Source organism: Pinus tabuliformis, chromosome 5_1, assembly GCF_031772625.1.
Source record: "Pinus tabuliformis cultivar Carrire ecotype Pingquan chromosome 5_1, CPIR1, whole genome shotgun sequence".
Taxonomy (NCBI): Eukaryota; Viridiplantae; Streptophyta; class Pinopsida; order Pinales; family Pinaceae; genus Pinus; species Pinus tabuliformis.
Window position 1 is genome coordinate 526,159,848 of NC_142305.1, and position 72,089 is coordinate 526,231,936.

The 72,089-nt window shown below is 38.4% G+C and overlaps 1 pseudogene; it reads left to right on the forward strand.

Annotated features, from left to right (window-relative positions):
• Positions 1–9,839: 9,839 nt before the first annotated feature.
• Positions 9,840–38,166, forward strand: LOC149165829 (protein RER1A pseudogene; annotated as a pseudogene).
• Positions 38,167–72,089: the final 33,923 nt, after the last annotated feature.

Sequence of the window (72,089 nt, forward strand, 5' to 3'; positions counted from 1 at the left end):
CCAGTACGCAGGCTGCAACCTGCAGAGAGCTACAACTCTCTCTTGTTTTCCAGTCTCTCCTGGAAGGGAGCTACAACCCCCTACTTCTTTTCTTTCAAGGACCACTTTTCATAAATTTTCAAACTAGATCCAAGAACATCAAAAACCCATCAACTACACTTGCATCATCAATCTCTGATTTCACCAAAGCCAACCGGCATACAGATCTGCAAATATTTCCTTATAACTTTGCAGTTGTTACATCAGACATACCCAGATCATAACATGTGTAAAATAAAACATGCATCAATAATTCAGACCCAGATTATTAGATTTATAGATCAAGCGTATGCCACATATCACAGATCAAAATCATATAGAGATACCACTATTCCAGCCTTAAGATTTTGACCCATCAATAGAACTTATCCTTCTCCTTACGCTCAGGTTCCTTCTTCATTCAGATCCAGATCTGCACCAAAACCCAATCACAATATTCCAGATCTAGCACTTTATCAGATATTCGATAATTCAGAAGATGCTTTGCCAAATGATCTCCTTCCTCTTTTATAGTCTTAGGCCTTTCACAATACCACGGGCCAAAACCATAGGATCAAAAAACTGTTGGACTAATACCATGAACCAACCATGAAAGTACGTGAGATCAACACTTTTGGATGCAATACCACGGGCCAAAACCATAGGATCAAAAACTGTCGGACTAATACCATGAACCAACCATGAAATTGCGTGAGATCAACACTTTTGACAAGGTACCATGGTCCAAAACCATAGGTTCAAATACCAAGGGCTAACTACCATGGACCAAAGGTAAGTTCTCCAACATATACGCGCTTTTCCTTGCATGAAAGTGCGTACCATGGTCCAAAACCATAGGTTCAAATACCAAGAACTAACTACCATGGACCAAAGGTAAGTTCTCCAACATATACGCGCTTTTCCTCATAGGTTCAAATACCAAGGACTAACTACCATGGACCAAAGGTAAGTTCTCCAACATATACGCGCTTTTCCTCATAGGTTCAAATACCAAGGACTAACTACCATGGACCAAAGGTAAGTTCTCCAACATATATGCGCTTTTCCTTGCATGAAAGTGCGTGAACTTTTTCTCTACATGAAATAAACTTTTCTCTGCATAAAAGTGCGTGAACTTTTCTCTACATGAAATAAACTTTTCTCTGCATAAAAGTGCGTGAACTTTTCTCTACATGAAATAAACTTTTCTCTGCATATAAGTGCGTGAACTTTTTTCTACACTATAATTTATTATCTGAGATGAGAGGGTTGCCATCAAGTACAACATATGTATCATAATGCCAACAATCTCCCCCTTTGGACTTGATGGCAACAACAACCAATCTCTCCCCCTTTGACATCAAGGGCAAAGGGTTATGCTCCCCCTAAGAACATGCTCCCCCTGACTATAAACCAGATCTGCAAAGAAGAACCATAATCCATGACCATGAAAGAGATAGAGACGTATTGCAGCAATATTCAGACCAGCATCCATGATCTCCTTCTGTACTTCCTCCATAATGCCAACAATGCATGATATGCTCCCCCTGAACCTGTGCCATTCGATCTTTGACCAATCCGCAACCCAGCACATGTACGCATATACTTCAGATGAACCTTGCGTACAACCAACAATCAGAAGAGATTCAACAACAAGATGATGCATCAACAACCCCCAGCTTTTGCCTGAGGTATTCAAAGGTCTCCCTAGGCAATGGTTTGGTGAGTATATCAGCAACCTGTTCCTTAGAAGGAACATACTCCAACTTGACCTTTTGTTCAAGCACTTGTTCCCGGAGAAAGTGATACTTGATTGGTATGTGCTTGGTTTTTGAATGCATGACTGGGTTCTTTGAAATGCTGACTGCACTTGTATTGTCACATAAGATGGAGATGGGTGGTGTACAAGTGATTTGAAAATCCTGCAAGGTCTGCATCATCCAAAGGAGTTGAGTGCAGCAAGATGCAGCAGCAACATATTCTGCTTCAGCTGTAGACAAGGCAATCGAACTCTGTTTCTTGTTGAACCAAGATACTAATCTGGAACCCATAAAGAATGCACCAACACTTCTGCTTTTCCTGTCATCCACGCTTCCGGCCCAATCTGCATCTGTATAAGCATGAAGTGCGAGATCTGTATCTCTAGGATACCATAAGCCATAGTTTTGAGTCCCTTGAAGATATTTGAAGATTCTCTTTACTGCCTGAAGATGAGTTTCCTTTGGATTTGCCTGAAATCTTCCAGCTATTCCCACTGCATGCATGATGTCTGGTCGGGTACCTGTCAAATAAAGTAGACTTCCAATCATAGATCTGTAAGTTGGTTGATGCACTGCTGCTGATTCATCATTTGCACTGAGGTTACATCCTGTGACCATGGGTGTACATACTGGTTTTGCTTCTTCCATACCATATTTCTTTAAAATCTGCTTGAGATACTTGGTTTGATACAAGAAGATCCCTCCTTCATTTTGTTGGATTTGCAAACCAAGAAAATATGTCAGTTCTCCCAGCAAGGACATTTCGAATTCTTTCTGCATCACCAAGGCAAAGCTTTGACTCATAGCTTCTTCATTGCTACCAAAGATAATGTCATCTACATACACAACAAGTATCAGCAATTTGTCATTTTCAACTTTTATATAAAGATTGTTGTTTGCTGATCCTTTTGAAAAACCTTGTTGATGAAGATATTTGTCCAAACGATAGTACCAAGCCCTTGGAGCTTGTTTGAGGCCATAGAGAGCCTTTTTCAATCTGCATACAAGATTTGGATCATTTCCAAGAATGAAACCATCTGGCTGCTCAATGTATACTTCTTCTTCCAAGTCTCCATTCAGAAAGGCTGATTTCACGTCCATTAAAAATACTTTGAAGTTTTGAAAGCTTGAGAGAGCAAGGAACATTCGGATGGCCTCAAGTCTTGCAACAGGAGCAAAAGTTTCTTCAAAATCTATTCCTTCTTGCTGCGCATACCCTTTACAAACAAGTCTGGCCTTGTTTCTAATTACTTCTCCATTTTCATTCAATTTATTTTTGAAGAACCATTTTGTTCCTATAACATTCTTATCCTTTGGTCTAGGAACCAGCTCCCAAGTGTTGTTCTTTTCGATCTGCTCAAGTTCTTCATCCATTGCTTTGACCCAACATTCATCTTTGCATGCCTCTTTCACATTTTGTGGTTCAGTGGAAGAGAGTAATGCCAAATAGCTTGAAGCTTCTGCAATTGTTCTTCTTGTTTGTACACCTGCTTCTTTCTGTCCCAAAATCTGAGATTCTGGATGATTCTTCTGAACATATCTGGATGGAGTCTTCTCTTCTATCCTTATCTGCTCCTCTGGTTCTTCTTGAGGTTCTTCTTCTTCATCATTCTGTCTTTGAGGATGGCCTTCATCTTCTTCGATATCTTCATGATTTACTTGCCTAGGAATGTATCCCTTCTCATCAACCACTACATCAATGCTGTCAACAATTCTTCCAAGTCTTTTATTATAGCACTTGTAAGCTTTGTTGTGTGGAGAATAACCAAGAAGGATGCCTTCATCTGCTCTAGGTTCAAGTTTGCCAAGTTGCTCATCAGTATTTTTAATATAGCATTTGCTCCCAAAGATTTTGAAGTGCTTTACCGAAGGAGTCTCACCATACCAGAGCTCATGAGGGGTTTGAGTGCTGTTCACTCGGACATTTGTTTTGTTGAGAATAATAACCGCAGCATGTGCTGCTTCACCCCAGAAAGTTGCAGGAGTTCCAGATTCATCAAGCATAGCACGAGCCATTTGTTGGACAGTTCTGTTCATTCTTTCCACCACTCCATTTTGCTGAGGAGTTCTAGCTGTAGAGAATTCTCTTCTTATCCCATGTTCTTCACAGGAATCGAAAAATTCATTTGAGGTAAACTCCCCACCTCTGTCGGATCTAAGACACTTAATTTTGTATCCTGATTCATTTTCAACCAAGGCTTTAAAGGATTTGAATTTTTTGAATGCTTCATCTTTGTGCTTCATAAGTCCTAACCAGACAAACCTGGAGAAATCGTTAATGAATAATATCAAGTATTCTTCTCCTCGAGGTGTCCTTTTCCTGAATGGACCACATGTATCTGTATGTACTAGCTCAAGAGGCATGCTAGCTGATCCTTCCTTTTCCGGAAAGGTAGTTCTGGTTTGCTTTCCAAACTGACATGATTTGCATATGGTGTTGTCTGGAACTTTGATATCTGGAAGACCACGAACTGCCTGATATTTGCATGCTTTCCTTATTTGTGAAAAGCTTAGATGCCCCAACCTCCGGTGCCATAACCAGTGCTCATCATCCTTGCTCAGATAGCATTGTTGTTGTCCTTCTTCAAATATGTATAGATTATTTGGAGTTCTTTTACCTTTGATCACTATTTTACCTGTATCAAGATCACGAACAAGACATCCATTTGATCTGAATATCACCTCGGTTCTTTGATCACACATCTGGCTGACACTTAGAAGATTATGTTTCAATCCATCAACATACAAAACATTTCCAGCTTTGACCTTTTCTTTTAACTGAGCAGTGCCTTTTCCTTTTATAGTTGCAGGAGTATCATTTCCAAAAGAAACTTTCTTTCCTTTTTCTAGAGAAGAATATGATTCAAGTTTTTCTTTATCACCTGTCATATGCTTCGAACATCCACTGTCAATGTACCATAGATTTTCCTGTCCCTCTGCATAAAATGCTATCCCACATCTTTCTGTTTGTGGTTCCTTTATTCTCCATGTTTTGGTGCTTGAGGCTTGTTCCTTTGTCTGCTGAAACCTGCTCCTGCATTCAGAATCTTCATGACCAAAGTTATTGCAAATAGAACATTCAACTTCATTTTCAAGATCCGAAAAGTTGTTATAGGTCCTTTTTGTAATCCCAGTCATACTTCTTTGTTTTTGAGCTTCTCTAGTCATGATCGTTTTATATGCAACACATTGAGTTGCTTTGTGACCAAAGTTATGGCAAGAAAAGCATTGTCCATTGAAGAAATTTCTGCGGTTATCAAATCTTCTTGCCAAACGATTGTAATTTCTATTGTCATTCATTCTTGAAGCAAATTGAGAGGATTTTACCTGTGGCTGGTTGTAGCTTTTGTTCATCCTTAAGACAGATTGCCCCTGATTTTCCTGATAGTCTTTGTTTGTAATTAGTCCCTGCTTTACTTGGTGATCTCCATTGTGCTTTTGCTCATTCCTTCTTGCTGCATCAAGATAACTCTTTGAGGTGGATGCTTGAGAAGTTTCTCCATTATAGCCCAGACCTGTCTTGTTTAGAGGAGAGCGTTGTACATTGATGATCTCATCCAGAGTTTCAGATCCTTTGACAAACTTAAGATTAATAGCCTTTGTTTTCTCAATCTCTTTTCTAAGACCAACAATTTCGCCTTCTAACTTTTCAAGATATTTTTCTTTTTCATCAATTTGAAGTTGTAGAGTATCAATGATCCTATTCTTTTCTTCTATACAAGTCTTGAGTCTAGAAATTTCTTCACAAAAGCAATCCACATCTATAGCATCCATGTAATCATCATCTTCAAATGCCATTAAAAGTTTATAGTCATTACCTCGTTCATCTTCGTCACTATTTGATATACCATCACTATCTTCATGAGTGTAGTAGCTTTTCTTATTTGCAATCTGTTTCTTGTTCCATCTAGCAGGTTCCTTTCCTTTATCCTTATGAGGACATTTTGCAGCATAATGACCTACTCTTCCACAAGCAAAGCATTTAAAAGGTAACTTACCTCTGAACCTTCCAGTTCCCCTTTGAAGATTTCTGACAAAATTTGATTCTTCTTCTTCTTCTTCTGGCACGTGACTTGCTTCATAATAGTCTCCTTTGCCTGAAGCCTTGAAAGCAGCTTCTCTTCTGTCTGATGGACCTCCCTTTCTCATTTCATAAGCAGTTAGAATTCCGTGTAGCTGAGACATAGTAAGAATTCATAGATTTTCCTTTTCTTCTATTGCAGACACTTTAGATTCAAACTTGGGGGACAATGATCTTAGAACTTTTTCAACCACAATAGCCTCTTTTATTTCTTCACCCAAGTTTTTCATGCAATTAACAATCTCATCTACCCGAAGGATATAGTTAGCCACACTTTCATCATTATACATTCTGAGATTCTCATACTGAATCCTGAGGGTTTGAAGTTTAGCACGCTTTACCTGTTCATCTCCTTCGTAGCTCAAGACAATCTTGTCCCATATTTCTTTTGCGGATTTATATTACGTAACCTTCACGAATTCAGTTTGAGATAAGCATCCTAGCAAAGTATTGACTGCTTTAGCATTTGTTTCATATTTCTTCTTTTCGGCCGTATCTGTAGGAGTAGCTGAAGGAAAAGTGTAGCCTGTATCTATGATATCCCAAACTTCTGTACCAAGAGATTGAAGATAGGCAGTAACTCTTACCTTCCAATAATTGAAGTTTGTCCCATAAAAAATTGGTGGCCTGATTGATGCTTCCCTCTCGTAGTTTCTCATGATGAATGATCTTCCTTCAAGCAATCAAGCTTCTTTGAAGGACCTGCTCTGATACCAATTGTTGGAAATAATACTGAGAGGGGGGGTGAATCAGTATTATCAAGTTCTTTTAATAAATCTTCCTTATTTATTCTTTGAATTATTTTTGCATGTCAGTACCATAAAATAATGAGCATGAACAAAGAAAACAGATAGTCACACCAAAGAACACAAGACGTAAGGTGGAAACCCAATGTGGGTGAAAACCACCTGCTGCAAAATGTCTCTATCTTCTTTCAAATTAGAAACTCCTTTTACAATGGTTTTGTACTGGTGCAGTCCTTTACCAGTACGCAGGCTGCAACCTGCAGAGAGCTACAACTCTCTCTTGTTTTCCAGTCTCTCCTGGAAGGGAGCTACAACCCCCTACTTCTTTTCTTTCAAGGACCACTTTTCATAAATTTTCAAACTGGATCCAAGAACATCAAAAACCCATCAACTACACTTGCATCATCAATCTCTGATTTCACCAAAGCCAACCGGCATACAGATCTGCAAATATTTCCTTATAACTTTGCAGTTGTTACATCAGACATACCCAGATCATAACATGTGTAAAATAAAACATGCATCAATAATTCAGACCCAGATTATTAGATTTATAGATCAAGCGTATGCCACATATCACAGATCAAAATCATATAGAGATACCACTATTCCAGCCTTAAGATTTTGACCCATCAATAGAACTTATCCTTCTCCTTAGGCTCAGGTTCCTTCTTCATTCAGATCCAGATCTGCACCAAAACCCAATCACAATATTCCAGATCCAGCACTTTATTAGATATTCGATAATTCAGAAGATGCTTTGCCAAATGATCTCCTTCCTCTTTTATAGTCTTAGGCCTTTCACAATACCACGGGCCAAAACCATAGGATCAAAAAACTGTTGGACTAATACCATGAACCAACCATGAAAGTACGTGAGATCAACATTTTTGGATGCAATACCACGGGCCAAAACCATAGGATCAAAAACTGTCGGACTAATACCATGAACCAACCATGAAATTGCGTGAGATCAACACTTTTGACGAGGTACCATGGTCCAAAACCATAGGTTCAAATACCAAGGGCTAACTACCATGGACCAAAGGTAAGTTCTCCAACATATACGCGCTTTTCCTTGCATGAAAGTGCGTACCATGGTCCAAAATCATAGGTTCAAATACCAAGAACTAACTACCATGGACCAAAGGTAAGTTCTCCAACATATACGCGCTTTTCCTCATAGGTTCAAATACCAAGGACTAACTACCATGGACCAAAGGTAAGTTCTCCAACATATACGCGCTTTTTCTCATAGGTTCAAATACCAAGGACTAACTACCATGGACCAAAGGTAAGTTCTCCAACATATACGCGCTTTTCCTTGCATGAAAGTGCGTGAACTTTTTCTCTACATGAAATAAACTTTTCTCTGCATAAAAGTGCGTGAACTTTTCTCTACATGAAATAAACTTTTCTCTGCATAAAAGTGCGTGAACTTTTCTCTACATGAAATAAACTTTTCTCTGCATATAAGTGCGTGAACTTTTCTCTACACTATAATTTATTATCTGAGATGAGTGGGTTGCCATCAAGTACAACATATGTATCATAATGCCAACAAAGTCTACTCACTGTTCAGGCAGAGTCATGGTCTAGGCACGACATTCTTTTTTTCTTATATCTGAATCACGTGCGAGCATCCATATTAAAATATTTATGTATTTTTTTGGTTTTTCAAATATTTAGTCATCAAATTGTTCTTATTTTAGATACCACATGAGAGTAATGTGTATCATCATTATTTAAATGAAACTTGGAGAAAAATTAATTAAATATTTTTAATTAAAAAAAATAAAAATAAAAAAATGATAAAACATAAGTTAAATGCGATAGATTTAACTATAATTAAACCATTTATTACAATAATGTTCATAGGATCTTTGATAAATTCACAACAACAACTCTTATAACTTAAGTGAATACTTCCAGGAGCCTCTAACTCCTCCCAAAACCGAGTTTAGCAAAAAATATCAAAGAGTACACTAAAATCGCATTATCATAATCTATTTCAGATTTGTATTCTTGTGGATACTCACCCAGAAGATAACTACCAACTACCCACTTCACCCAAACTAAAACATGCACAACATTGTATAGCCATTTTCTAAATACCTTTATACCCAAAGTCGAGATTACTACATTGCGTGATACTTTGCATGTTATTTCTAAAATTATCACTACCAAAACCATAACATTGCTTCTAGAAAGAAAAATTTTAGAAGGACGCCAACTCAGGTACAAATGCAAAATTTCCATGCCCAACATAATACTCATCATGCCCATTATCACTGTTACTCTAGGTTTAGACAATGTTATGGGGTTATCATCATACCATTTCCCAATGCTTCCATGAATTGCAATCAACACAACCCAACTAATGGAGCATATCAAATTGACACAACCCACCATAAACAAGAAGGTTCTGATACCATGTTTACCTCTGAAGCGTAGCACATGGAAAAAATATTTGAAGCTATCTTGGGATTTGACCGGGGACTCGTCTTTGGTTAGAAACGCATTTCCACCAAACCCACTTCCTTTGTTGTCCACAACATAGTCTCGTATAGCCCTTTGAGCAATGAGAGAGCTAGAGAAGCACTCTAATATGAACCAAGCAGTGAGTACAAGGTTAATTAATACTTTTGTTAACCTTAGCACTATTAAAGAAGCAATGCTGAAATTTTCCACAACATTTTGTGTGTCTCTGATTCTGAAGGATTTGCTTAACAACTTTGTCCAGTAGTCATGCCCTAATGGACAAAGTGGAATGCAAATGCATTTATTCTCTTCCTCCAGAAAATTATGATCAAGTGTCTCAAAAATTTCCTATGTTGTTTACATCTTCTTCTCAATCTGTTATTACCTATGTTTGTGCCTCTCAATTTGTTTTCTTGATCCCCCAAGTGCTAGTGTAGTGTTTGGTGGCAGAAACACCTCTTTGGCTACCCACTTTCAAGCTCTGGAACGCAAGATGAAATGGCTTGCTGTTACAACATCTTAGTTGTAACTTATTTGAAATTTTATTATCTTATGTGCACTTTGATATGATATGATATGATTATTGTTTCATTTCATATGTCGTAATATTATATATGTAACATAGAAATTAATTATTGCATGAAATAAATAATAAATTTTCATTCTAAATGTTTTTTTGCAGAACAAGCATCGTCCAAAAGATCTAAATAATCCTCAACACATAGATCCAGATCATGTTGGTCCAATGTTGAGATGGCAGATGATGCTCATGATGACAACGAGGCCGATGCCGATACAAAATATGATGATCATGATGATCTTGAGGCAGTTGTTGGTAGCCGCTAGTGACATTCATGATCATATACACTACATCATGGATTATTTTTGATATATTGTTATGATGTTGATTTTCATGGTTACTATTATATGTATCATTTTCACGACCTCATGTACCATATTATTGAGTTGTATCTTTTTGACTAATATCATTTGTACATGACGTATCATATTGACTTGTATCATTTTGTATTACATAATTCATTATTTTTATTTATATCTTTTGTACATGATGTATCATTTTGACTTATGTTGGTTGTTGGACATGCATCATTTTCACTTTTTTTTCAAAGGAATGGGTATACTTCTATTAATCAAACTGGAATTTGGCTAGTGCCATTACATTCAAAAGCAGCAAAATTTCTAGAGTCCTCCAAAATTGCTCTGGCCAGTATCTTTGGGTATGCAGTAATTCTTTTTCCAGATTTACTACATCATTCTTCTTGTAATTTATCCAAAATGCCCCATTAATACTTACATACCTATATAACATAATCTACCTATTACTATCATATTAACTACCTGGTTCCATCCATATAGTTGCGACCAAGTTTCTCCATAGCAACCTTATCCGCTTCCTCCTGTTGGAATGGTTTCGCTGCTCCTTGCTGCCCCTGCTCCTACTACAACTCCTGTTGATCGGGAAACAGCGGAGGGAGATCCCCTCCCTCACCAATCACCATATCCTGTTCACCGCTATCACTGAGGCCAAATATTTATTTTAACACTGAAACAAATGTATTCTCCACCACGACCTCAAAGTTCTCCACCTTGTAATCAATATTTTCTATCTTGGATATGATTACCTCCATCGTCGCTTGCACAATTTCAACATCTTTTTTCAGACCTTCCAAATTACCTATTACCAAGGTGAAATGAGAGCGAGCCTCAGAAATTATTTTCCCACCTATCCTGGAGATCATCTCCTTGGTTTCCTCCTTGAACACCCAGTCATTATCATTTGGGGAGCCACCAGCGCCATCGCTTGACGAGGAGGCCATCTCTTCGGCTTGGAAAAAATGTATGGAGCACCACTGTGCTTGAATTCTGCACAACCATCCCCTTATAGCTAGACTTAACTCCAAAATGATGACGGGGTGAGTCCCTTCGAGTTTAATGTCGTTCACATTCATTGCACACCCTACAAACAATTGTAAATTCATTGCTTCTTGGTATGGACCATAAATACACAAGGTCAAACTGAGACATTCTTTCTCGTCAACATAAATATCAAATCCTTCACTACAAAACCGCCTTAATTCTTGGCCGATGACATCCAACCTGTCCACATGCTTAGCATTAATCCCCATGTTTAACGATATGTTGGATGAACGGTCTGTCATTCTGCTAGAGTGATTACCAATGATCTTTTATACCGTGAAATGACTACCAAATTTATGCAACATGTTAGTGATATTATCCTCCTTAATTTCCCTTAAGCATCTCGAGATCATATAGTTATAAGAAATCATGGTATGTGACATATAGTTGTTATGCTGCCCTCCTCCATCAACTCGCCTTGAACCAAATTGACGCCTTTGTTGGCTTGATCATCCACCAAAGTGTTTTTATCTCTCTTGATAAGATAGAAATCCAAAATTTCAAATTTATCCATGATCAAATGCATTCTTTGTAGAGTTGGTCTTGTATTTGGGTCCTTGCAATGATTCAATTTGATACATTTTGAATTGTATTGAAAGAGTCTCCAAAGACACTTAATTTGAGGATTCCTTCAATTGCTACTAGCTTGAGCCCTTCCGATAGCCCTAATTATTATGGTTGATCATGTGAGGCGAATCCTAGAATCCATGCTAAAAAACTTCAACTTTTCCATCAGGGCAAAAGATAACCCTTCGCGCTCCTACCTCCCCACATAGACCATTTCCACATGTTATTGATCTACTAGTATATGTGAATTTAACTTATTTTAGTTATATATGATGATGATCTTGTCAGTATTGACTCGTCAACTTTTATATGTTGAAAGTGGTTGATGATTTGGAAGCATATTTATTACGTATGATAGTTTTGATTTACTATTCATGATGGATGTTTTCAAATTCACTTAAATTATAGATATTTGACTCACTTATTTTAGTTATAGATTATGATCATGTTACAATAATTATCTTGTTATTTTATATATATTCGATGTTGTAGATTCTATTTTGATGGAGATTTAATAAGTATAATGATGTTGTTAATTTGTATGGATGTTTGTTTCCTTAAAAATTATTTAATGTGTTATCCTATAAAATATTTCAAATGCATTCATATAATGTATAATCATATATATTTTTAAGAGACATGATATATTTAACTAATTAAATTGAATAAAACATATTAATTTGACTATATGCAAAACAATAATCATTTTTTGGAAGAAAAAGAAGAAGCAACAATGGAATCCAAATTGGAAGCCACACTAGAAGCAAAACGGGAAGCAAAAATGGAAGCCAAATCGGAATTCAAACTGAATTTATCTCTTGGCGCTAAATGTGGTGATGTTTCTGACACTTGGAAGCAAAAAAAGAAGCAACAATGTAAGCAAAATTGGAAGCCACACTAGAAGCAAAAACTGGAAGCAAAATTGGAATCCACATTAGAAGAAAAACTGGAAGCAATATTGGAAGCCACACTAGAAGCAAAACTGGAAGCAATATTGGAAGCCAGACTAGAAGCAAAATTGAAAGCCACACCATAAGAAAAATTGGAAGCCACACTAGAAGAAAAATTGGAAGCCACACTAGAAGAAAAACTGGAAGCAGTTGAAAGCCACACTAGAAGCAAAACAAGAAGCAAAATTGGACATTAAATTGGAAGCCAGACCAGGTTCCAAATTGGAAGCAAATCTTGGTGCTATTTTCGGTGATAAAATGGTGTTATTTCTGGCTCTATTCTTAGCGCTATTCCAGGCACTATTTATGACATTATTCCTGGTACTACTTATGGCGTTATTTCTAGCACAACTCCAGGTCAGGTGTTGGACACTATTTCGGGCACTATTTATGGCATTATTTCTGGAAATATTTTTCTGTTGTTATTTACGATGTTATTTTTAGAGAAATTTATGGTGCCAAATCTAGCGCCATGATAAATATACCTGGAAAAGCATCCAATTCGTGAACTGAAAAACACTAAATTTCAACGTTATTTTAGGCGATATTTTCCTGTTTTGTTGTAGTGTTTTACCAATATCAATCTTAGACAAGAAGAATAAAGTAACCACAATTTTTTTAATCTCCTTTTACTAGTGTCAATCTTTATAAAGAATAAAGTAATCATTTTTTTCTTCTGGCTTAATCTCTACATTGTCAAGGCACAAAGTTCAAGACCATATTTCCAAGAAAGATGCATGTTAAATATCATTTAAAAGAAAAAAATGTGTAAGAATATAATAAAATAATTAACATTTCATTGTATATAAAATATATATTATACTATTAACACATATTTTCATTTATTGAAAGATAGTTACTGAACATGCCATTTTATTTGCTCACAACCCTGACAAAAATGGCCATAGTCGCAATAAAGAGAAGGACCTCAATACAAGGTTATATCACCAAGGACTCATTAAAATGTTAATCTCAACTGAGTTGGATAAATTGAATATTCCATGGAATTTTTTCCTTAGGGTATCCAAATGAAACCTAGAGCATGGATTTCATTGCTAAAAGGGGCATTGGCCAAAAGTAATCACTAGTCTCCAAATCAACTCCCCCTTAGGATTCTCATTATCAAACCATGTATGCACAATATTAATTAGGAAAAGAAGGGTAGCAAGCTGCTAGCCTAGACACTTGAACTTCTACAGAATCAATTGAAGTAGATATTGCTAAACATAGTGAGGATTTAGGGGAATCTCTCTAGAGTAAAAAACGAGGACCATCACATGAAACAAGCCCTAAAAGGTTAGGTGAAAATCCCAGTTCACCTCTAGCTCAAAGGGAATGATGGTCAACAGAAGGATTTGAGGAAACCTTGTGTTATGAGGCGGCTAGTGCATTTAGAACCCTTGAACCTACACCATCGGCACAAGAGTAGATAGAAGAATTCATGGAGAAAGAGCCTCAACATTTCAACTTCACCTTCATACATGATAGATGTGGACCTAGCTAAGCTAAGAAAACTATAAGGAAGAGAGGTAATTTCCTTGGACCCAAACCTTTTCATTTTTTCAGCTCGACCTATCAAGCTCTATGAAGGTAAAACATGAGATAGTTATTTTAAAATGAGAAGATTAGGTCCAAACTCCAACAAGCTAAGCTTGGAGTTAGTAATTTAAAAACATTGTTAGAATCTATAGATGAGGTTGAAGGTCCTAAGCTAAGAGCCTATAATTATTCTAAATAATGTGTTAAATAATCCTAATAGACTATACATGTTATTTTACATGACGTTATTACTAACACATATGCCTTCATCCAAATCCAACTTGATTTGTATCAATGGTGAACCAAGGATGATATTTTCAAACTTGGGATCATAAACAATAAGAGCCACCAAAAAATCAATGAGAAATTGAGGCAAAGATAGTTTTCAATGTATCTCACATGAGAGGACAACTGGAAGGCAAATATTCATGAATATAAAGAACACTTGGCACGTGACACAAGCACAAAAGAAAGATACTTCTGAATTGGTTCAAGAAGGAATAACATTTAGGATACCCTACAAGATGTATCCCATTTTATTGCACGAACAATGGATTGTCTTCATGTTGAAATGGTTGGCAGCTGGACAACCTCATGAAATAAAGAACCATAGGAATTCACATAGATTTTCTTTTCCACTTATCCTTTGGAATAAAATTTGTTATGTGAATTATATCAATTTAATTTTTTCTTTAGGATAACACTCGTTGGAATCCCAACCCATATATTAAGGGTGTATTGCTCAGGGAATTTATATCTTATATTCTTAACTTGATACAATGGAAGAAATGGGCATATTTCTATTTTAGGACAAAGGCAAAGGCTAGACTTATGGTAAAAGATGAATATCCATTACCCAAGGTTATTGTGGATGATTATAAAAGATTTAGGTAGGACCTTATGGATTCAATGACTATTTAACATAATCATAGGTATGTAGTAATAGAGTATGAAGAAGTGGCAAGGAACCACTCTTTATATTCTCTACTAGTTTCCCATGACATTTGGGAGAAGCAACCAATTATCTAAAAAGTAGGAGTCCCATGGGATATCATTACTTCAGTCTACCCCTTGATAGAGCATATTTTTATACAAATCATTCATGAGATTTGGATCTTAATGGGATGGGTTAAAGTTTCACTTTCTTATCTAGTGTCCTACATGATTTTATAAGGCACATACATAATTGGAAGAACAAATGAAGAGGGCTCAATGTATTCAACTTGATAGAAATTTCTACCACAACCCAAGAGAGTATGGACACCTAGATTTTGACTAGGGAGAACTACATGCTAGAGTTCCATAATTGGAATTATTGGGAGTTGCATGAGGAGATGCAACAAGGTTGGGGGGAGATGTGTAACTACCTTTTTTCCTACTTTTTCATAAAGTATGCCCTATTCTATGCAATAGAAAAGCTTAAATTTTTGTCACCCTCACTAATCCACACAACTCTACTTTTAAGGTGTCATTCGATCTCTTTTTTTTAGGAAGATCATATCTCTTATGTTCCAATTCTCTAAGAATGGTTCATACATCCTTCGAGAAGACCCCATTGGAATTAAGATACCAGCATAGAGGCATCTTAATTACAGATCTAATGTGAGCCGAGAGGGATCAAATTTCTTCATGTACAAACTCCTTTAGAGTGTAAAATTCAATGTGTTATTTTTCATTGTTTAAATTGTATTTTTGAATGCTATATAAAGTATATATAAGATCAAATTTAAGTTTTAGCCATAAAACTTAATTTTTTCATGTTATATGCATATTTTTTTTTAAATGATATATAATATATACATAATTGACATTAAAATATTTTACATAACATATACATAAAAATATTTTATGGTGCAAATTAAAATGGTTTTTTATTATTAATGTAATTTTACGTATATGACAATATTAATTCGTATTAAAATGTTTTATTGATAACCCACATTGAATATTTTTTTATATACAACATTAAAATATTTTATTTTAACAATTTTTTTCTATATATAAATATATATGAAGTTGACATCAACATAAATTAGTTAACATAGATCTTCAAATAGTTAATTTAAGTCTACTCTTGAAATATTTTTGAAAAGTATAAAATTTAAACACTTTACTCCCATTTTTTTGCTTCTAATTTCTTTATAGCATATTCAATTTTTTTTTTAATTATAATTGACATTATTTTTCTATTTAGAGCATAATTTTTATTTTTATTTTAAAAGGGTAAGTGTCAACTCAATAGACTACATAGAAACTTACATATCCCCCTCATACTGGGTTGTAGATTTTTTATTATAACCAACATTATTTTTCTATTTAGAGCATAATTTTTATTTTTATTTTAAAAGGGCACGTGTCAACTCAATGGACATACATACAAACTTACATATCCCCCTCATACTGGATTGTAGAATGAGCCTCTCGGCTCAAAGATTCCATCATAGATCCATCTTAAGTATGGATCTGAGAGGAATCAAATTTCTTCATATACAAACTTCTTTAAAGTGTAAAATGCAATGTGTTATTTTTCATTGTTTAAATTGTATTTTTGAATGCTATATAGAGTATATATAAAACCAAATATAAGTTGTAACCATAAAAACTTAATTTTTTCGTGTTATATGCATAATTTTTTTAAATGATATATATAATTGACATTAAAATATTTTACATAACATGTACATAGAAACATTTTATAGTGCAAATTAAAATAGTTTTTTATTGTTAATATATTTTTACGTATATGTCAATATTAATTCGTATTAAGATATTTTATTGATAACCCAAATTGAATATTTTTTTATATACAACATTAAAATATTTTTATTTTAACAATTTTTATTTTTCTTTCTATATATAGATATATATGAAGTTTATATCAACATAAATTAGTTAACATAGATCTTCAAATAGTTTATTTAAATTTATTGTTGAAATATTTTTGAAAAGTATAAGGTTTAAACACTTTACTTACATTTCTTTTACTTCTAATTTCTTTATAGCATATTCAATTTTTTTTATTATAGTCGACATTATTTTTCTATTTAGAGCATAATTTTTATTTTTATTTTAATATGGCATGAGTCAACTCAACGGACGGATGGACAAACTTACACATCCCCCTCATACTGGATTGTAAAAGAAGCCTCTCAGCTCAACAAGAATTTTATATTAGATTTATTGAGTTTCTTTATGATGTCGAGAGCATCCTTTCACAGGCATTTGGAAATGTTTTCTGCAAATTAATACATATAGGATTCAGTCATGAGGGATGTAAGTGTGACCATGCGTCCTCAACCATCTTTTTAAAATCCTCTTTAGAAAAACAAGAGTGGTTGAAACAAAGTGGGTGTTGAAGTTTATCTGAATCGAAAAATGGTCTAAGAAAAATGGGGATATGATCTAAAAATCCATTGTGAGATAGTCTCGGGTTTGGGAAAATCATCTGAAATGAGGAACTTGTCGAGCCTTTTGGATATGGTATCCTCATTTGTGCGTGAATTTTTCTAGGTAGGGGATACCTTTAGGGGTTAAATGTTAATAAGTGTTGGCATTATGATACATATGTTGTACTTGATGGCAACCCACTCATCTCAGATAATAAATTATAGTGTAGAGAAAAGTTCACGCACTTTTATGCAGAGAAAAGTTTATTTCATGTAGAGAAAAAGTGCACGCACTTTCATGCAAGGAAAAGCGCGTATATGTTGGAGAACTTACCTTTGGTCCATGGTAGTTAGTCCTTGGTATTTGAACCTATGAGGAAAAGCGCGTATATGTTGGAGAACTTACCTTTGGTCCATGGTAGTTAGTCCTTGGTATTTGAACCTATGAGGAAAAGCGCGTATATGTTGGAGAACTTACCTTTGGTCTATGGTAGTTAGTCCTTGGTATTTGAACCTATGGTTTTGGACCATGGTACGCACTTTCATGAAATGAAAAGCGCGTATATGTTGGAGAACTTACCTTTGGTCCATGGTAGTTAGTCCTTGGTATTTGAACCTATGGTTTTGGACCATGGTACCTCATCAAAAGTGTTGATCTCACGCAATTTGATGGTTGGTTCATGGTATTAGTCCGACAGTTTTTGATCCTATGGTTTTGGCCCGTGGTATTGCATCCAAAAGTGTTGATCTCACGTACTTTCATGGTTGGTTCATGGTATTAGTCCAACAGTTTTTTGATCCTATGGTTTTCGCCCGTGGTATTGTGAAAGGCCTAAGACTATAAAAGAGGAAGGAGATCATTTGGCAAAGCATCTTCTGAATTATTGAATATCTGATAAAGTGCTAGATCTGGAATATTGTGATTGGGTTTTGGTGCAGATCTGGATCTGAATGAAGAAGGAACCTGAGCGTAAGGAGAAGGATAAGTTCTATTGATGGGTCAAAATCTTAAGGCTGGAATAGTGGTATCTCTATATGATTTTGATCTGTGATATGTGGCATACGCTTGATCTATAAATCTAATAATCTGGGTCTGAATTATTGATGCATGTTTTATTTTACACATGTTATGATCTGGGTATGTCTGATGTAACAACGGCAAAGTTATAAGGAAATATTTGCAGATCTGTATGCGGGTTGGCTTTGGTGAAATCAGAGATTGATGATGCAAGTGTAGTTGATGGGTTTTTGATGTTCTTGGATCCAGTTTGAAAATTTATGAAAAGTGGTCCTTGAAAGAAAAGAAGTAGGGGGTTGTAGCTCCCTTCCAGGAGAGACTGAAAAACGAGAGAGAGTTGTAGCTCTCTGCAGGTTGCAGCCTGCGTACTGGTAAAGGACTGCACCAGTACAAAACCATTGTAAAAGGAGTTTCTAATTTGAAAGAAGATAGAGACATATTGCAGCAGGTGGTTTTCACCCACATTAGGTTTCCAACTTACATCTTGTGTTCTTTGGTGTGACTATCTGTTTTCTTTGTTCATGCTCATTATTTTATGGTACTGACATGCAAAAATAATTCAAAGAATAAATAAGGAAGATTTATTAAAAGAACTTGATAATACTGATTCACCCCCCCTCTCAGTATTATTTCCAACAATTGGTATCGGAGCCAGGTTCTTCAGAGAAGCTTGATTGCTTGAAGGAAGATCATTCATCATGAGCAACTACGAGAGGGAAGCATCAATCAGGCCACCAATTTTTGATGGGACAAACTTCAATTATTGGAATGTAAGAGTTACTGCCTATCTTCAATCTCTTGATACAGAAGTTTGGGATATCATAGATACAGGCTACACTTTTCCTTCAGCTACTCCTACAGATACGGCCGAAAAGAAGAAATATGAAACAAATGCTAAAGCAGTCAATACTCTGCTGGGATGCTTATCTCAAACAGAATTCGTGAAGGTTATGCAATATAAATCCGCAAAAGAAATATGGGACAAGATTGTCTTGAGCTACGAAGGAGATGAACAGGTAAAGCGTGCTAAACTTCAAACCCTCAGGATTCAGTATGAGAATCTCAGAATGTATAATGATGAAAGTGTGGCTAACTATTTCCTTCGGGTAGATGAGATTGTTAATTGCATGAAAAACTTGGGTGAAGAAATAAAAGAGGCTATTGCGGTTGAAAAAGTTCTAAGATCATTGTCCCCCAAGTTTGAATCTAAAGTGTCTGCAATAGAAGAAAAGGAAAATCTACGAATTCTTACTATGTCTCAGCTACACGGAATTCTAACTGCTTATGAAATGAGAAAGGGAGGTCCATCAGACAGAAGAGAAGCTGCTTTCAAGGCTTCAGGCAAAGGAGACTATTATGAAGCAAGTCACGTGCCAGAAGAAGAAGAAGAAGAATCAAATTTTGTCAGAAATCTTCAAAGGGGAACTGGAAGGTTCAGAGGTAAGTTACCTTTTAAATGCTTTGCTTGTGGAAGAGTAGGTCATTATGCTGCAAAATGTCCTCATAAGGATAAAGGAAAGGAACCTGCTAGATGGAACAAGAAACAGATTGCAAATAAGAAAAGCTACTACACTCATGAAGATAGTGATGGTCTATCAAATAGTGACGAAGATGAACGAGGTAATGACTATAAACTCTTAATGGCATTTGAAGATGATGATTACATGGATGCTATAGATGTGGATAGCTTTTGTGAAGAAATTTCTAGACTCAAGACATCTATAGAAGAAAAGAATAGGATCATTGATACTCTACAACTTCAAATTGATGAAAAAGAAAAATATCTTGAAAAGTTAGAAGGCGAAATTGTTGGTCTTAGAAAAGAGATTGAGAAAACAAAGGCTATTAATCTTAAGTTTGTCAAAGGATCTGAAACTCTGGATGAGATCATCAATGTACAGTGCTCTCCTCTAAACAAGACAGGTCTGGGCTATAATGGAGAAACTTCTCAAGCATCCACCTCAAAGAGTTATCTTGATGCAGCAAGAAGGAATGAGCAAAAGCACAATGGAGATCACCAAGTAAAGCAGGGACCAATTACAAACAAAGACTATCAGGCAAATCAGGGGTAATCTGTCTTAAGGATGAACAAAAGCTACAACCAGCCACAGGTAAAATCCTCTCAATTTGCTTCAAGAATGAATGACAATAGAAATTACAATCGTTTGGCCGAAAGATTTGATAACCGCAGAAATTTCTTCAATGGACAATGCTTTTCTTGCCATAACTTTGGTCACAAAGCAGCTCAATGTGTTGCATATAAAACGATCATGACTAGAGAAGCTCAAAAACAAAGAAGTATGACCGGGATTACAAAAAGAACCTATAACAACTTTTCGGTTCTTGAAAATGAAGTTGAATGTTCTATTTGCAATAACTTTGGTCATGAAGATTCTGAATGCAGGAGCAGGTTTCAGCAGACAAAGGAACAAACCTCAAGCACCAAAACATGGAGAATAAAGGAACCACAAACAGAAAGATGTGGGATAGCATTTTATGCAGAGGGACAGGAAAATCTATGGTACATTGACAGTGGATGTTCGAAGCATATGACAGGTGATAAAGAAAAACTTGAATCATATTCTGCTCTAGAAAAAGGAAAGAAAGTTTCTTTTGGAAATGATACTCCTGCAACTATAAAAGGAAAAGGCACTGCTCAGTTAAAAGAAAAGGTCAAAGCTAGAAATGTTTTGTATGTTGATGGATTGAAACATAATCTTCTAAGTGTCAGCCAGATGTGTGATCAAAGAACTGAGGTGATATTCAGATCAAATGGATGTCTTGTTCGTGATCTTGATACAGGTAAAACAGTGATCAAAGGTAAAAGAACTCCAAATAATCTATACATATTTGAAGAAGGACAACAACAATGCTATCTGAGCAAGGATGATGAGCAATGGTTATGGCACCGGAGGTTGGGGCATCTAAGCTTTTCACAAATAAGGAAAGCATGCAAATATCAGGCAGTTCGTGGTCTTCCAGATATCAAAGTTCCGGACAACACCATATGCAAATCATGTCAGTTTGGAAAGCAAACCAGAACTACCTTTCCGGAAAAGGAAGGATCAGCTAGCATGCCTCTTGAGCTAGTACATACAGATACATGTGGTCCATTCAGGAAAAGGACACCTCGAGGAGAAGAATACTTGATATTATTCATTGACGATTTCTCCAGGTTTGTCTGGTTAGGACTTATGAAGCACAAAGATGAAGCATTCGAAAAATTCAAATCCTTTAAAGCCTTGGTTGAAAATGAATCAGGATACAAAATTAAGTGTCTTAGATCCGACAGAGGTGGGGAGTTTACCTCAAATGAATTTTTCGATTTCTATGAAGAACATGGGATAAGAAGAGAATTCTCTACAGCTAGAACTCCTCAGCAAAATGGAGTGGTGGAAAGAATGAACAGAACTGTCCAACAAATGGCTCGTGCTATGCTTTATGAATCTGGAACTCCCGCAACTTTCTGGGGTGAAGCAGCACATGCTGCGTTTATTATTCTCAACAAAACAAATGTCCGAGTGAGCAGCACTCAAACCCCTCATGAGCTCTGGTGTGGTGAGACTCCTTCGGTAAAGCACTTCAAAATCTTTGGGAGCAAATGCTATATTAAAAATACTGATGAGCAACTTGGCAAACTTGAACCTAGAGCAGATGAAGGCATCCTTCTTGGTTATTCTCCACACAGCAAAGCATACAAGTGCTATAATAAAAGACTTGGAAGAATTGTTGACAGCATTGATGTAGTGGTTGATGAGAAGGGATACATTCCTAGGCCAGTAAATCATGAAGATATCGAAGAAGATGAAGGCCATCCTCAAAGACAGAATGATGAAGAAGAAGAACCTCAAGAAGAACCAGAGGAGCAGATAAGGATAGAAGAGAAGACTCCATCCAGATATGTTCAGAAGAATCATCCAGAATCTCAGATTTTGGGACAGAAAGAAGCAGGTGTACAAACAAGAAGAACAATTGCAGAAGCTTCAAGCTATTTGGCATTACTCTCTTCCACTGAACCACAAAATGTGAAAGAGGCATGCAAAGATGAATGTTGGGTCAAAGCAATGGATGAAGAACTTGGGCAGATCGAAAAGAACAACACTTGGGAGTTGGTTCCTAGACCAAAGGATAAGAATGTTATAGGAACAAAATGGGTCTTCAAAAATAAATTGAATGAAAATGGAGAAGTAATTAGAAACAAGGCCAGACTTGTTTGTAAAGGGTATGCGCAGCAAGAAGGAATAGATTTTGAAGAAACTTTTGCTCCTGTTGCAAGACTTGAGGCCATCCGAATGTTCCTTGCTCTCTCAAGCTTTCAAAACTTCAAAGTATTTCAAATGGACGTGAAATCAGCCTTTCTGAATGGAGACTTGGAAGAAGAAGTATACATTGAGCAGCCAGATGGTTTCATTCTTGGAAATGATCCAAATCTTGTATGCAGATTGAAAAAGGCTCTCTATGGCCTCAAACAAGCTCCAAGGGCTTGGTACTATCGTTTGGACAAATATCTTCATCAACAAGGTTTTTCAAAAGGATCAGCAGACAGCAATCTTTATATAAAAGTTGAAAATGACAAATTGCTGATACTTGTTGTGTATGTAGATGACATTATCTTTGGCAGCAATGAAGAAGCTATGAGTCAAAGCTTTGCCTTAGTGATGCAGAAAGAATTCGAAATGTCCTTGCTGGGAGAACTGACATATTTTCTTGGTTTGCAAATCCAACAAAATGAAGGAGGGATCTTCTTGTCTCAAACCAAATATCTCAAGTAGATTTTGAAGAAATATGGTATGGAAGAAGCAAAACCAGTATGTACACCCATGGTCACAGGATGTAACCTCAGTGCAAATGATGAATCAGCAGCAGTGCATCAACCAACTTACAGATCTATGATTGGAAGTCTACTTTATTTGACAGGTACTCGACCAGACATCATGCATGCAGTGGGAATAGTTGGAAGATTTCAGGCAAATCCAAAGGAAACTCATCTTCAGGCAGTAAAGAGAATCTTCAAATATCTTCAAGGGACTCAAAACTATGGCTTATGGTATCCTAGAGATACAGATCTCACAATTCATGCTTATACAGATGCAGATTGGGCCGGAAGCGTGGATGACAGGAAAAGCACAAGTGGTGGTGCATTCTTTATGGGTTCCAGATTAGTATCTTGGTTCAGCAAGAAACAGAGTTCGATTGCCTTGTCTACAGCTGAAGCAGAATATGTTGCTGCTGCATCTTGCTGCACTCAACTCCTTTGGATGATGCAGACCTTGCAGGATTTTCAAATCACTTGTACACCACCCATCTCCATCTTATGTGATAATACAAGTGCAATCAGCATTTCAAAGAACCCAGTCATGCATTCAAAAACCAAGCACATACCAATCAAGTATCACTTTCTCCGGGAACAAGTGCTTGAACAAAAGGTCAAGTTGGAGTATGTTCCTTCTAAGGAACAGGTTGCTGATATACTCACCAAACCATTGCCTAGGGAGACCTTTGAATACCTCAGGCAAAAGCTGGGGGTTGTTGTTGCATCATCTTGTTGTTGAATCTCTTCTGATTGTTGGTTGTACGCAAGGTTCATCTGAAGTATATGCGTACATGTGCTGGGTTGCGGATTGGTCAAAGATCGAATGGCACAGGTTTAGGGGGAGCATATCATGCATTGTTGGCATTATGGAGGAAGTACAGAAGGAGATCATGGATGCTGGTCTGAATATTGCTGCAATACGTCTCTATCTCTTTCATGGTCATGGATTATGGTTCTTCTTTGCAGATCTGGTTTATAGTCAGGGGGAGCATGTTCTTAGGGGGAGCATAACCCTTTGCCCTTGATGTCAAAGGGGGAGAGTGATTGGTTGTTGTTGCCATCAAGTCCAAAGGGGGAGATTGTTGGCATTATGATACATATGTTGTACTTGATGGCAACCCACTCATCTCAGATAATAAATTATAGTGTAGAGAAAAGTTCACGCACTTTTATGCAGAGAAAAATTTATTTCATGTAGAGAAAAAGTGCACGCACTTTCATGCAAGGAAAAGCGCGTATATGTTGGAGAACTTACCTTTGGTCCATGGTAGTTAGTCCTTGGTATTTGAACCTATGAGGAAAAGCGCGTATATGTTGGAGAACTTACCTTTGGTCCATGGTAGTTAGTCCTTGGTATTTGAACCTATGAGGAAAAGCGCATATATGTTGGAGAACTTACCTTTGGTCCATGGTAGTTAGTCCTTGGTATTTGAACCTATGGTTTTGGACCATGGTACGCACTTTCATGCAAGGAAACGCGCGTATATGTTGGAGAACTTACCTTTGGTCCATGGTAGTTAGTCCTTGGTATTTGAACCTATGGTTTTGGACCATGGTACCTCGTCAAAAGTGTTGATCTCACGCAATTTCATGGTTGGTTCATGGTATTAGTCCGACAGTTTTTGATCCTATGGTTTTGGCCCGTGGTATTGCATCCAAAAGTGTTGATCTCACGTACTTTCATGGTTGGTTCATGGTATTAGTCCAACAGTTTTTTGATCCTATGGTTTTCGCCCGTGGTATTGTGAAAGGCCTAAGACTATAAAAGAGGAAGGAGATCATTTGGCAAAGCATCTTCTGAATTATTGAATATCTGATAAAGTGCTAGATCTGGAATATTGTGATTGGGTTTTGGTGCAGATCTGGATCTGAATGAAGAAGGAACCTGAGCGTAAGGAGAAGGATAAGTTCTATTGATGGGTCAAAATCTTAAGGTTGGAATAGTGGTATCTCTTTATGATTTTGATCTGTGATATGTGGCATACGCTTGATCTATAAATCTAATAATCTGGGTCTGAATTATTGATGCATGTTTTATTTTACACATGTTATGATCTGGGTATGTATGATGTAACAACTGCAAAGTTATAAGGAAATATTTGCAGATCTGTATGCCGGTTGGCTTTGGTGAAATCAGAGATTGATGATGCAAGTGTAGTTGATGGGTTTTTGATGTTCTTGGATCCAGTTTGAAAATTTATGAAAAGTGGTCCTTGAAAGAAAAGAAGTAGGGGGTTGTAGCTCCCTTCCAGGAGAGATTGGAAAACGAGAGAGAGTTGTAGCTCTCTGCAGGTTGCAGCCTGCGTACTGGTAAAGGACTGCACCAGTACAAAACCATTGTAAAAGGAGTTTCTAATTTGAAAGAATATAGAGACATATTGCAGCAGGTGGTTTTCACCCACATTGGGTTTCCACCTTACATCTTGTGTTCTTTGGTGTGACTATCTGTTTTCTTTGTTCATGCTCATTATTTTATGGTACTGACATGCAAAAATAATTCAAAGAATAAATAAGGAAGATTTATTAAAAGAACTTGATAATACTGATTCACCCCCCCTCTCAGTATTATTTCCAACAATAAGGTAGAGAAAAGCAAACAAATTAGAGAAGAATCCATTGAATGGGTTTGGTCTAGGGTTGGTACCTTAGATCTCCCTTAAGGATAGGGTGAGATTAAGATATCTGCCAAGGATGACATAAGGGGTGGAGTAGGCACTAGAATCTATGAGAAATTTCTAGGAGATGTGATCATTGTAAGGCCCATATATATTGATTACAAAAAAAATCGTTCCAAGCTCCAATGATTCTAGTGTGACCATAACAATGGATTTGTAAGAGGTGGAGGCAAGGGCCCTGAAGTTCATATTCCACCTTATTAGTAGTTCACTTGAGTGTCCTTCTAAATCTAAAGTCACGAAAGAACAATCCTTTAATCTATATCCTTCTAAATCTAAAGTCACGAAAGAACAATCCTTTAATCTATATTGTATATCCAACTTGACTCTGGCATCATCGATCATGTTCTCCTAGATTAGAATGATATTAGGATTGTGATTTTTTATGAGGTAGCAGAGGGTAAGGTTTTTTTAAGCCCCGTACATGTAGTATACCTAGGGGGGATAATATGGGGTACAAAGGGAGGTACCCAAGAGAATAATGTAATGTAATCATGTAATGATGATAAATAAATAGGCCATAACTATTAAATAAAGTGGTTAGTCCACATTATGCAAGGGACCACAAGTAGTTAGGAAATAATGAAATAAGACCATTATATTAGATGTATAGTATTGAGAGACCCATAGTATTGTATATATGAAGCCTATATAGAGGCTAGAGGTTTTCCATTGAGAGATGTCAAGTATTGTTGTATTGACAAACATATGGCTTGTCGAGTGATCTCCTTCCTTAAGGAGTAGTTGTATGGTGTTGTCCTACCTCAAGGGTTTGATATTAATAAAGATATAAAGCTTCTATATTTCATTCTTGTATTTTTATTGAGATTATTGGTAGTTATTGGACATATTTGTAATTTAATATATTCGCAAATCATATCTATTACAAGTGGTATTAGAGCTCTTTCTTGGGCAAAGTCGAGATTTTTTTTTTCTTTTTTTGTAGGAAATTTTTGGGTGACGTGTTTAGAGATAAGATATGAAATTTTTGTGAAAAAATTGCAAACAAAATTACATATCTAAATTCCTTGCGAAAATATACCCAATTTCAAAAAAAAATTCAGTCAAATCAGAGCCCAGATGAGGGAGATATCATTGATTTAAAATCAATTGTTTTGCAGAATTTTTTCTCACAACAATTCGTGGACGACGACTCTCCTGTAATATTTTACAATTTTTGTACAGAATTCAGAAAAAAAAAATGGTAGATATGAGATCATCTTGAAATATAACTCCATTTCAAAAAAACGATAGGTCGAATCGGAGTCCAGATGAAGGAAATATCGTTGATTTAAAATCGATTTTTTTTTTTGAAATGTTTGTGATTGTCAGATAATTGCAGTGCAAATCTATGTTTCCAAAGTGCCCAGATCGTGATTTCAATCAATTAGGAAGATGCAAAATGGTCGTTTCATTTCCAAAAACATGTCATAATAAGGATTCAATTTTATATTGACCGAGTTATGCCCATTTTAAATTTTCGCCAAAGTAAGTGATTTTCTTCAAAACCCTTACTCTATTTTAAAAGTTCTAGCAAGATGAAGTTTACAAGAAAAGATGATGGCCCTACTATTAAAGAATTCCTAAAAAGGGAAAAGTCAACATGTCCAAGAGTTTGGAAAGAGCTAGCATGGATTAAATTTAGAGATGAGACTGCCATATGGTGTGACTCACTTAACAAAAAGAAGTTGGTAAGCCTTCCTAATGAAAAATTTGAAAAAGTCCTTTTAAAAAAATGGTCCCATGGTAGAAGACAGTGTAATAAGAAACATAAAGGGTTGTTTCTTACAGATATCTCCATACTACAGGTTCATGGAAGTATTCAAAAAGAGAAGATCATTATTGTTATTCACTCTAGTTGCAAGCATAATCTAATGAATCGCAAATTGGACAAACGCTTGCAAGTTTCAGCACAACATATTACAAGCACACAGGTTAATGGGGCACCTATTCAAATATTTAAGGACCTGAAGGATACCATGAATAAAAATGTATTACATGTTGACTTTTACACTTTAGACATGGATGAGACAGATGTTGTTTTGGGGTATCCTTGGATGGACTCAATGGGCACCATTAATATTAATGTACAGAAGAAATTCCCAAAGCTATGTATAAAAAGAAGAAAATTACCTTGCAAGATATTTCCATTAGGAACCAGGAAGATACTGTGGAGGTAGAAACAAAAAACTCTAATGACACTGACATATCATATGATGAACCTTTGATGGTAGACAACCAAACACAAACATCAAACCAGGTACCAGAAAAAGCACCAAACACCACTCAGGCACCAATAGTGCAGGAAGTAACAAAATATATACCCCCAGTTAAAGTTTCAGCATATCACCACCCTCATCACCTAACAAGACAACAACCAACAAGATGGAAACGAATTAGTAATAAGGACAAGAACCCCGGGACGACATAGAGAGAGGTGCGGAGATCCATCCATGACACATCATAATAGAAGAACTACCAGAACCAACTTCCATCTCAAGCGAGCGAGGCACCAACTAAATCTAGTGTTAACATTTCCTCGGAATGGCTAGATGCACATGCATGGTACCATTGGACTACTCTTTTGAGTAGATCTTATTATTTTTGTTCTTCTCATGTTTCGGGGATAACAAATGCTTAAGGGGGGTAGAATGTAGTATACCTAGGGGGGTAATATGGGATACAGAAGGAGGTACCCAAGGGAATAATGTAATCTAATAATGTAAAGATGATAAATAAATGGGTCATAATTAATAAATAAAGTGGTTAACCCACATTATGCAAGGGACCACAAGTAGTTGGGAAATAATGTGATAAGTCTATTGTATTATATGTATAGTATTGAGAGACCCATGGTATTGTATGTATGAAGCCTATATAGAGGCTAGAGACTCTCCATTGATAGATGTCAAGTATTGTTGTATTGACAAGCATATGACTTGTGGGGTGATATACTTCATTAATGAGTAGTTGTATGGTGTCCCTACCTCAAGGGTTTGATATTAATAAAGATCTGAAGCTTCTATATTTCGTTCTTGTATTTGTATTGGGATTATTGGCAATTATTGGACATATTTTCAATTTAATGTATTTGCAGGTCAAATATACTACAATCCAACCCTCTGGTGTTGTAAGAGAGTATCATAATAGAGAGTATCATAATTAAGGGATGGAGTTGAGTGAATTTTCTTCTTTAAGGGTCCTAGAGATAGTCATTTGTTTTCCCTTACTGATATCCAAGATGGATTTATACTAAACTTTTGAGAGGTTGGATTTTCGACCAACAGGGTTGGGGAGAAAGGGGTTTAGAGTTAAACCCCCCAAGAGGGTATAATATCTAAGGGTTTGGGTTGAGGCTTGAGTTCATATGGGGGCTTGGAGGAGAGGGGGTTAGGGGGAACAAGGTTGGAGGGGACAACCAGGGTATCAGTTCTTGACTCTAAGGGATCCTGGTTGTTACGAGAATCAAAAGGCATAGGGGAAGGGGAGGAGTGGAAGGATTAAATCCAGGGGGAGGGCTGAAGGCATGGGTAGTGGAGGAAAATGAGATAATAGAGGGGGGATGGGAGACCAAAAACAGAGGGAAGGGGAGGATTGAAGAAACTAGAGAGGGAAGAGTGGTATGTGAAGTTAATCTATATGTCTAAAAATTTGATACAAACATAGAAATAAAGCTTATGTGGGAAATGGGGGAAGGAAAATGTATGCTTACCATGTTTTTAGGAGTCGTGAGCTAGTATCTCCTCCTGGATCCTTGTAGTCATGCAAATTTGCAAACTTCTTTAGCCTTATGTGGAGTCTATGTGGTCTTTCAAAATATTCACATGTTGTTTTACCTGGATTCATTTGTTTCCTTTCATAGGTGGACCAAAACCCTAGTATTGGTGCTTGAGGTGTCCAACCACATGACATATGAAACCCCTGAAGGGAAGTCACTAATAATCTATCATTTGCGTCTAGGAGATATTATCATGTACTATATGAATTTTCCCTAGGAAACCCTCTCACACATCCACCTCCACTTGTAGTTAGAGTCGTTGTTTATCCTCCTTTATTACACAAGTGTATTCAATATGAGGAAATCATCTAATTACCCTCATCCCTGCCCATGGCGACTAAAATATGTTCCAACAAGTATATTAGGTGAAGCCTTGATAGTATATCCCACGCTTTTCTTTGTGGTTGATTCTCTAGTTGGGTCAAAATATGTGGCTCAGGGTGTCAACTGGAAACCAGAGGCCCCCCATGACCAATCACGATAAGTTATTGAGGATCAATCCTTTGAAGTGTGAAAACAACAACAATCAAATTCTGGACAAAGAGAAAACAATTTGGCAAATAACCAAGCAAAGGGCTCCACGAGGAGGAGATCCAATTATTTAACGTCGGCATGGAGGGATTTTTTCCATTGAAAAAGCCCACAGGGTTTTCTCCATCACATTTGGGATTGCTTGATAGGGATATCTTGACCTACAACCATAGTGACCGGGGAGGGTTTGGTCTTGATGGGTTTCTTTTGGGGAGGGAGTGGGCATAATATTTTCTACATGGGGATATTAAAGAGACAATGTCCTCTATATCCATTGGGGGGGAAGGTAGGGGAAAAAGTGGGGGATGGAGTGTGGGATGAGGGAATGTCCATGTCCTATGAAGGAGGGGAGCTATGGCGAGGTAGTGAGGGTGTGGGGGTCGAGGGGCCATAATCGCAAGAAACTCGAGAGTAATTGCATATGGTACATGGTGGAATAAGAGGGATGCAAGTTTTTTCCTTGGTCTAATGTTTTCATGGTTGGAGTAATTTGATTGCAGGTGGAAGATAGGGGACCTGGGAAGGTTGTTAGAAAAATCAATGAGCTCCTTCACATCGGGGTACTTCATACTAAATGAGGATGCCATGTCATTTATCAAGAGTGTAATTGATGGGGAGGTCCCCAGAAAGAGGAAACATGTGGGCTAAGATAGTTGGGGATTGTGCTGGAGTGGCACATAGCTACAAGGGTTGCCAATATTTTCGAAGTTTAGTTGTTGTAGGCTTGGAGTTTGTAGAAATTGACCCTTTTGCATATCATCTTGACCCTTACCTTAAATATATATATATATATATATATATACATTTAAAAAAAAACATGTAACAAGAAAAATACACACTAAAACAACAAAAAGCAATAAAAGTCCAACAACATATCTAGACATATCTTTTTATTAATTAATTGAAAATGAAAAAAAAAACATAACTACCTTTGAGATTATCCATCAACCCTCTATAGTAACTATTACTAAAAATATTTAATAGAAATTAATTCATCTAATAATTATTAATAAACAAATTAAAATTATTTGATCTAAACAAAACATTAATAAAATATTAAATATTAAAATTAATTTTTGTACATTTTAAAAAATCAAATATTGTTATCAAACATTTATTAAATTATAATTTTTTAATTTCAATTAAAATATACTAATAAACATTCAATTTTTTTTTAAGATCAATCTCACATAAACATGAAAGCCCTTAAATCTTTTATTTTATAAACAAATATTTATAAATAATTATTATACACGATCTATGTATTTCTACATTATTTATAAATTTCTAATTTGCAAAACTCTTTAAAATATTCTTTTACTTTCATAATTTCCTTTAAGGTCAAATTTCAATAATTTCTTAAAATGTTCCTTCACTATAATTTCCTTTGACGTGCATATCAATAATATATTTTTTTCATAGAAGAGTGATATATTTTTTTAATGTGAGAGGACGTAATGTGAGAGGACGTAATTCATTGTTTGACACCTGTCCTGGGGCAACTCAACCATGCTGGCCTACTCACTGGTTGGGCACAGTCATGGTATGGTCACGGGCAGGACGTTCTTTTCTTATATCTGAGTCATGGGTCAGCTTCTATATTAAAGTATTTATCTATTTTTTTGGTTTTTCAAATGTTTAGTCATCAAATTGTCGTTATTTTAGAGACCATATGATATTAAAGTGTATCATACCTATTTAAAATGATACTCAGAGCAAAATAAACTAGCATTTGCACCACATGTTGCAAAAGAAACGCCGTAAGGCAATTGCATAAGAAACATTAGAAATTTTGTTTTTTTTTATCATATGTTATGTTTTAGGGAGATTCCAACCAGGATATGTTCAAAGTGAAGGTAATGTAGAACACTTCACTCCAAAAGTCCATTTTCAAGATAATATCAAAATCACAGTTTGGCTTTCTTTCATAAAAAAGAAATCCAAAAAACAATGAGAGCATTCTTTCATAAAAAAGAAATCCAAAAGACAATGAGAGCAGCATAAGAAGGATTGCATACTATAAGGGTAAAAGAAATTGCCGAAGTTTAGGCTTTTATTTCAAGCCTGATGATTACAAATTATTAAAAAGAAAAAAGAATGGTTTTGACTTCATGAGAAAATTGAGGAGAGAGTAACAAAAAGAAAAAATTGGTATTGGCTTTATTAGACTGGGGAGAGGGTAACAAACTGGGGTTTCAAAGGGTAACAAACTGGGGTTTCAAAGGGAACGAATATCAGGGCGCTCACCACAAGGTATAGAAATGAATATCCTAGGGTAACAAACTGGGGTTTCAAAGGGTAACAAACTGGGGTTTCAAAGGGAACGAATATCAGGGCGCTCACCACAAGGTATAGAAATGAATATCCTAAATCCCTTATATCATTCAATGGACTAAAAATTGAAAATAAATAAAAAATAAACCCCGAAAAAATGAAAAAACAAAAATATAAAGAAAATAAAAACAATAACATAACTTAAGGAAAAAATAGAAAAATTAACATTAAAAATAAATAATACAACTAAACTTTTAAAAAACAACATTAAAGATAAAATAAAAATAAAAAATAATTAAAAAATAAAAAATAAAAAACTTCCATAAAAATATAAACAAAAACAATAAGCTAAAGGAAAAAATTTAAAAACTAAAAATAAAAAATATTTTTTAAAAAACACATTAAAAACTATATAAGAAAAACATTAAAATTTTAAAAATAATAATAATAATTTAAATAATATTAAAAAATTAAAAACTAAAAACTATATATATAAAAAGAAATTAATTAAAATTAAAAAAAATGCCAATGGTCGGGTCTCGCCTGGCCGAGTGTCAATTCGGAGAATCAACCCTCAGCCAAGCGAGGGCCTAACGGAGGCCCTGGCCAAGACCCTTTCGTTGGCCCTGTGTCGGCGCTTAGGCCCCTGCCTGGTCGGGGTTGATTCCGGGAATCGACCTCAGCCAGGCGAGGGCCTAAGGGCTGCCACAGGGTTGGCGTAGGGGCTTGGCCCTGCCACTGCCCTCAAGCCCCATGGCCGGGGTCAAATCAACCCCGGCCATGCAGGGCCCTGAGGGCGGCCACAGTCTAGCCAAGACTCTAGCCAAGACTCCTCTGTAAATATGTTACCAATTCATTAAAATTTTCCTCTTTTACTTATAAAATAAGAAAATAGAGTAAAATTACAAATACAATTAGATCAATCAATGGAAAAGAAGAGAACAATCACTACAAGAACAACGAGATTGACCAACCAAATAAATAGTAAAATATTACAATCAATAGAGATTACACACTGTCTTCATGTTGCTTTCGGAGGTACCAGAGACATATGTAATTAGCTATGACAAAAACTATGTCACTAATGCAATGAGGAAAAACAAGAAATATAAAAAACAAGGAGAGTATAGAGTTTAAACATGACAATATATATCAATGGTCAAGAAAAAGGGAGGACAACTTTAATGTGAAAAATCTAAATGAAACATAGCAATCAGACTAACAAAAATATTGAGAATTGGGTTGAAGGAAAAGAAATAAGAATGATGAGAAAGAAGGCAAGATACACTAAGTAAGAGGCAACCCAAACAAAACCAAGGAAATGTTCCCTTGTGATTAGGGACAAAGCAAAAAGGCCTAATGATTATATTTTGATGTCCCATTGGGATTTATTCGTGGAAAAAAAAGTTTATTTTGTCTCTGCTTGGGATTCATTCTTACAAAAAAAAATCACCTTCGTCTCTATTACTAGTGCTTTGATGCAACAACAAAAACATGAAATGATAAAAGGGGGCCCAAAAAAAAGTACACTTTGGCTCTATTATTATTGCTTTGAAGCAACAACAAAAATATAAATTGTAAAGAGGGGCCAGGAATGACTGCAAAATAATCCAAAGATGATAGAATGGTGAAGAGAGGCAAATAACAACTGCAAGAAAATCCAAGGATGATAGAAAAATTACAGAGACAGGATTGGATTTAAGATATTCAATAAATGAAAGGCTCCAAGATGATGATATAATATAATAAATACAAGCAAAGAAAGAGAGAGCACTATAGGCCACGAGCAGAATAGGCCTAGAACAAACAGTATAGATCTGCATAATTCATGCAGGTGCTGCATGTCCTGGGCTGGGCCAAACATCGGTACTGATGCTACTATGGCACGCATCAGATGGATTTTGTGGGCATTGAGAGGAAGGAATGAACACGGAATTAATGGAATAAGAACTGACAAACAATGAATTTAGAGGGTTATGACAACTTCAAATGAAAACATAAGAAGAGTAAAATTATAAGAATATCGATGATCAGCGATACAGGGGCAAGATACAGGGGCAAGCGAAAATATACTTCAAGAATCGGTCCAATATGACCATGAGAGTATTAACATGCCCATCAAAGAAACTGACATATTAGGACCAGATGGTAGGCCGAAAAGAATTGATATAGAGGGGAATAGTTATTGATAAGAGACAGTCTAGCAGAAATTCATAAAAAGGGCTATATCAAGACAAGCGGTGAATTCTAACAGGCAACAAGTACTGTAGATATAAGAATGTGTCATTTACAAAAGACGTGAGAAACATTGTTGCAGAAACTTCAAATTATGAAACATGTCTGAATAAAGGGAAAGATAAGCAGGTCATAACAACTCTTCCCTGGGCGCTCTGCCTCCCTAAAAAACACAGTGAGGGTTTCACAGACCCTTCTTACTGCTCAGGTTTCTGGTGGTCTTTCCTCTTTCTTCAAACCTGCCAAGACCGACAGATAAACACCAGGCACTAAATATCAACAAATCCAAAAACCCTGTAACATGCATAATGAATATACCTACAGGATCAACCTTGAAGGTGTATGCCTCAGAAGTTTCCTTAAATTCCTGCAAGACCAAACACAAATGCAAAGTTTAAGTTCACGCTCACGTTATGCAGGGTTATATGCTATATCAGTTTAAGTTCAAACTCACGTTATGCAGGGTTATATGCTATATCAGTTTAAGTTCAAACTCACGTTATGCAGGGTCATATGCTATATCAGTTTCATTCAGTTGAAACTGAAACGGTATTGAAACTGTGAAACTGTATTAAAACTAAATTGTGAAACTGTATTAAAACTCTAGTAATCTGACGGCACATTATTCTTGAATTGTCTAACATTTGATTGGATGGTGCAGACTTGTGCCAGGTGGCTAGTAGGGGTGTTCATTTCAAAGGGAAAAGCTTTACAATGTAAAAATAAAAAAATAAAAAATCAAATTGATAAAACAACAAAAAAAAATCAAATTGAAATCGTCTAACATTTGATTGGATGATGCAAACTTGTGCCAGGTGGCTAGTAAGGGTGTTCATTTCAGAGAGAAAAGTTTTACAATGTAAAAATAAATAAAAAAAATCAAATTGATAAAACAACAAAAAAAAATCAAATTGATAAAACAACGAAAAAAATGATAAAGCATGATAAATTTAACTATAATTAAACCATTTATTACAATAATGTTCACAGGGTTTGTGATAAACTCAAAACAACAGCTCTTCTAACTCAAGTGGATACTTCCAGGAGACTCTAACTCCTACCAAAACTCAACTTTCACTTTAGCTTATTTACAATTTTTATTCGTTTGGTTTAAAGCGTCAGAACACATATCATTATATTTTTCACTTTAACATATTTACAATTTTTAAAGCGCCAGAACATATATCCTTTTAAATTGACATGATTAAAGTGTAGATTTTTTTTTTTTAAAGTATGGGTCATGTGGTGGGGACAGCAGACGGCAGTTTCTTGTTATTTTCCCATCGGGAACAAAATTTGTATTAATTGATACCGTAAATTACTTTGAAAAAACATAGGTAATAATTACAAGGTATCGTAGTCGCTGCTTTTATGGTTAATTAATTTTGATTTTAATGGGGTCTTTATTTCTGTCTCGAACATATTTCCTCTATTGTTGTGCATAACTTTCTCAGCATAACCACCTTTACACAACGCCCTCCATGCCCTTGGATGCTTCCTCCACACACTTACTTTGCAAAGCTTGTTTCCAATTACTCACTCGCAAATTAAAAATTACGTGGAGAATATCTCACCAATTAAAATAATGACGACGTCACTGAGCAAGTGAGCACAATAATGGCCTTCGCACTTGTTTTTGCTATGTAATACTAGCCACGCACATTGCCCCAGACACTTATGATAGGCACTTATATCTTCTTCTCACTCCGTGATCCCCAGTGGTTATGTACTTTATGGCATCGATAAATGTGGAATAACTCCTGTTGTTGGTCATTAACATTATGGCTTGCCCCTGTAAAAACAAAAAGATGGGTTATTATATTTTCACCTAGTTCAAACTGCAAAAATATGTTATTATACTCTCACTCATAGCAATTTGAGTGAAGTTGTAAATAAGTATTTGTCAATGAGTATTAAATGAGTAGGGTTGTATATGTCCATTATTGGATTTTGAGAGGCAAGTTACTCAATTATAGGCATACACTACGCCCCTCATAAAATGAGTATTAAATGAGTGGGGTTGTATATGCCCATTGTTGGATTTTGGGAGGTTAATTATCCAACTATAGGCATACACTGCTCCACTCATTTAATGCTCATTGGCAGGCTATATATTTGTTGAGAGAGACCTAGGCCTAGAATTTGAGGTCGTGTAAGACGTAATTTGGTTTTTAAGATGTATTTAACGACGGACCGAAAAAAATTTCCCTGTCAGGTTTGACGTCCCTTTTATATCTGCAACCTGTCAAAATAACCTCTGATTTCAAATTTAAACCATCAAAAATTATGATACCTCCACCGTATGAGGGATTCCACTTAACATAAGCTTAAATACAACAAAGTCTACGACACTCAATCTCTCCAGGTATTAAATCCACAACTCCGCCATAAAGCATAATTGCATTGAACATTTATCCCTAGTCATCCATATTTCCAACCACTGTTTTGCACTCTCAAGCTCTCTGGTGTGCCCATATTAACTCCAATACGGTGAAAGCTGATTAATGAATATTCAATGCCATATCACAATAATTTAGTGCACCTAGATTATGTTCCAATGTAATATTTCTAAAATATAATCCTGGGGAAACAAGGTTCCCCAATCCCCATCTTCAACTACACCTCGCACCTAGGGGCCCTTCCCATTTCCCATAGTGTTCTAGCACCATTGTGACTCCATCTCATGTGGGGAAATTACCTTTCGGCTACAGGCCTTTGAATAGCAATCTCCATAGTAAGTGTATATCGCAACGTACATCGAGCTTAGGTATATACAGAACATTCATTCACTATGTTGTTGTTCATAGGGACGCAAATGTTGGTGGGGACAGCATGGGGACTCGCCCTCCTCTACCATAGCAAGATAGAAGAGCAACATTTGGAGAGGTTTTCAGTATTATCTGGACAAATCTACTCGGCGCATATTGGGTAGATGGTTGGGGCTTCATGCTGCAAGCCATTTATGTTGTAAGGGCTTTTTTCATAAAGGGGTTTTACATAGTTTTTTATAGACTGGGAATTTATATATTGAATTCACTGATAGGGTCATGGAGGGTCAATGGTTGTCTACCAAACAGTGAGACCAATTCAGGTTGTGCATTTTGCAATTGCTTGAGTTTAAACTCTGGTACTCTATAACAAAGGCATTTTGTATTGCTTTCACAATTACATTCTTCTAGATATTTGATGTGCTAGTATTTTGGCAATATACCAATATTATTATTCTATTGGATTATGTGTTTCATGCTAACAATGAAGTTGTAGGTATATATTGCACATGATCACATACAAATATGTACCATTTATAATTGTGGAAACTCGGAAGTCTAAACAAGACATAACCTTCCCTTTTAAATATGACATGCAATATGTTTAAATGTCAACTAAATCTCCCTCCATGCTAGCAAGTTTTGTATTGATTGATTTTTCACTTTGTTATCTATATGTGAAGGTGCTCATTGATGTTGTTCACATTATGGGTGTTGCAGATTTATGTTGTTCCCATTGTGGGTGTTGTCAAATGAGATCTCTAAGAAGCCTTTTCCTCTCTGCCCAATGTTTTTGGCATTGTGGGTATTGTGTAGAAATGGAACTAGAGGAGGATATGACACAATTTTTTAAAATTAAGATATGGTTTTATTGTCAAAACATGATTTATTTTCTTAATGCAAATTGAAAATTAAAGAGCTTGGTTTATTATGAATGGTTCAAATGGTTTTGTGAGTAGATTCATATAATTCCTTGTTCAAATATTTAAATATGGTTAAGTACCTAAGCATCAATTCATTATCATAATCCTATGTTTCCAAACTCGACCTTTGATTTTTTTTTTTGTGCATAGTTATCCCTTTCTAATGTTTTCTCTTTGAATTTTTCATCTTTTAAGTCATTTTTTTCAATACAATATGTGGTCTAACATTTTACCATACTTTTTTACTATACTTTTTTTTGGAACACTGCAAATTTTTTTGGTAAAATATATCTATTTTTAGAAAGCGGGATGCAATTGATATTTTATCTAATGTTTTCTCTTTGAATTTTTCATCTTTTAAGTCATTTTTTTTCAATACAATATGTGGTCTAACATTTTACCATACTTTTTTTGGAACACACAATTTTTTTTTTGTAATATATATCTATTTTTAGAAACTAGAACGCAATTGATCTTTTATCGAGATGATTCACCTCAATTTGTTATGTAATTCAGTGTCATATAACACCCATAATTATTTATGGTTAGAATTTGTATGTTTATAACTAGATTACTTAAGGGTTCAAATTTTGTACAATCCCAATAGGCAAATTGTTGTCTCAACTATGTGGGATAGTCGGTTAAGGAGGAAAACATATAATTATAAGTTTTCAAAATGGTTATTATATAATAATATGGTTGGTTGCATATATCAAGTTCCAAATTTGATATGTTGTTTATTTGTGTAAACTTGTCATATGCATTTTAAAACTTCACATATCCATATTTAGATGGGTTGAGATAGCGTCCATATTAATTGTAGTGAATGCACCTTAAACTTTGGATTTAGAGAATGCCCCTTAAACTTTAGATTTATTGATATAAGCATGCTTATGCACTTCCTCAAGAGTTGATAAGCTATCTTGATCCCACTCCCACCCCAACCAGGCTTTTAAATGTCTATAATTTACTTAGTTGCTATCGGTGCAGTAAAGCACTGAAGTATTTTGAGGTGTTTTTGACTTATGAAATAAATGTTAGGATTTATTCTCAATGGGTTTGTACATTTGATTGAGCTGGGGAGATTTATGATTGTACATGGTGTGAGGCTAATGAAAATTTAGTTGTTTCATCCAGTGGTGGCAAGAGTGTCAAAATTTGAGATATAGCACTTTGACTTATAGAAAATCAATTTTGAAGGTTGGAAGAGTGCACGTGAGTGTGAGGTTGGAAGTGTTTCTTATAAATTGTTTTTGGTTTTTGTTTTTGTTTTATCAAAATACTATTGTGTTCTTTTTAAAATAATTCAATTGTTTTTTTAGGTTTAATGTTAATTTAATTAGTCATAATATATTTTTGGTTGTTTTATAAATTAATGGTTGTATTGATTAAATGAAATTTAAGTTCAATTTAACATAATTATAACACATAATTATTAAATAAGAAGTAAGGATTAGTTGTTTTTGCTTATAATTTCAAATAGTTTGTTTTCGTGTCAATGGATTAGATATCCTATTTTTTTTATGGAAATTTATTAAAAATAAATAAATATGACTTCAATCTCATAACCTTTTATACAAGTGGAGTAACACTTTGGGCTACAAAATATGAGGAATCTATAATGCTTTGTATGAGTAAAAATAAATATTAAAAATTTATGTGAAAAGTAATTTTTTGGTAGCAAAATTGTAACCGGTTTGAGCCTTCTGAAACACCACTATAAAACCCGTGTGTGTATAAGACTTTTGCCCAGAAACACTTTATGACGGTCAAACTGTGGATAGTATGGACTCGTTATATAGTACGTACATGGAGAATGAGACATTAATGATGTTTTTTTTTTTGGAATTTCTTAAATTATTCTTTTACTTCCATAATTTCTTTTGAGGTGCATATCAATAATATATTTTTTCATGTAAGAGTGTATTAATTGTGCTGGACCCACCAACATGTCCAGGGGATCTCCCTGGTAAGAAGTCCCAATTAGACCTCAGACCGTTTGGTGTAGGAGTCCTAGCAGTGGGTCGTATGGTAATGTCTTGACCGCGATTTCGCACAGAGGCAAGTAAGATAACTCTGTTGGTAGCAAGGGTGTGACAAGTGCAGTGAGTTAAGGAAGGTGCATGAGAGGTTCTAACACAAATGGGTTGAGATGAGTGCGCCCCTTGGCAATTTGTAATAGTACTCGAATGGGAAGGGAACACATGAGCGAAGATACATCCCAAGCTGGAAAGCAAGCCAGCTGGCAATCCAAAGTGATGGTTAAACCAATCAACACATTTCAGTAAGATTCATACATACTCATACAGAATAGTCCGTACATGCATGCGTAAGAAAGAAAATACATATGCCATTTAGAGTAAACAAGATAGCTGGAATACAATACAACATATGCATTAAATGTGTTGGCTCTTATTCTATAAAGAAGTATTATTTCCAATCATACAATACATCCATGTCTAACCACTAGCTCCAATAGTGGAACATTACAGCCACATCCACTTTCCCCTCCAAAGAGATGTACTAGCTCCGTGCAGTGGAGAAGCCAAGGCGCGTTACAATACTGTCCAAGCTCTCTCCAAGATAGTCTTATCGGAATCTTGGCTGACCAAAAGCCTATACAATGAGTTATGAGGGACTATTTATAGCAAAGGGCGGGTGACCTTTGACATTCCCCTTTGTGACAATTCAACTACCCTCATGACTCTTCACCTACTCTATGACGGTTACATCCAACTATTGACACTTGACTTACACTTGACATGACTTAACATTACAATGCACATGTACCCATGTGAAACAAAATGGATTGAGCAAGCCATGCTAGACATCACTTTGACTTAGAAAACCATGGAAGTCCAACTCCTCAACATCCTCATGCTAATCAATAGTAACATATTGATGCCAAGATCGGTAGTCCTTGATGGTATCTATGTGCTCCACGGTGACATCCGTTTGAAACCTAGCTCTTGCCTCCATAGCATCCAGGTACACTGCTCGGGCTCCTCTGTCCAACTCGTTTGAAAGCATGTGCATCATTGTCTTAATGTGGTCGGACCAACAACATACTTTTGCATGATGTTTACATTGAGAGGCAAGTCCAGGCTGGTGGCGATGTGCATCAACTCGTCGAAGTAAGAGTCAAGCTCTAGTCAGAGTTGTTTCTTTATCTTCACCTGGGCTTCCCTCTCTTGTTCACGTAGCTCTTGTTCCTTTCAGAGTTTCTCCCTCAGCTCATGAACTCCTTCTCTACTTATTCCATTCTCTTCTTATCCTTCTGCCTTTGCGCGATTCGTTTGTCGAGCTGGTGCCTCTTTTCCTCTATATTCATAGTTGCTCGCTCTACAAGTGGATCTACTCGAAACTTGCAGCTTTGCTCCTCCTCCATGCGATTGATAATCTTCCTCTTACCTTTGTCGTGCACTGGTATGCTTGCCATTGCTGCTACTGGTGATGTTGGTGCTCTTCGTGACGCTGCTTCATGTTGCTTCACTAACCACTCCATAGCGAAGCCTACCTATTCATTGGGTCTAGAGAAGTTGTAGCAATATCTCCATGGGTCCTCCTCGGCCTAATGAAACGCCTCATGGATCTAGTTGAACAGAACTCTCGTGCAATGATCTTTCATAATGCAATGTGGGTCATACGGATTGTAGCTTTGGAGATCGAGTGGGTACTTCTTCATATGTTCTGCTTTGACAACTTCTTACTTGATACTCTGGATCTCATATAACCTGATCCACAACGGAAGAGTGGACCAAGGTGCCTTCTTCTTCCGATGTAGTCTAGCTGTCAATACTGTCGAGATGTGATATACTACTTCCTGTATGACAAGTACGTCCAAGTAAAACTTCGGTGGAACATACGGAGGCTTCTCTACGCTGAACATTCAGACGAAGGTGCCAGACGGTGAGGCAAACCGATCAACAATGCCTAACAATGCCACCATTGCTTCCTTTGACATGTAACGTGGATCTTGTTCAAATATCATCTTGTACACAGGGGTGAAAAAATGATCGGACAACCATGTGATTACTCCTCTGAAGCTGCATTCAGACAACAACTTGAAATATGTGTTCACAGCAGTCTCCATCGGTGACCACGCCCACTCCAAACCCGGGAACTCCTGTCGGGCACAAACTGCATCTAAGATGTAAGCGAACATGTAAATCTCTGCACGCATACCTCTGGGTGACTATCAAGCCTTTGTTACTTGTTCCTTCAGTTGATGAGCTAATATGCCAGACCAGTTACATGGTTTTCCTTCTCTAGCCACTTGGTCTGGTGCGATCACCCAACTCTGTGGGAAGGTTTCCGTGCTTGCTTGGCCATACAGTCGACAAACAAATATGACCAAGTATTGGTATGCCTTCGTCAGTATCTTCGTCTTATAGATCTGGTTGGGTGTTAACCTTAATCGAGCCGGCTCCTTTACCCAGTTCTTTAGAATGTATCTAGAGTTAGCACTGTTATTGGGTAAGCTGAATGGAGTCTTCATGACAGTCACGGGCACTGACATCTGATACATCTCATCATAATCTCATGCCCAAAAGGTCGCAAGCTTCGTCCCACTGACACTGCTCAAGGTCATCGTCTCAGGATCAATGTGAGAGACGATCCATTATCGTGTCCGCGCATGGGAAAGCGAGGTATCTGCATGCAATCCAGTACAGGCCGGACTTGTGAATGTTCATGTACACATGACAATCTTCAAGGCCTTCCTCAAAAGTGTCTGCAAATGCTTCATTGACCTCTTGCCACTTCAGTTTGATGTCCCTATCTAGATACAAATTTGGATATTCATAGATCGGTAGACTAGAGGACACTCACCCAACTGCTGCTCCAATTGCATTTCCATCAGTGTCCTGTGATCATGTTCTCTTGGAAGCCATTGATCTGGTATTGCTAAGAGACGAATGAACACCTGAAAGATCTGGAGACGAGCAACATGCATGGCTTGAAATCTGTTAGCGAAAACCAAAGCAAGTTCTGGGAATGACACAGCACATACCTAGGAAAATGATGGGCAAGATTGCGCAATTTCTTTTGGGAGGCTGGGTGATTGGCTGCCAGAACTACACAAAAGGCAGTTTGGACTGTCTGGGAGGCAAGACTAGCTACTGCGCAATTCCAGCTGGGAGTGACTGCAGGCTTAGGGACTGCATTACGCAATTTTCTGGGCCAGCAGTCATTGTCCCTTAGAAATGCGCAAAACAGTCCTAGAGGACAATGCTGGGCAGAAATGCGCATTTCTGGCCTGACTTTCCGACGGGCAATTGAAAGAAAATATGACATTGAATGCATGTTGACACTAAGTGAAAGCAGAAGTGATTAACAGTGCATGCAAACATAAATAAACGATTCAATAAACAGATTAACATGCATGTGAGTGAAGCGAGTCACTGAATTGGCGACCGTTCATGCAAAACAGTTTCATGCATGCGACAATAGTGAGATAGCAATGAAAACTAAAACAGAGCTAGGACAAGCTATTATACATGTAAATGACAACAAGCATTCAAAGAAATCAAGTAAACAACACTCGCACAACTGAATACACAAAAGCAATAAAAATGCTGGAAAAGACAAGTTGAGGCCACTTACCCGTGAATAGCTGAGTTGAATGAGTCGAAGAGTCCTGGATGTGATGTGGGATGTCAGAGCTCCAATATTGATGTGGAAGAATGAGCTTGATGCATTGAATAAATGATTTTGGGCTCATGATGCGCATGCCACAAATCAAGGAAAAAGCGACACTTGGAGGGAAGTTTCTAAATGAACTTTGCATGTAACCTTTGGCTGCTAAAAATAGCTCCCTGCATCATGGAATGCATTTTGCATGTTGCCTTTTTCTATTCTGGGAAAAAGCAAGCCATGCATGCAATTCAAGTTTCCTTGGTCCCAAGTGGAACTAGTCAACCAAACTGCTCATGCATGTAGTTGCTCAACTGATTGAAGGAAACACGCATTTCTAATTGGGATCTGGGCTAGCTGTCCAGGAGATTTGCACAATTTATGGGCAGAGCAGCTGACCACTGCCCAGATTTACGTAAATTTTGGGCTGAGCAGCCTTGCTAGGGAAAATTGCACAATTTTCACTGGGAGTGCTAACTAGCAGAATTACGCAATTTTGGAACCCAGTAGGCTTCTAGACAGGATTGCACAATTTCTAGAGAGAAGGTTGGTTTCCCTCCAAAAATGTGCAATTTCTTGGGGGAGCTACTTAGCTTGCAGCTAGACCAAGTACGAGTGAACAGCCTATGAGGGGAATGCATCAAGATGTGATCGACAAGTTGTCTTGGTGCAAGAAAAACACTGAAGCTTGTGTACTTGAAGATGCAAGACAAGGTGCTGTGAAAGGTTGGTAGGGAGGCTGCAAAACGAAGCTAAGGCAAAATTTTGGAGGGTGGTTGTAGCCGTTACAACACTTGGCGACACACTGGTAGAACTCTAGCTCTCTGAATGGACCTTGTTCATGAAAAGCAAGTCTAACACCTCCGGAAGTATTGTTCAGTTCTCAAATCAACTTGGTTTCACACTAGCTTGATTGTAATATGTAGCATCTGCTAAACTCTTGGTTGATTGACACACATTCCAAGGCAAGGCAACCCAGTTGTTTCAATTGGGTTTGAGGGGTATATTGGTGCATAAGAAGTATAGTCGTCAGAGTCTTAGTTTCATCTCTGGTGTTGCTCCGCTGTCAGCAGGCCTGGATAGTACCCCGACGAAGTCACATAGGAACGCAAGCATGGCTCCCATACTAGCGAGCTTGGTTAGTACCCCGGCGGAGTTACTTGCATCACCTCCCTGAATAGGAAGCCTTTCTCTTCTTTCGCCTTATTCATTTTTCATTTTGAATTTTTTGACTTTTTCATTTTTTCATTTTTCATTTTTTCAACTATGCATAGCACTTATTCATTTCAAAGGTAGAAGAGGGATCCCGACTTATTGAGAGCAGAAGAGGTTGTTCTAGTAGAGAAGTAGTTTATTATATCTTTGACATGCCTATTAAGGTTTTCCCCCTCACCTTACTCTACTTCACTAAGATGAAAAGGGTTAACCCAAAAACCACTGACTAGAGAAAGTGACACTAGTTAGTGTGCAAGCGTTGTGTTTTCACCAAGGTTCACTTCGAACAATACGTATTTTCCTTCGACGTATCGCGGACTAAAAATAACAATCTCTTCATACAAAGGCAAGATGATAGATAACGAAGTAGTGATAGCCGTACAAGCCGTCTTATACTTCACCTAGCTCGTTTCAAGAGTCATACATGGTTTCATGTGAAACTAACCTACGAACAAAATGAGCGAATTAAACGAACAACAAAGCAAAGCAAGAGCAGAAGTAAAAGCAAAAGAAAAGCAAGTAAGCAAACAAGAAAGCAGACAAACCAACAAACAAAGCAAGTAAGCAAACAAGCATGCAAGAAAACTGACTGAAAGCAAACTCTACTCCTACTCCTAAACTAACGGTGCATGGGCCTGATCACGTGAAGTGATATTTCCAATGCAGCCACTGGTGCATTGGTTGAACCATGTTAGTGAAGGCTTGGTCCGCGATCAACCCAGTTGTGCGAACCAACAAGCAAGAAAGATATAACAATGAAGACAACCACACTTCGTGTTTCAAAGTGCCCACAAGACATAAGCGAGTACAAGTGCATGACGAGCAGTCCGTGGACTTGTCATAGTGTTGTGTGACATTGCGTGCAACTTTGAAGCATAAGCAAACTCTTGACTATGACATGCAAGCAAATGAAAGAAATAAATATAACTTGCATCGCGAACGAGTGCCTGTAATGTAAGATTCCTCCAATGCATGAGCGATGGGATTGTGCAGTTCCAGTGGAGGAAGTATGGTCTATGTGTGAGATTGATCTTAAATGGATACAAATGAGTGATGAGGAGCCTTGGGTGATTGAACAGTTCCCTGATCAGAAGTGAGACTAACCCCAAGAGAGCGAAGCCCTGACATAACCATTAGCTCGGGCTGAAGTGCCTCGACAGTCTTGGGTGTTTCAATTTCATCATCAGGTAGATCATCATAAACCAGTGGCTTCGAAAGATCAACTACGATAGAGTCATGATCGTGATCAAATATGGGAGTAAATGGATCACTACCGCCACGATCAGAAAAAAACAATTAATTCATTGGCATCCTCGTGATCAGATGAATCAAACAGAGGGGTAGATGAAAAGCGAACAAACTCATCCTTTGTGTTTCTGGAAAATACAGATGAAAGATCAAGTGGATTTTCAATGAACAACTTATACTCTCTGTTTTCGAATGATGGACCAACATCTGGTGAGTCCTGCGAGTGATAAACAATGGGTGCATCCGTGGATGGAGATATACATGCAAAATCATGGATGGCAAGTTCACCGAAGATGTCAGGAAAAAATGGAGGAGGCTTGGACGGAAGGGAGTCATCCTTCGCTGAATGTTGATGTTCAAGATCCCACTCATACTCTTCATGAATGACAACACATGTTGGTTGTGCAACACCAACTCTGTTAGTGGTTTGTTCCTCGTTCACAACAAGTGAAGAGTCCGAAATGGAAGAACACAAATTAGTATCATGCGAAGGAACACCCGAGTACGAAAACATAGGTTGTGGAACAGTATACGTATGGGAACTCAAGGGACTCACAACCAACATTGTGCGAAAATTGTGTGAAGTGATGTTGGGAGGATGTGTAAGTTGAACAAGTGAGTGAGCATGATCCTCAACATCACTTGATAGTGGTGGAGCTGTTGAATGAGGGGATGGCAGATAGTTAGTTGAGACAGTGGCCACATCCACATGAGATTACGAAGCTCCATGAGTGAAGAATGCTGAGCAAGGTTTGATTTCAAGCTTCTTCTTGGGACAACCAAATTTCTTAAGCCAATACTCTAACTAGTCCCAAAGATAGGCAAATTTTATATGGCTCCTCGGAGCTTGAAACTGCAAGTCACAGAAGCGCTGCCAAAAATCCGATTCATGCAAAGCCTTCCGTTGCTGTAATAGTTTTTGGTCAAGATAGTCTGGATCAAAATGATAGAAAGTGTCTTCAATGAGATCATAGAAGTGCTCAAGTGAGTGTATGCTATCAACTGGTAGGCTGCACAACCATCGAAGTGGAGATTCGCGAAGTGTGTATACAAGCAGCAAGCTGGCATGTTTGTCAGAACACCCATCTTCCTCATGAAGCATGGAAAGAAAGTCATCTAAGTACTCAGGCCAGGCCACTTCACCTTCACCATCATACGTGTAAGTGGACAAGTGATCGAAAAACTCCCTCATGGTGGTGACATCTTCATGATTCGAAAAACATTGTGGAGGGAGAAGAGTGTAAGAATCCATGAAAGATATGAAAAGATTCAAAACTGGATGAGAGGACACAGCTTGTCATGTGGCCCTCCTTCTAGCACCAAAAATGTCGACGGTGCTGGACTCGCCAACATGTCTAGGGGATCTCCCGGGTAAGAAGTCCCAATTAGACCTCAGACCGTTTGGTGTAGGAGTCCTAGCAGTGAATCGTATGGTAATGCCTTAACCGCGATTTCACACAGAGGTGATTAAGATAACTCTGTTGGTAGCAAGGGTGTGACAGCTGTAGTGAGTCAAGGAAGGTGCATGAGAGGTTCTAACACAAGTGGGTTGAGATGAGTGCGCCCCTTAGCAACCTATAATAGTACTCGGATGGGAAGGGAACACATGAGCGAAGATACATCACAAGATGGAAAACAAGTCAACTAGCAATCCAAAGTGATGGTTAAACCAATCAACACATTTCAGTAAGATTCATACATACTCATACAGAATAGTCCATACATGCATGCGTAAGAAAGAAAATACATATTCCATTTAGAGTAAACAAGATAGTTGGAATACAATACAACATATGCATGAAACATGTTGGCTCTTATTATATAAAGAAGTGTAAGTTCCAGTCATACAATACATCCATGTCCAACCACTAGCTCCAATAGTGGAACGTTACAGCCACATCTGCCTGCTCCTCCAAAGAGATGTACTAGCTTCGTGTAGTGGAGAAGCCAAGGCGCGTTACAATATTGTCCAAGCTCTCTCCAAGATAGTCTTATTGGAAGCTTGGCTGACCAAAAGCCTATACAATGAGTTATGAGGGACTATTTATAGCAAAGGGTGGGGTGACCCTTGACATTCCCCTTTGTGACAGTTCAACTACCCTCATGACTCTTCACCTACTCTATGATTGTTACATCCAACTATTGAAACTTGACTTACAATTGACACGACTTAACATTACAATGCACATGTACCCATGTGAAACAAAATGGCTTGAGAAAACCATGCTAGACATCACTCTGACTTAGACAACCATGGAAATCCAACTCCTCAACATCCTTATGCTGATCAACACAACATATTGATGCCAAGATCGATAGTCCTTAATGGTGTCCGTGTGCTCCGTGGTGACATTCATATGAAACCTGACTCTTGCCTCTATAGAATTCGGGTACACTGCTCGGGCTCCTTTGTCCAACTCGTCTGAAATCATGTGCATCATTGTCTTCAATGTGGTCGGACTAGCAACATACTTGTGCATGATGTGTGCATTAATAGGAAAGTCCGAGCTGGTGGCGATGCGCATCAACTCGTCAAATTATGAGTCAAGCTCTATTCATACTTATTTCTTTTTCTTCACATGGGTGAGAGTTCCAAGTGATGGGATCGCATTTGTGCGCACCACAAAATCCATACTCTTGAATACTCATGCATGGGAAACCTGTATGCTAGTGATGAATTGCGGGAGCTCTTCATAATTTCGGATCTGACTCCAAATACGTGCCTTCAGCTCAACTGCATTGGCCCTCATCATCTTAGGCAAGTGAAATGGGGCTCCCTTGTACTTCATCATCCATGTTTGGATGTCTTCAGCAGCAGCACGCAAGTTCATCAAGATACGTGCTCTTCTAGCACATCGTTGTTACCAAACTTGGAGTACAATGCTCACATAACTATGTCAAGGGACAATACTTCATCTAGTATTTCCTTCTTCAGATCAGCTCGGGCAGACACTGTCACCAAGTCTCCTCCTTGCTTGGTCGTTTATAGTTCTTTTTCCACTTTCTCATTCTCAACTATTAGAAAGCAGACACTTGAGCTAGTGGCTTCGGCATACACTCTGGTTGCATCGACTAAGGCAGTTGGATGTTTGTGCACATCAGTCACGATCACTCATTACTCAACTTGCGTAGGAGACGTATGATCCTCTAGAGTTGACACTCTGCGAGACTGCACAACTCTATGTTGGGATTCGTCGAACGAGATGTTGTGCATCTCTTCTTCTGACTGATCACCAAGGATCTCAGTGCCTGCTTGTTCATTTGCGACTTGTTCATCATCTTGATGCATTGAAGTGGGTGAGTCAACCTATTTGTGGTGAGGCATGAGGTCGGTGTCCTGTTCCAACTCCTGCTACTCCATGTCTGCATCCAACTATTGAAGTTCTTGTTCTATCGCATGAGCGAAGTCTTTCCCCTGCGATGGTTCACCCTGTTTTCCTGATGTCAGTTGTTCTGATGAATCAAATAATTGTACGGGCACTGCTTCATCTGTTTGCACATGTTGTGCCCCCTGCTGTATCTGTTGTTTTTTCGCTTCCCTCTCATGTTTGCGCAACTCTTGTTCCTTTAGGAGTTGCTCCCTCAGCTCATGCAACTCCTTCTCTACTTCTTCCATTCTCTTCTTATCCCTCTACCTTCGCGCGATTTTCTTGTCCCGCTGGTGCCTCTTTGCCTCTATAGCCATAGATTCTTGCTCTACAAGTGGATTTGCTCAAAACTTACAGCTTTTCTCCTCCTCCATGCGATCAGCAATCTTCCTCTTACCTTTGTCATGCATTGGTATGCTTCCCTTTGCTGCCATTGCTGCTACTGGTGCTACTGGTGCTCTCCATGATGCTGCTTCATGTTGCTTCGCTAACCACACCACATCGAAGCTGACCTGTTCATTGGGTCTGGAGAAGCTGCAGCAATATCTCCATGGGTCCTCCACGGCCCAATGAAATGTCGCGTGAATCCAGTTGAACGAAACTCTCATGCAGTGATATTTCACAATGAAATATGGGTCATACGGATTGTAGCTTCGAAGGTCGAGTGGGTACTTCTTCATATGTTCTACTTCGACCTCTACTTGCTTGATACTCTGGATCTCATATAACCCAATTTGCAATGGAAGAGTGGGCCAAGGTGCCTTCTTCTTCCGATTCAGTTTAACTGTCAATCCTGTCGAGATGTGATATGCTATTTCCTGCATGACAAGTATGTCCAAGGCAAACTTTGGTAGAACATGCGAAGGCTTCTCCATGTTGAACATTCGGATGAAGGTGCCAGATGGTGAGGCATAACAATCAACAATGCCTAACAATGCCTCCATTTCTTCCTTTGACATGCAGGGTGGATCCTATTCAAATATCATCTTGTACATAGGGGTGACAAAATGATTGGATAACCGTGTGATTACTCCTTTGAAGCTGCATTCAAATAACAACTTGAAATATGTGTTCACAACAGTCTCTGTCGGTGACCATGCCCACTCCAAACCCGGGAACTCCTGTCGGGCATAGACTGCATCTAAGATGTAGGCGAACATGTAAATATCTGCATGCATACCTCGAGGTGACTATCGAGCCTTGGTTACTTGTTCCTTTAGCTGATAAGCCAAAATGCCAGACCAGTTACATGGTTTTCCTTCTCTAGCCACTTGGTCCAATCCAATCACTCAACTCTGTGGGAAGGCTTTCGTGCTTGCTTTGCCATACAGTCGATAAGAAAATATGACCAAGTATTGGTACGCCTTCCTCATTATCTTTGTCTTGTAGATATGGTTGGGTGTCAACCTGAATCGATCCGACTCCTTTACCCAGTTCTTCAGAATGTCTCTAGAGTCAGCAATGTTGTTGGGTAAGCTGAATGGAGTCTTCATGATAGTCACAAGATCTCACATTTGATGCATATCATCATAATCTCGTTCCCGAAAGGATGCAAGCTTCGTCCCATTGACACTGCTCAAGGTCATCATCTCGAGATCAATGTGAGAGACAATCCAGTGTATCACGTCCACGCATGGGAACGTGGGGTATCTGCATGAAATCCTGTATAGGTCAGACTTGTGTATGTTCATGTACACTTGACGGTCTTTGAGGCCTTCCTCAAAAGTGCCTGAAAATGTTTCATTGACCTCTTGCCACTTCAGTTTGATGTCCCTGTTTAGATACAACTTTGTATCTTCATAGATCGGTAGACTAGAGGAAACTCGCTCAACTGTTGCTCCAGCTGCATTTCCATCAATGTCCTATGATCTTGTTCTCTTGGAAGCCATTGATTTGGTGCTGCTAAGATACGGATGAACACTTAAAATATTTGGAGACAAGCAACATGCATGGCAAGAAATATGTTAGCAAAAACCAAAGAAAATTTGGGGAATGACACAACACATACCAGGGAAACTGATTAGCAAGAGAATTTCTTCTGGGAAGGTGGGTGACTGGCTACCAGAACTGCACAAAATGTAGTTTGGGTTGTCTGGGAGGCAATACTAGCTGCTGGGATTGTGGAATGCGCAATTCCAGCTGGGAGTGACTCCTGGCTCAGGGACTGTATTGCGCAATTTTCTGGGCCAGCAGTCACTGTCCCTCAGAAATGCGCAAAACAATCCTGGAGGATAGTGCTGGGTAGAAATGCACATTTCTGGAGAGGAAGGTAGAGCCTTCCTTCCCCAGATTACGGAATGTTGTCTCAGTGAAGGCAGAGTCCAGGCCATGGTTGACCCGACTCACTGACAAGCAACTGAAAGAAATTATGACAGTGAATGCATGACAACACTAAGTGAAAGTAGAAGTGATTGACAATGCATGGAAACATTAATGAAAGATTCAATAAACAGATTAACATGCATGTGAGTGAAGCGAGTGGACGAATCAATGACCGTTTGTGTAAAACAGTTTCATGTGAGACAACAGTGAGATAACAACGAAAACTAAAATAGAGCTAGGGCAAGCTATTATACATGTAAACAACAACAAGCATTCAAAGAAATCAAGAAAACAACACTCACACAAGAAAATACAAAAAAAGCGACAGAAATGTTGGTGTTGTTGGGAAAAGTATCCATTCAGAACGCCCCTATCCCACTCTAAGGTGTGACAGTGCCTTAGCAACAAACAAGGAAAACTACTTTTGTATTCTTCTTTATGAAATGTAAATGAAGAGGAAGGATGTAACTAACCTGTGTCTTTCGCTAGTTTGTTGATCCAATTGCTCTCTTCTTTGTTCGCTTCCCGCTGCCTGCTCCCTTACTGGTCCAGCTTCACCAAGTTCCTGCAAGATCACAGAAGAGGAAAACTACACAAAATACATAGATTTACATTCATAACTAGCTTAGGATCAGATTTAAGCTAAACATGCAAATATAACAAAGCATCATTGATACACAACATGTAGGAGAAACTCAAATAGTTTTATTGATATAATAAGAAAGTCCAAGAGGAGATAAAACCAAGTGAGTCCCAATCCAGCATCTACCTCCCAGCAAAGGAATCCCTTCCTCACCTCCAACAAAGCATAAATCACCCCATGCACTAATCTCAATCTCAAACCAACAACAATTCTTTGCAAAGTACAAAATTCCAGCCTCCTCGATCTCTGGGTGAGGGATCCATATATAGATGTAAGCAGAGAGGATGAGTTAGCTTATGTTTTGACTTGTGGCTTCTCTCTGTCATTTCTTGCTTCCACTTGGAGGCTGAGAGCCTCTTACTCATCACTGGTTGAATTCAGTGAGGCAAGTGTCATTGGAGAAGATTCTGGAAGCTTCCATTGTCTTTCCACCTCGTTGAATGACTTTGCCATTTGTCATTTCCCGCTCAACGCACCCTGGTAGTGCATTCACTTGTGTTGCAATGCACCTAGCCAGTGTATTTGGGTGCTTTGCAACGCAAGCAGCTAGTGGAGCCTCTGAATTGATCCTGATTGACTAGTTTTGGGCAGTTTCTGGTGGAGAACTTCTGGGAGAAGCTGTCATTTGTTGACCTTGTTTCTTTAGGAGTTGGAACAACATCTTTAGGGACTTAGGATCCCTTGGTTTATGGACATTTCATGCTTATAGCTGTAAGGCACAAAAATGTCTATAACAGTTGCCCCCTAAAGTATGAGGCCGTTTATCGGGTGAAATGCTTTATTAGGAGGATCCGAAGTTCCTTCAATGCTGGGAGGAGACCTGTAATAAGATACAATACAATACATTATTTTCATACTGTTTTCATGATCTAGCTGAGGCGGGCATTCCCATGCTCAGCTTTATAAATTCATTTTTATGTACATAGGACAGACAATCGTCTGATGGTAGACTGATGATTCTGATGAAATCATCATCCTTTTGGTAGGATGATTATCTGTGCTGCAATGCTGTACATGTCAATGTCTTTATTTTTCCTGAATATATAACGCAGCCCAGATGGATGAAACTAGATCCGGGGTCTTCAATCTCGTCCGATCTTCACTCTAAGTACAAGTCGATCCATGTGAAAAATGTTTTGAAGTCGAACATGGAAAGACATCGCTTGATTACCAGTCAATGATGTAAACTGTTAACAAGCGCGAGAGGAATCACCGATAATGATAATGACCCTCAAGGTACTGCAGTACAATTCACGTGGTGTGAATAAAGGACTTGGCGTCGAACACCACGCAAAATCTTTCGGTCGAAGGTCATTGATGTATACCTATCGCCGGAAGTGAGAAACTTGCCATTGAGGCATGCAAGCTTCAAAGTACTGAAGGGGGTGTTCCTAGATCAACTTCTTGGATAATGAGCTGATGTCGACAAGAAGCGATCCGTCAAAGGAGGACCTTAATGTATCCCACATCAGTGACACGGAACGGAGCAAATGATTTTGATGGAGGTGAAAACGATTTGATGATATATGGTTCAGGGTGGCGGTCATGAAAGAATGAAGTATAATGTATGGTAGTGGATGGGACACGGGTGACTTCTCTGGATGACTTCTCTTGAACATATCGGCGACACTTATATGATGGATTGGTAGCATTTACCCCAAAGGCGGATGGTATGGCGAGACCATGGTGATGTGACCGGTGAATGAAACAACCCAACCCGACTCAGGCACGGAGTGGAAGTGTCATGTTCAAGAGCGACTTGCTACCAATAAAGTTTCTTTGAGTTTCTTCCCAATTTTTCCCCAGTCATTGCTAACCAGTACCTCTTTATTTTTGTCAAGCTTGAGGAGGATAACATATGCTTGTTCTATAATTTTCCCTTCAGGCAAACCCATCACTATGTTTTAACGAGCCTAGTGATAGTGAAACTTGTTCTCGTCTAAAGACAAGTTTGTCGCTATTAATGTTTTTAACGATTTTAACGACAAAGATAACTCGGTCTTTTTCATTTTTAGAGAGTCTGAAAAGGAACGAAAAGGTAACTCCGGAAGTCCTTTTTCGTCATCTAATCCCTTAAGTCCGAAAAAGTATAAAACAATACAGAAGGGATGAATTTTCGATAGTTTTAACGAGCCGAACAATACAAGCGCTCGATCTTTTTGTGCAATAATCCCTCAGGTCCAAAAAGATTAAAATCTAGAGGAGGGATAGCACTTCCGGTCGCTTTAACGAGCTGGAAGGCCAAAACTCGGCAATCTTTTCATATTTTACGAGTCAGATGAAAAGAGCTTAAAGAAGACTCGTCTTTTGAGGAACGAGTGATAAAACGGGTAGCAGCTGATTCCAGGTAAGGGTTGGAATTTTCCAATCATGGCAGTGTCACAAGGATGGCTAGTGAAATCACTCTTCGCAGCTGTTCCTCAAAATGGGTAAACAATCAAATGGAGGTGAATGATCGGCCAATGGAAAAGTGGAGGTGATGGTGCAAACACGACCAAGGCTTTAATGGCTGATAATGTTACATTCACGGTGGTTATTTACCGGAGGGTAGTTCATTTTTTAACGAGCTTAAACGCGGATTGAAACACTTGCTCGATCTTATGTTTATTTTTTAACGAGCATGAACTATGCGCTAAAACTGCTCGATCTTATGTTTATTTTTTAACGAGCATGAACTATGTGCTAAAACTGCTCGATGATAAGTTTGCATGCCCCTAGCATAATAACGCAAATCGAGGTGCATGCCCCCCAAGCTTCATTGCATTCAACTCGGTGGTTGGAATGAAGGTTTACCTTTGAGATTTCAAAAGGGGATTTGTTTCATTTTTTAATGAGGTTGACACAGTAAAAGAACTATCCTCATGACTCCTTGTTTCATTTTTTAACGAGGTTGACATGAGATAAGAACCATCCTTGGAGTCCAAATCCATTAGATATAGAAGGTTTCATATTCCACTGTGGCCACTTCTGCCAGATTACTCGGAGGCGGTAGGGCAAAAGTACCCATTAAGGCAGGGTCTTTTAGGAGACCTACTCCAATATTTTGGAGCGAATGATTGCTTCCAAGGATCATTGGAATGCTTCCCGTAACTTGTGAACTGTTGGGGAGAAATGTTTGTTGGTCAACGATTGTAATTCCTCCTTGGAAGGGAAATGCAATCTTCCTGAAGTAGGTCGACACAACTGTGGCCATGGCATATATCCAAGGTCTTCCCAATAGGATGTTGTAATCAAGGTTTCCGTCAATTACTTCAACATCAATTTCTATTGTTTTCCCTCCTAGTTCAACTTTCAAGTTACTTAGGATACCATATGGTGTATATGTCCTTCCGTCGAATGCTTTTAATGTCGTCTAAGATCGCGACAAGGTTGGAGATCCTAAAGTTTTCCAGCAACTCATCGACATAATGCATGTAGATGCCCCCTCATCAATAATTGTTCGATGAACAGTTTTGTTGAGGGCTTTCACTTGAATAAGGAAAGCTAGTTGAGCTAGTAACTGAGGGTCATATCCTTTATGATCAAAGGCCACAAGATTGGAATCCATTGGGTCAATCCCACCTATTGCTGATAATAAAGCTTGCTCTTGGGAGAGGCAATTTTGCGGTACTTCAAGTGTCGACATAGCGGACGGCGATTGGGCCAGGTCCTCTATTATATTATAATTCTGTGCTATTTTTGCATGAGGATTAAATGTCGATTTGTGCACTACTCCCTTTGGTGACTTTATCATTTGTTCAGGAATGATGGGTGGCACAACTTTGGTCAAAGTTGTTGTCGAACTACTAGGTTGTTCATTAGCCTTGTTATTCGACACATGTGGATTCCCGTAGTCTTTATTCCTTGCCAAAGCATCATTTTGCTGCTTTGATATAGACAACATAAGCACTTGGGATCGGGAAGAATTTTGATTAGCAACCAGTTTGGTTCCCTGGTTTGGAAACGGATCAGTCAATACTGCTGAGGTTTTTGAACTCTTAAAGAATCTCTTAAGCTCAGCTTTGTATGGACATTCTCTTGTCCAATGATCCTCATCGCATATATGACACCCCGCAGGGGGTTTCCTTTTTCTCCCTTTCTTTTTCTTCTTGCCCCCTGGTTGCTTCAGTTGTTTGCCCTTGTCGGCCGACACGGCATTTACTTTCGAGGCAAGAAGTTCCTCATTTGCATTATGACTAGAAATCTTACAGGCCTTTTTAGATGTAGCCTTTGTCGATTTCGTGTCTGTCGTGCCAATCACGCCATCGCCAGCATGAGAGTCATTGTTTGATTTAGGAGGAGGAGGAATTGAGAATTCTGGTCTAGGGGCGTCAGGTATTTTGTCATAGAGCGTGCCGGACTGAGTGTAAATCAAGTCCAGATATTGCGCACGAGCGATAACTTGCTCTTCTGTTACGACTCCCCCCTTTGCCACATCTTCCGTGATGGACGGTAGTAATGACTTGATAAACCATTCAGCTAAGAGCTGATCGGGAACATACGTTTTTACCATCCTACGACGACGTCGCCACTCATATATGATCAGATATGTGAGTGGCAGTTGTCTGTTTGAAGTTGGTAAGAAGTTCTGTTCCCGTTTCGTACCTTATTGGTAACTGAAAATGGGTTAAAAAGGTTGTGGCTAAGGTACTGAAGTTGTCGAACGAAGCTCTAGGCAATTCGATGTACCATTTTGCCGCTGGACCCGTTAACGTCCTCTGAAAGAGGCGAAGTCTTATCGAATCATCATTTAGGGTGTTTGATGAACACCACAGATGAAATGTCATCACATGATTCGACGGATCTTCACCTGGATTTCGATTAAATTTAGGAATATCTGACGGAAGTTTATGCGGAATCGCTGGCCACCAAGGGGCATAAGCAATTGGATCATTCGTCAGCCGATTTAGATCTGGTAATTCTAGAGTTGCTACAAAGGGCAACTGTTGATTCAGGTTAGGCGAAGCATACCCAAGATAAGATGGAATCGCCTGAGCAATGGGTCTTTGCATACCAGCATAATGTATTTGATGTTGGCAACTTTGACAAGGTTGATGGGCATAAACATTATAATATGGTTGTTGATAACCGCTTTGGAAATGCGGTTGCCCATTACTTACAAAGACTTGTTGTTCAGGTCCTTGATATGATTGCTGGAATGGCGGTTGTTGAGATTGAACCAACCCTGGTTGTTGGACCATTTGCTGTTGTCCAATACTGGATGATTGACCAAGATGAGGATTCATAGTACTTGTCTGAGCCTGAGTCGCTCCAGATAAGGAGGCACTAACCTGAGGTTGTGATTGAGTCGTTGAGACAAGAGGCTGTTGTATTGCAACCTGAGAAACTTGGGGTTGACATACAACAGGTAACGTTTGTACTTGCGATGCAGTCACCATAGCAGGTATAGTGGGAATATTCGACACAGGGTGGACTGGTTGCATTGAATATACAACCCTTGGTTGCTGAGGCAGTATTGGTACCCAACCGCTGGATGTAATTCCAATTTGACCTGAACTTTGTTGTAAACTCCCACATGGTTGTTCTCCGGGAGGTGTTGTGCTCCACAACAACCCCCCATTTCATAACATTTTTATTTACAAAAAATTAACATATGGAATGGGTCCCTTCTAAAATTTGATTGGCATCAATACTTCTGTTGTTCAAAAAGGTCCGATAATTGAATGAGTTTATGTATTTAAGCCTTTCGAACAATAGCTTTTCGATAATAAAACAATCTTTTGTTATTGCGATAAAGCGATCGCAAGATCGCATATCGCAATGACATGGTAAACACATTTAAGTGGCACATTGGTCTCCGCCGATGCGATATCGCTATCGGCAATCGGCGATACTCCATGCACATTTGTTAAAAGCACATAACATAAGCCCCGACGCGACGCGATATCGGCGATCGGCTATCGGCAATGCCTCATATGTGGTCAAAACGCTTTAAGTTGTAAACTCCGACCCGAATGCGATTTCGCAATCGGCAGTCGGCAGCATCCCATGCACCCTAATAAGGCGCCCAGATCTTACCCCCGATGCGATGCGATATCGGCAATCGGGAAAAAATCACTTTATATGCACCCTGTTATGTTTCTTTGCGCTAGTCCGATGCGATGTCGCAATCGGCAGTCGGCAGGATCTTTTGCTAATGATTGTACAACATCTATTCCCCGAAGCGATGCGATATCGGTTATCGGCGATCGGCATTCCCAAAAAAGTCATCACTTAAGGACCTAAAAGTTTTATTGATATCCGATTGATAAAGCGCGGATTTCAAAAAAGCCGTTAAATGCAGGGATAAGGTGATGTATTTGTATTTAAAACTTTGCCCCTTCGATTAACGAACACCTGCGCTCAACCGCCAAAATATCTATTGCACGCTTAAGGGGGTTATTCAGCCGGATAACGGTGTAATAATCATTTAATGAGTAGCAGGCCTTAAACGACCATTAATGCATCTGCAATATCTTCTCAGTGATTGGATCCGTAGCCACTTTTGAGAATTAATCTCAGCACGCTTCGAATCATATATCTTTCCCGCTATGGATTGTCATTGTTATATTTCCTTGTTACGATTTTTCTTGCATTTGTGTAGAATTCATCTGTCGAGAGAACCCTGAGCAAGATGGGAAAGAAATCCAAAAGGACTGCGGGCTCCGCTGCTACATCTGTTGCAGGACAAGCTGCTGTAGATAAGAAGAAAGGCTTAATTTCAGACACTACATGCACTGGTCTCACTAGGACTACATGGCAGGGCACTTATAATCTATTAGAGGCCGAGCAACCAGAAGTAACAGTGACTGAAGCTAGTGTGGACGTGCTCAAGAAGTCCGATGCTACTCTCAAAGACTTGGCCGACTCTTTCCTTCACAGGATAGCGGCCAGAGAACAAATTCTTCCCTACACTGATGTAGTGCGATGGGCAATTGAGGAAATCCCAATCCATGACAGAACGTTTATCACAAGGGATGGGAGGATTTTCGGGTCGTTTAAGCCGGAGCATCTAAGGCAAATGTATCATTTGCCCGAGCCGGAGAAGATCTACAACAAGACTTTCCTGGAGAAATTTGCAGCTGACAATGAAGTGGAATCCGAGCCTATTCGGGATTGGAGGCAGAATCCAGCCAAACACAAGCACGAAACTTCTGGTAAGTACTCAGTCGATTCTTTGGCTTCTCCCTATTGTTATGCGGGGATAATGATGTGTAGGCTCTGGGGATTACACGACTCTGCTAATTTTGACATAGAGATGGTTCCCCTAATGGAAGCAGCTGTTAATAGTATAATCATGGATTGGGCCACTATTCTCTCTGATAAGTTGGCCGTAGCTGTTCGTGACTTTAGAGCCAATTCCGTAGTCACCTAAAGGAAAATTCCCCCGTTTTATTATAGTGCTTACATTCTAGATACATTATGTTTCAATTCTGAGTTTCCCGTCCTCGGTTGGAGGTGGACCGCCCAAGACCCCTCACCCATTCATCTATACCACCAGAAGTTGTGGAAGTCCTCTTACAAGGACCATTTGTATCAAATCTGCAATGGTTTTATGGTTCCCATTCATTATTCTATTTTTGATAGGCCCATTCCCAAAATCTCCTATCTAGCTTCTTTTGATTTATCAGCAGTAGCAAGTTGGTTCAGAGAAGAGCGATTTACTTATGTTAGGGTTTTCGGGAGCCAAGCCAATCCACATGTTCTCCCTTTATATATTCCAGACAAACTGTTAGCACGGGAAATCTCCTACCAGATTATGGCCGAGAGTGTTACACAGACTCTCAAGAAAGAAAAGAAGAGGGGTTGGCCCTCTTTTCCCTTAAGAATTGGTGTCTTTACTCTGCATGATCTCAAGCATGCAGAAAAGGAAGCAACAAAGATGCAAGCTTTATCCCTGCCCACTATCCCAAACAGACTCTACGATCCAAGGAAAACTGCTTACACTGCATTAGAACAGGCCAAATTGACAAAAATTGACCATCAAGAGGATATGTTTGATGACCTGTTCGTTGCCTCTGAAACAATAGGTCATGCTAAAGAGCTTGCTAGGATGAAATACAATGATGAGGGGTTAACTGAGTTCAATAAACTTAGAAAGCAGAGGTTGCAAACTCTGCCTCTAGATTTACTGTCAACAACCCCGACCACTTCTTCAAGCGAGCCTGGTCGGCACCAGACAAGCCAACCTCCTGTTACAACGAAGGAACAAAAGAAGCAACAGGAGGAAAGGCAAAAGAAGCTGCAGGCAGAAAGGCTAAGAAAAGAGCAAGCAGAGAGGCAAAAGAAAGAACAGTTAGAAAAACAGCAGAAAGCACAAATGGATCAAGAACAGAGAAAGAAGAAAGAGATAGAGGAACAGCGGAAGAGGGAAGAAGAAGAGAAACAAAAGAAAGAACTGGCAGATAGGCAGAAAAAGGAATTGGCAGATAGGCAGAAAAGGGAACAAGAGGAGGAGAAACGGAGAAAAGAACAACAGGAGGAGCAGCAGAGGAAAGAATTGGAGGAGCAGCAGAGGAAAGAATAGGAAAAAGAGCGGAGCGAATCCCAAACTGAGCAGCATAAACAGACCACCATTGATCCCGAATTGCTTAAGCAATGGAAGCAATTCAATTCCATTATCAGTGGAAAGGAAGGCTCCAAAGATACAGACACCTCCAAAACAAGCGATACACCAGATATCACTTCTTCTCAGGTTCTAAGTGGAACCAGCGGCCCACCCATTTCAAAGGATGTTGAGGTAATTCCTAAAGACCCTTCCGATCAAATTGTTCTCCAGGTGGAAGATATTCCTCCCCTGGATGTTTTCTACAGCCCAAGGCATAGAGCAGTTGTTAAGCGATCAAGAAAGAGACGAAAGCTTGATCAACCTTCTATCTTTCCTGAACAAACAGTCACGGGCAATGTAGTATGGAAGGAGTAATTGGACCCCTCCGATGACCTAACAAAGCTGTCGCAGTATGCAGGAGCTTATTCTGCAGCGACTATTGATAAGGCATCGGAGGTAAGTCTTCTATTGAAGACTAAGGACCAGGAAATTTTTGCATTACAGGCAGAAGTGACCGAGGCGAAGCACAAGGCAGCGCAAGCAGAAGAACAGTTGCTGGCACAACAACAAGCAAACAATTTATTAACCCAGCAACTGCAGACCGAGAAGCAGAGGATCGACCAAAGCGCGATCCAGAAACAGAAAGAATTGTCGGAGGCATTGGCACAGTTGAGAACAGCGAATGAGCTAATGATGAAATCAAAGGACGAGCAAATAGCTCAACTGTTAGCGCAGCTCAAAGACATCAAGAGCACCCAAAAAGTGGAGGATTTCAGAGCCGAGGCATCTCAGATAAACAGTGCATTAATATCTCAGATTAGGCTCCTGTGTCGACAACTCACTGAGGCAGAACCATTATGCGAGCTAACTACATCAGTGTGTCAGCAGGTAGAGAAGGCCAGAAATGAGCTAGATCAAGCTGAAGAAACCATAGTCGGATATCTTGACTGGCAAGATTCTGATGTGGGAAAAGCAGCAAACTTGCCCAGAATCCATGAGACATACAAGGACATACTCTTCACGGAATGGCACACTCAAGTAATGAAAGCGGAAAGGGCTGCTTCAAGATGTAAATTAATTGCCAGCAATATGGTTGATTTAGTCAACAACACACTCTACTTGGCAAACATGATCTCCCAGTGCACACCTGGAAGCATAACAACAACAAACATGATTGAGCAAACAAGTTATCATGACTTGGAGGAAAAGGGAAGGTTAATCGTTGGAGTAAATACTTTGACTTCCGAGGCATATTGGCTCTTTCTGATCAAGCCACACACACAAAGGTCGACCCTCAAGTGTTTAACAGATGCTCTCGGATGCATAATCCCCGATATTCAAGATGCCACATATGGTGCCCAGCTCAGTTCGCGCCTCAACAAACCGCCTGAAGTAGAGCCAATGCTGGCGATATGTCAGCTCAGGTTTAAAGGCAAAGAGCCTACCTGATGAATCATTGCCGCCGACTGCCAGATCGCCAAGGAAGATGGGAGAAATATTAATTGATGCCAATTTAATAGCATTTCAGTTTCTTAGATATTTAGATTAGCTTAGTATTTATAGACCCTTTCATGTTTTTAGAAAAGGTCGTAAAATTTTGTAATAGACTTAAAGGCTGAAATTTGCACTACTGTGCTTCAGCCTATATTCTTTTGTGAAACTCAACCAATTGTTCTTAATTTAACGGGAAAGTTGTTTTATGCAATTGCGCACTATTGTCTCTTGTTTGGAATGCTTTCTGAGTTGAAGGAAGGACTGCGACATAGCGATTAATATATGGGAGTGTTAAGCAGCTTACATGGTACTTTTATCTGCATCTGTATTCATTCCTTTTATATGAATTGCTGTGTTATTATTTCTTGCTATTGTTGAATACATGTATGCGTTGTAACAGCAAATTTCCATTTCATTCCACTATTGGATGTTTTGTGATATGCCTTTTCCTTTAATCATGCATGTAACAATGATATGAATGACAGAGTGTAGTAATTCGCTGTTATCGCTCTGCATAACTATTTATGCAGAGCAATCTTGAATGATTTAAATATCTATGTTTTAGCGATAGAGTCATCTATATGCCTGTCTTGAAGCATAGATTATCAAACGCTACGCTTTAGAAATCAATAAGTCCCGGGATTAGATTATAGTTATTATATTTTGCTGATAGTTTTAGTTATTCGCTTATCACCATAATATTCTATAAGTCACTCATCCATCCCGTTTACTTATATTTTTGGGAAACTGGTCCCATTATCCCCAGTCGGAGCCACTATTCCAAACGGAAAAGGAGCTGTACTAAGGTCCGGACCGGGTGGTTTCCCCAATGTTGTTGCAGCGATTTTCGAGGCATCAACAGGAGGGAACAATGAAAAGGCATACTGCCCTCCATATGGTGGCAATCCAGTACTTAAAGGGTAGATTGGCCTTTGAAGACACATTGGATCAATTTGTTGAGTTTCAACATAAGAAATATCAGATGATAATCCGGATGAAGAAATAGGAACTAACCATGTCGTCGAAGCAATCCCTGATTGGACTCCGGCTTGTTGTTGATAACTTGTCGGGACAGATGGTATACCATTGAACATCGTTGGAGTAGCAGTAGGAGGCTGTGCCACTGCTGTATCGGACGACACGGTCCTGGATGTCGACGGTTGTTCAGACATATCTAGTCTATCCAAAATATTTTCTAGCGATTCTACAAGAACTTCCGCTGGTGGTGGACCAACCTCTGATGCCGAAGGAAATAGAGTGACCCCGACTCCAAAGTGTGTTGGAGTACTTGCTTGCAGATCTTCTACAATTTCCTCTATCGCAATCAAACCAGGTGGAAGGGGAAGACCGTCAGGTCCGTAAAATATTTCTGGTGCCGAAGAAGGGGTTGAATCAACAGCGACAGATGTTTGAGGAGCAAGACTCTCCGAACCGGTTGCGGATGGAACTGGTTCAGTAACACAAGTGTTTACTCTCAGACTAGGATCAGTATCACTGTCCCTCTGTGGCTGTTGAACTTCTTTTGTAGAGGCAGGGTTTCCAGAAATGTTTGGAGTAACCGGAATCTCATATGTTGTTGGAACACTTGTTCTAACTTTAATAGGATATTTCGAACCGGTTAAACGAGTTCACTTTGTCCATACTGTTTTCGATTCCGGAGACAAAGACGGTTGACTCGTAAACCTCCGCGAACGACGGGGTTTCAATTGACTTTCTTCCACAATTGCGGATTACTCGATCAACTAAAATACAAAAGGGGAAAGTGTGTTTCCAAATTAAATGAATTTTTAGACGCTTTAGACACAACTTGTTTTTTCAATTTTAAAGAGTCGAGAAAAAACAAAAGATGACTCTAGTCTCCTTCGATTTTTAATGAGCCTGAAGTGACAAGTGCTCAGATGGACCTTTTCTGTTAAGGAGTCTGAAAAGGAACGAAAGGGACTGCTCTGGAGTTCTAGGTAGAGGGTGTGCCAAACCAATCGCAAAACCGCAGAATACTTTTTAGGGTACGGGCAGTCAGTCTTCCCGAATGCTGTGTTCAGTGCATTGCGATCAGTAGGGCGGCCGACACGGCTTCCTATGGATAAAGGTTTTATGCCTATAGGGGTCTCCCAATATATACTCGACAGTACGTGGGAGCACAATCTGTACTGGCACTTATCGTCTCTCAGGAGGAATCACCCAACCATCAGTGAGGCCAACAGTTACCAGGTTTTACGATGCCGGAACACGTCTCTAGCCTAGACCTCTATGTTGTGCGTTAAGTTACAAAGCGTTGTTAAGTTCATTCAATTTATTTTAGGTTGATCTTTCTTAGAAGTTTGCCTTTTTGGATCACCACGAGATGTAGATACAATTCCTAAATGCAGTCTAAAGATGATAAGCAAGCTTTTATCTCTTTTCAACAATGAAAATCCTAGCTACAAGGGGAAAAGAAAGACACAATATTTTCTCAAAGAGCATAGAGCACACTGTAAATGCACTTTTCCTAAATAAAACCATACAAACTGTCAAAATGCAAATGCACATATGCATGTATTTGTTTTTCACTTTCTTAATATTGATGCCTAAAAAGAAAGCTGTTGTACAAATTTGAATTCGATTTCAAGTGTAAAACACAAACAAGCTTCTTTTCGAAATCAAAAAGACGATTACGACACTTTATGATTTTGAAGTAAACACTTTTTTCGACACTAGAAATTCACAAATTCAAACCAAAAGACAAAAGTAAAAGCGTAATCAACTGTCAATAGCAAACAAACTTACTCCTAAGATCAAAACGACACTTACGACAGGTCTAGATCTAAGGGCGACAGTATGACTAGTTTACTTTTGTAATGGGAAACTGCAAATGATGTAACAAATACACAAAAACAAATACAGTTTCTTTTATACAACTGAGGCGGAATTAAGGCAAAGAACAGGGGTTTTTAGATAGGTACACACACTGATAACAGGCTGCAAAAATCAGAGATAAAACTGAACAAAATGAAGCAAAGAACCACAGCTGCACAGGGCAAAGGCTGATCAACGCACCTGTTGCATAGAGAAACTAAATTGCAGCGCAGGTAGCCCTCTCGGGACCTGCGTTGAAATGCAGAACCTCTTCACAGAGCCTGCGCTGAAGCAGAAACGAGAATTGTCTCTGGGTTCTGGGTCACGGTTTGCAGTTTAATCTATGGTTTTTGGCCGGATAAAAGCTATCAATAAGGTACAATTAGAGGGGTGATTTAAAGGAGGACTAAGAGCTATCACAAAGGGCAATTAGAGCATTTGTGGATCAGCTGTTCAGATCATAAACAGGCCTAGTGAATGGACTAGAGTAGCAGATCTCTACTTTGCATTTGTAAATGGAAAATGCAGTTCGATTCGCCACTCCTAAGTTTATGAGAAGAACAACAATAGAAACACAAATAAACTAACTAGATACGTTCCCCAGCGGAGTCGCCAATTTGTTGTTGGGAAAAGTATCCATTCAGAGCGCCCCTATCCCACTCTAAGGTGTGACAGTGCCTTAGCAACAAACAAGGAAAACTACTTTCGTATTCTTCTTTATGAAATGTAAACGAAGAGGAAGGATGTAACTAACCTGTGTCTTTCGCTAGTTTGTTGATCCAATCGCTCTCTTCTTTGTTCGCTTCCCGCTGCCTGCTCCCTTACTGGTCCAGCTTCACCAAGTTCCTGCAAGATCACAGAAGAGGAAAACTACACAAAATACATATATTTACATTCATAACTAGCTTAGGATCAGATTTAAGCTAAACATGCAAATATAACAAAGCATCATTGATACACAGCATGTAGGAGAAACTCAAATAGTTTTATTGATATAATAAGAAAGTCCAAGAGGAGATACAACCAAGTGAGTCCCGATCCAACATCTACCTCCCAGCAAAGGAATCCCTTCCTCACCTCCAACAAAGCATAAATCACCCCATGCACTAATCTCAATCTCAAACCAACAGCAATTCTCTGCAAAGTACAAAATTCCAGCCTCCTCGATCTCTGGGTGAGGGATCCATATATAGATGTAAGCAGAGAGGATGAGTCAGCTTATGTTTTGACTTGTGGCTTCTCTCTGTCAGTTCTTGCTTCCACTTGGAGGCTGAGAGCCTCTTACTCATCACTGGTCGAATTCAGTGAGGCAAGTGTCATTGGAGAAGATTCTGGAAGCTTCCATTGTCTTTCCACCTCGTTGAATGACTTTTCCATTTGTCATTTCCCGCTCAACGCACCCTGGTAGTGCATTCACCTGCGTTGCAATGCACCTAGCCAGTGTATTTGGGTGCTTTGCAACGCAGGTAGCTAGTGGAGCCTCTGAATTGATCCTGATTTGACTAGTTTTGGGCAGTTTCTGGTGGAGAACTTCTGGGAGAAGTTGTCATTTGTTGACCTTGTTTCTTTAGGAGCTGGAACAACATCTTTAGGGACTTAGGATCCCTTGGTTTATGGACATTTCATGCTTATAGCTGTAAGGCACAAAAATGTCTATAACAGTTGGAAAAGACAAGTTGAGGCCACTTACCTGTGAATAGTTGAGCTGAATGTGTCGAAGAGTCTTGGATGTGCTATGGGATGTCAGAGCTCCAAGATCGATGTGAAAGAATGAGCTCTGATGCGTCGAATAAATAATTTTGGGCTTACGACACGCATGTCATAAATCAAGAAAAAAATGACAATTGGAGGGAAGTTTCTAAATGAACTTTGCATGTAACCTCCGGCTACTAAAAAGAGCTCCCTGAATCATGGGATGCCTTTTGCATGTTGCCTTAGCCATGCATGCAAGTCCAGTTTCCTTGGTCTTGGGTGGAACTGGTCAACCAGACTGCTCAACTGCTTGAAGGAAATGTGCATTTATGGCTGGGACCTGGGCTGGCTTCCCAGGAGATTTGCGCAATTTCTGGAAAGAGAAGATGACTACTGTGCAAATTCTGGGCTGAGCAACCCTGTTGGGGAAAATTGCACAATTTTCACTGGGAGTGCTGACTGACAGAATTACGAAATTCTGGATCCTAGTAGGCTGTGAGACAGGATTGCACAATTTCTGGATGGAAGGTTGGTTTCCCTCCAGAAATGCACAATTTCTTGGGGGAGCTACTCAGCCTACAGCTGGACCAAGTCCAGGTGAACAACCTGTGAGGGGAATGCATCAAGCTGTGATCGACAGGTTGTCTTGGTGCAAGCAAAACACTAAATCTTGTGTACTTGACGAAGCAAGACAAGGTGTTGTGAAAGGTTGGTAGGGAGGCTCCAAAATGAAGCTAATGCAAAATTTTGGAGGGTGGTTGTAGCCGCTACAACAGAGTGATATATTTTTTTCGTGTGAGATGACATACTTCATTATCTAACATCTACCGTCGGGCAGATCAACCATGCAGGTCTACTCACTGGTTGGGCACACTCATGGTCTAGGCACGACATTCTTTTTTTCTTATATTTGAATCACGTGCACGCATCCATATTAAAATATTTATGTATTTTTTTGGTTTTTCAAATATTTAGTCATGAAATTGTTCTTATTTTAGATACCACATGAGAGTAATGTGTATCATCATTATTTAAATGAAACTTGGAGAAAAAATAATTAAATATTTTTAATAAAAAAATTGATAAAAAAAACAAAAAAAGTCGATAAAGCATAAGTTAAATGTGAGAGATTTAACTATAATTAAACCATTTATTACAATAATGTTCACAAGATCTTTGATAAACTCACAACAACAACTCTTCTAACTTAAGTGAATACTTCCAGGGGCCTCTAACTCCTGCGAAAACCGAGTTTAGCAAAAAATATTAAAGAGTACACTAAAATCCCATTATCATAATCTATTTTAGATTTGTATTTTGGTGGACACTCACCTAGAAGATAACTACCAACTACCCACTTCACCCAAACTAAAACATGTAGAACATTCTATAACCATTTTCCAAATACCTTTATACCCAAAGTCCCCATTACTACATTGCCTGATACTTTGCTTGTTATTTCTAAAATTATCACTACCAAAACCATAACATTGCTTCTGGAAAGAAATTTTTTAGAAGGATGCCAACTCAAGTACAGATGAAAAATGTCCATTCCCAACATAACACTCATCATGCCCATTATCACTGTTACTCTAGATTTAGATAGTTTTATGGGGTGATCATCATACCATTTCCCAATGCTTCCATGAATTGCAATCAACACAACCCAACTAATGGAGCATATCAAATTGACACAACCCACCATAAACGAGAAGGTTCTGATACCATGTTTACCTCTTAAGCTTAGCACATGGAAGAAATATTTGAAGCTATCTTGGGATTTGACCGAGGACCCGTCTTTGGTTAGAAATGCATTTCCACCAAATCCATTTCCTTTGTTGTCCACAACATAGTCTCGTATAGCCCTTTGAGCAACAAGAGAGCTAGAGAAGCACTCTAATCTAAACTAGGTAGTGAGTACAAGGTTAATTAATACTTTTGTTAACCTTGACACTATTAAAGAAGCAGTGTTGAAATTTTCCACAACATTCTATGTGTCTCTGATTCTAAAGGATCTGCTCAACAACTTTGTCCAGTAGTCATGCCCTAATGGACAAAGTGGAATGTAGATGCATTTATTCTCTTCCTCCAGAAAATTATGATCAAGTGTCTCAAAATTTCCTATGTTGTTAACCTCTTCTTCTCAATTTGTTTTTACCTATGTTTGTGCCTCTCAATTTGTTTTCTTTATCCCCCAAGTGCGAGTGTAGTGTTTGGTGGCAGAAACACCTCTTTGGCTACCCACTTTCAAGCTCTGAAAAGCAAGATGAAATGACTTTCTGTTACAACATCTTAGTTGTAACTTATTTGAAATTTTATTATCGTATGTGCACTTTGATATGATATAATATGATTATTGTTTCATTTCATATGTTGTAATATTATATATGTAACATAAAAATTAATTGTTGCATGAAATAAATAATAATTTTTCATTCTAAATGTCTGTTTTTTGCAGAACAAGGATCTTCCAAAAGATCTAAACAATCCTCAACACATAGATCTAGATCATGTTGGGTCCAATGTTGAGATGGCAGATGATGCTCAGGATGACACATATATATATGATAACGAGGCCAATGTTGATACAAGAGATGATGATGATTTCGATCATGAGGCAGTTGATGGTAGTCGCTAGTGACATTCATGATCATATACACTACATCATGGATCATTTTTGATATATTGTTATGATGTTGATTTTCATGGTTACTATTATATGTATCATTTTCATGACCTCATGTACCATATTATTTAGTTGTATCTTTTTGACATGTATCATTTTGACTAATATCATTTGTACATGACATATCATATTGACTTGTATCATTTTGTATTAGATAATTCATTATTTTTATTTATAGCATTTGTACATGTTGTATCATTTTGACTTATGTTGGCTGTTGGACATGCATCATTTTCACTTTTTTTTCAAAGGAATGGGTATACTACTATTAATCAAACTAGAATTTGGCCAGTGCCATTACATAAAAGAGCATCGAAATTTCTAGAGTCCTCCAAAATTGCTCTGACCAGTATCTTTGGGTATGCCATAATGCTTTTTCCAGATTTACTACATCATTCTGCTTGTAATTTATCCAAAATTCCCCATTAATACTTACATACATATATAACATAATCTACCTATTACTATCATATTAACTACCTGGTTCCATCCATAAAGTTATGGCTGAGTTCCTCCATAGAAACCTTGTCCGCTTCCTCCTATTGGAATGGTTTCACTGCTCCTTGCTGCCCCTGCTCCTACTGCAACTCCTATTGATCGGGAAACACCAGAGGGAGATCCCCTCCTTCACCAATCACCATATCCTGTTCACCGCTATCACTGAGGCCAAATATTTATTTTAACACTGAAACAAATGTATTCTCCACCACGACCTCAAAGTTTTCCACCTTGTAATCAATATTTTCTATCTTGGATATGATTACCTCCACCGTCGCTTGCACAATTTAAACATCTTTTTTCAGACCTTCCAAATTGCCTATTACCAAGGTGAGATGAGAGCGAGCCTCAGAAATTATTTTCCCACCAATCATGGAGATCGTCTCCTTGATTTCCTGCTTGAACACCCGATCATTATCATTTGGGGAGAGACCAACGCCATCACTTGATGAGGAGGCCATCTCTTCGGCTTCAAAAAAATGTATGGAGAGCCACTGTGCGTAAATTCTGCACAACCATCCCCTTATAGCTAGACTTAACACCAAAATGATAATGGGTTGAGTCCCTTCAAGTTTAATGTTGTTCACATTCATTGCACACCCTGCAAACAATTGTGAATTCATTGCTTCTTGGTATGGACCATAAATACACACTGTTGAACTAAGACATTCTTTCTCGTAAACATAAATATCAAATCCTTCACTACAAAACTACCTTAATTTTTGGCCGATGACATCCAACCTGTCCACATGCTTAGCATTAATCCCCATGTTTAACCATATGTTGGATGAATGACCCGTCATTCTGTTAGAGTGATTACCGACGATCTTTTATACCTTGAAATGACTACCAATTTATACAATCTGTTAGTGATATTATCCTCCTTAATTACCCTTATGCATCTCGAGATCATCTAGTTATGAGCAATCATGGTATGTGACATATAGTTGTTATGCTGCCCTCCTCCATCAACTCGCCTTGAACCAAATTGACGCCTTTGTTGGCTTGATCATCCACCAAAGTGTTGTTCTCTCTCTTGATATGATAGAACTCCAAAATTTCAAATTTATCCATGATCAATTGGATTCTTTGTAGAGTTGGTCTTGTATTTGGGTCCTTGCAATGATTCAATTTGATCTCCAAAGACACTTAATTGTTCCTTCATTGCTGCCAACTGTGAATTATTATGGCTGATCCTGTGAGGTGAATCCTAGAACCCATGGGGGCAAAAGATAACCATCTTCCCCATAGTCCATTTCCACATATTATTGATCTACTAGTATATGTGAATTTCACTTATTTTATTTATATAAGATGATGACCTTGTCAGTATTGACTCGTCAATTTTTATATGTTGAAAGTGGTTGATGATTTGGAAGCATATTTATTACGTATGATAGTTTTGATTTACTATTCAAGATGGATGTTTTCAAATTCACTTAAATT